We start from the raw sequence: 60,948 nt of genomic DNA on the forward strand, positions 1-60,948 counted from the left end.
GGATAACGAGCTGCTTTGGGTCTTGGATGGAGTTCCTCCTCCATCATGCAATAGAATGAAAAATCGAGTGTCTGCATTAGGACAAGGGAAACATTCAGAAAAAGAAAGGTTAAACAAAGAGGGGGTGGGAAATGCAACTGTTGGCTTTCCTTCTTCCTTTTGCTTTCCTCTCTCTCTCACTCCCAACAGAGAGATAATAAATTGAAAGACTTGGTGTCGTCAGTGAATCAGAGCCCTGCCTCCATCAGCATCTAGAATCCAATTTGAAATCATCATGCCATTTTCCAGGTAATAGATATAAAAGTTTCTGTAGGAGACAAAGCACCTGAAGTTGGATCACATCATCAGTTTTGTACTGATGAGACATTGGATGAGTTTTCTATTACGTATCCAAAGAGCGAACATCTGTCTTACCAGAAAGCTTATTCAGGCTCAGCCAAAAGCTTTCATATTCAGGGATACATGTCATAATTCGAGACTAGTGAACTGGAGATATCCTGGGAGAAGAAACATGTCGGCAGGGAATATTTTAACACAGCTGAGATTGGTATAACATGGAAAGAACGCCCAGTGAAAAAACTGTTTGGGGGTTTTCTATCCTGCTTTAATTCTGAGTTAATTATTTTTCCTATATTTCTGGTCTGCTAAAGACCCACTGGACACCAAACAGGAGATAAAGCCACCCTCAAAAAAAAAAAAATTATCCAACATTGAATAAAAAACTCCATAAATTTTAAAAAGCGTGATTTTTAGAATAAATTTAAAGCATGTGGTAATAGGAAAATCCTCCCAAAGTAACCCAGGCCAGGCTAAGACTTAGTAGAAATCCTCCAGAAAGCATCTATTTCTGGCTGTCAAGGAGATCAAGCTTCAGGAGAATCTTCCTATGAAGTATATGGGGAAATGCAAGCTTTGAACGTCCTTGCTCTGGCTTGCCTCCTGAGGGCAGTTGCCTGTACAGTGACCAGCCTCCAGCTTATACACCTTTCTGGGACACCTAAAACTGGATGGGGTAAACATCACCCAACATGACTATAAAATAGCACCATTTTGGACTCACAGTATGGTTTAAATCAACCAGCTGTAAGTCAACCGTCAGAAGACTTTCAGAAGACAATCTGCTTTGGACACTTAGGTATCTAGTACAAAACATTAGGGTTCATCTTGGAACCTTTTTCTCACACAGGCAGCACCATCAATTTTAATGTAACTATTTGCATGAACAAGTCTTTTTCAGACTCATTTTATTTCATAAGCCTCTTTTAAACAAACGACATCCCAAAGCCCTTGATAGAATTAAATAACACTGTCCACTCTCTTGTATCTATCTGACATAAATTACAGAAAACAGCATCATAAAGATACTGCATGGTAAGTAAATTAAACCATTCAGTCATAAGGCAAATGACCTAGGGAGAGAGAAATTAAGAGACATAGGCAAAGGAGAAAAGATATGTTTTAAGATGAGGTTTGAAAAGAGACAGAGTCAATGAGGCAGAGAGATACATTCATACAACGAAACTGTGTACCAAGAAAAACTTTCAGATGTTCTGATATCCAGACAAACCAACCATGGATAAGTTTGACTAGACACATGGTACATGGAGGCTGTCACACATCTTCCTACACAAACAGAAATTCTAACACCTCCCAAATTAATTAAAGGAAGAAGTCTAGTGCTTGACTGGTCTATAATTTGCTATATCTCTAGTTTTTCAGTTCACTGCCCTATAAAAGACATTTATGCTAGCACAAATCCAGCAAGACACGAGGGGAATAGCTTCAACCCATAAACCAAAGACATATATGGTGTTCCCTGAGAAGAGGAGGAACATTTGTGAAGTCCGCCAAATCCTTCTGCTGTTTCGTATGGGACTTAAGTCACTATATTTTGGACTCTGGAGATCCAAGGTGCTAAAAAGGTGGATAAAATTACTGCAGTCACAGCAGCAACTCCAGTCAGGTAGCACTGTGCTTGGTTTCAACTTCTGCTAAAACTCATGGGTCATATCCACATTTATATGTAGGTATCCCACAACACTAAGTTCAATGGAACATAAACACCTAAATATCTCCTTAAACAAAAGTCTTATTCATGGCCTTCAGCAAGACATTTAAACATCATGTGCCTCAAATCTTTCCCTATAAATCCAGGATGTTAGTACTCAGTAACAAGAAATGAAGCTAGTGAAGGGTTCCTGTAATAACACACGACACTAAAGCCATAATATCCGCCTAACACTTTCAGTGTCATGTCAATCAAGAGATAAATACTGAAATGCCACAGATAAAGCGAGCTGTCAGAGTTTTAGGACTTACTGCTGCCACAGGCAGAGTGAGACACTGTCAGACCCAGAAAGAGATTTTACAAGCTCCTTTAAAATTTTCAGGAACCTACTCGTACCTAAGTCCCACCAAAGCTGATGGAGCAAAGCTGGAGCCAGTAAAGCCATGGGAGGGCAAGCACATGAGTCCTTTCATTAGATGCAAAAATACCTGATCTACAGCTTTGCATGTAGACCTTCTCCCCACAGTTGGACAGGCACTTTTCTTTTTAAGCAGTGATGGATCATTTTGTGAAAAGACTGAGCTATTGCACCATATAAGTCTTCACTACAGGTCCTGCTGCCCCCATTCCAACATGACCCTCTCCCAGTCATGATGTTGATCACTGTCTTGGTCTTCCTGACCCTGTGACCTCCACCAAGGATTCTCACAACCCCACATGTTTCATCTAAACACATTTTTTTCCAGGAAATCTTATCAGCTGAAGTTTACCCTCAAGATAAACAGCTGAGGTGTGACCTAGGTGTAATGTGCACTTCATGTGTACTCATGTCATCCATTCAAATGTAAATCTCCTTAAAGGCATAAGATAAAGGTAATTCATGCACAAAAACTTGAGGGGAATGGCAGTAACAAATTTTATATTTTCCTTTGAAGGTACAAATACTCAAGGATTTATTTTAGAATCATCTATTATTATGTGCAGGTTTGTCACTGAAAAGGGTAGTTAAATAAAATATTTGCTACTTTTGGCTCCTGCACTTCATTAATACCTTGCAGCTATATGGTCAGTCAGATCCCTCATTTGACTTTCCAAGAGAATGTATTTTCCAAAAGTCTTACTCCCTCAGTCTGACTTTTCCAGTAAGCTGAGTTTTTTTTCCACAAGTATTAAACAGATGTTTACACATTCACACAGATACACTCTGAGTGTATCTGAAAAATGTTGATGAGAGAACTACAAGGCAATCAGCACCACAGACGTCTCACCTAGAGCAAGGGATATTCCCACATCCTCCCTTCCTGGCGGTAGAGAGCAAAGGAGAGTGCTGAGGGAGGAAATGGCATGCTCCAAATTTGCAACTAGGAACACTGTAGGGTCTGTAGGTACCTTCTTGGTCTGTAGGGAGACCCATCCACTTCTCTCCGACCCACACATTCTGGACAGCTTCCCGATCAGAGTGGGCCCATGCCCCAAGACCACTACTGTCAAAATGTCAGCTGATAAGCACCCCTGGCAGGAACTAATATTTCAGTTCTGCAATGCAATAATGAGTGCCTTAGCCTGCATAAAGGACTTTCAATTTTCACAATCTTCATGTAAGGTAACTATGGTGTATGGCATGACATAACAACAAAACCAAGCTTTGGACAATACGTAATTACTTTTTTCCTCAGATTTTCTTGTCTTTTAGTTGGCTGTTCTGCCATTGAAGTTAGATATTTTAAAAATTAAATCAATCCCTCTGATGCATCAATTATCCTTGAAGTTGTTTTACTTTGGTTTTTTCTTTGGAGAAATTGCCCCTTCATCTTCTCCCCTTCCATTTGAAGGTACTCCACTGCAAGCAAATGTTTAGCATATGCCTCATTTAAATGAGAAAACCCTCTAAAGAGTAACTTTGCTCACCTGTTTCTAAACTGTCATGTTAACTATCAATGATGTCCTGCAAAGACAGCTGCCGATAACCCATCAACACTTTTTGTTAGGGAAATTAGATGCTCTATGCTGCTAGGAAGAAATGAGAGAAAAATTACTTGCATTTTTTTTGTCTGAAGATAATAGGAAAATATAAACTTACAGAGCAATCTGTAGAATAGAAACTGGGCATTTAGGTTCTCAGCTTTGACAAGACTAGTCACACTGGACTGTATTTTCCATGATGATATCTTATTTTACATTCTCAGACACCATAGGCTTGGTCTCCAGATGCACTGAGGACTTCCAGATTCATGCTGTTTTGATTGGAGGCACAGCCAAGTCTTACTTCCCTGAGAACTGGTTCTGAGGAGACTGAAGGAGATCAAAGAACATAAGAGCCACATATGAAAATCCACCACTGCTTTTGAAAATTTGAATGTTAACAACCCTTCCTCTGAGTTTTCCCCTCTAAAGAAAAAATACTGTACCTGCTCAAAACACCAAGGCATTATGAAGCTGAAATCAAAGCTTAGAAATAATATAAGAACCTTGGAAGAAGCTGCCTTAGAGGAATGACTACTTTAAAAACTCCCCTTACAAAAGGGAAGGAACACATGTTATGTCTTATTGAGCCTAACTGTCAAAGTGAGACCCCCAAAGACTGTATGGTACACAGAAAGGTTAAACATTTGCAGTACAGACATATTCCTAGTATGCTCTTTAAGTCACATGGATACTCACTAATTCTTCATTAGCCTGCTGATTCCTATGCAGAAAAGGACAAAGACTACATTTTCCCATGTAGCCTGGGATCCATGAGGTCAGATTTACTGAATGAATTTATCAACAGAGTTAGAGTTTCAATTTCTCTAATATGCTTCACCTAATAAGGCAGTTCCTGTCATAATTGCTGTTGTAGGGATAGGAGGTTAATCTTTTAAGTGATGGCACTGAACTCACCTGCTGAGAGATGGTCTGGAGTACTCCAATAAAACATTCATGGCTTTATGCCTCCTCTGTTGCACTTAAATCTATGTTAACAGTTTCAAAAAACTAAAAAGCCAGGTCTATGCTCTGCAGTGATCAATAGCACCATGGTTAGATATCAGCATATTCAGCTCAGTGGGATAAATGTTCAGTCTTTGGTAGATTTAGTAGTGGGTGGAAATGACAGATGGAATTTTAAGTCTTTTCTTCGGAGGCTTTGTTCTCCTCCTCCTATAGTGTATAGAATTTCCCCATGATATTTTGTTTTCTTTCCAAGAGACCTAAAGCACCAATCATATTGCTTTGTTCCCCTTGAGGGGGAGAAAAAAGTCAAAACCAGAGAAGGAAAACACTTACTTCATAAAGACAGGTCATTAACAAAAAGCTTAGGTTAACAGAAACAAGATTCAGCATGTCCAGACAACATCCTTTCAAATTTGAAACTGTATAATTAAATCAAATACAATTTGTGATAAATTGCCATTTGAAAGTGTAGAATTTGATTGAATCGTACTTGTGATAGATTATGAGGGATAAGAAACCCCATGTTTTCACATTAAACTATGATCATCTTATACAAACTTCAAATAAAGTCACATTCATAACAGTTATCTCTTATCCCTGGATTCAGTGTGACTTACTTGCAAAAGAAAATTAGAACAAAAATCATTGCATCAAATCTAGCTTTTAAAGATTGTTAAGTATAAAGACTAAGAATGGAACTGAAAGAAGAGAATAAACAGAGCAGGGTCTCCCAGTTCCCATTAAACTTTACTTTCCCCAGTAATCTGGAATTTTCTACAATTAAACTGTTTTAAATAAAAGCATTGAGCACAACTCAGAATATAACATTCTGGAAGCGTTTCCTCTAACCAGTGTTTGAGCCTCCCCTGTGCTCGTACAGGGGCAATTACAGGCCTCAAAGAAGGCTCTGTCTTTGCAACTTAGAGTAGAATTTGATCTCCAAACTTTGAAAAGCACGCAGTTACCTGAAGGTTTCCTGGCTACTGCACTGCGCACTGTCTTAGTCCTTGAATTACGTAAGTGAGGCTACAACCATGTTTGTAACATTCCCCTTCTTCCGTTTGTACCTTTGATGCAGTATAGAAATACTGGTACAGATAATTTTGGGAGCCATGTTTTGTTGACAAATCCAAAGCTCTTGCATTCTTAAACAAAAGCAGAGTGAAAACCAGTGTTTCTAATCATTGTTCACTCAAATACTTTATTTATTTTGTTGTAGGAGAAAACCTGACCCAGGAGACCCCAGGAGAAATAATTTATTGTGGTAATTTTCTTAGAAAGAACTTACAAGCCAATCTCAATACATTTTATTTTCCGAGTGTATGATTTTTATAGGGTGAACCGTATTATTTTTATTGAGAGCTGATTTTACCAGTCACTATGCATGTACAGGGGATGCTTTGAAAAGCAGTAGGAGAGTGGTGAGTGATTTGGGGGCAGTCCTGTGTTTTGTAAAACATATAGCAGTCTGCTGACCAGCTTTCAGATAAGAAAAGTCCTTCAAGCTACTTAGGTACATGATGTATTGCTGTGCCTTCCAGCTGAACAGCTCAAATGTTTACTGTGTGAAGTCCATGAGCTTTGCTGAGGGGTAACCAAACGCTGCTTAAATTTACTGAGTAGAGTGTGCGGAGAGAAACAAAGTGCCATTTTTCCATCCTTTTTCTACAGATGTGACCCTGACAAGATTACATGGGATAACTGAAGGATTTAGAAAACAAAGAAGTAGCTGATAAGAATTGCAGAACTTAACAGGATGACTCCAGCATGTAATAAAATTTGCGGTGCAGTTGAGTACCTCTTATTGACTAGGTGCAACATACTATTTAACTGCAGGGGACAGAGGTTAGTTTAACCTATTGATGGTAGAGTTAAGAAAGATTATAAATAAAAGGTTGTCTGGTAAAAATTTTTTTTTTCTAGTGCGTATCATTGAGCCCCCAAAACTAATGTTCAATGTTACACTTTCAAATTGCTTTTCATAAAAGTAAGATAGTTATCAAAGACACAATGGATGTAATTTTAAATTTGTAGTCCAGTCAAGGATATAGATATGGTCCAGCTCTGTTATATTTGAATGGAAAAAAAAAATAAAATGAAAAAAATAATACAGCAATTCCAATATTTCTTAGTTAGATTTTCCAATCAAGACTGCTGCCAAGGACCTTCTTATCTGATTATATTGCTAGAGGAACCCCATCACCACCACCCATAAAATTGTGGGCAGTTCCCTCCTGAGGTATAACACATCAGTACAAACTTCTTCTGCACTAGGACTATTAAATCTTTCATTTACACATTTAGAGTTCACGTAGCCCTGGTCTCTCTGTGAGAGTAAGAAGCTCTGTCTCTATCACTTCCACAGCCTGGACTCTTGCTGTCAAAGTTAGATAGAAATTCAAAAGTATTTGTAGGCGTGGAAGCGAAACCATCACTGGTGAGTTCCCCTTGATTAAACATTCATTAACTTTTTTCGGACTTTTCAGGTTATTCCCTGAAGGGAGTTCATTTGCAATCTCTTTTACCACCTCTCCATGATGACAAAATTTCTTTACAACACAACTTCTTCTACTGTTTTTTGGTGCAGCATTAGTCTTTGACCTCTTGGTACTAGGAATCACAGCAAATACTAACCCATTGATGGGGAGTCAATAGACTGCCACCAATGGGATTTTGCTGAGGAAAATTCAGAGGAAGAAATACAGTAAATCCAAAAGCTGAAGATTAAGTCCAGCTACCAGTGGCAAGGATGAATAAAGTCCTGGGGAATAATTTCCACAGAAGCTGGAACACGTAAGTCTTAAAAGGCCTTTTTTTAAGCCACTTTCAGAACAGTTTGTTGTGCTTCTTTCTGACTATGGTCAGCCAGATATAGCAGAGGAAACAAGGTTTATTTAACAGAATAAAGATTTCAGCAGTGCCACCTGACATGACTGATCAAGGTAAAAGTATAAATGCTTCAGTCCTTAAAAGGAAATTCTTTTGTCTCTTCAGGAAATTTTACTGTAAACAAAATGGAACTTGAAAATCCTTAAAAAATCCTACGAAAAAGGCACACAAGGGTTAGAATAATTTGGAAGCTGTAGCATAAGTAGAGACATACTGAATATGAAGATGAGACACATTTAGTTTAAACGTCAGAAAGGGATTTTCTCAAAGGGGGATGAAACATAATGTTTGCTATATGCAAAACATAAAGATTGCCTCACCATCCATTTAGATACAGCATATGAACATATCTGCTAAAAGTCAAAAGTGAAAGACTCTAGGAAGCTGCCAGACCTAGGGAAAATGAATATTCTGCAAATATATTTATTTTACATGTAAAGCAAAGCAAAGAAAAATATTGTTAAATATTTACTCATCTCCCAGGAGCTTATTAATCTTCATCACAGCAAATACAGCCGACTATAGAGCGTGGGCAGAGATGGTCCTTACCATTAAATTACCATGACTGAGACTCACAGGTAAGCAAAAGCCCTGGCAGAAATAATGACTTACCTAGAATCATAGAATCATAGAATAACCAGGTTGGAAGAGACCCACAGGATTATCGAGTCCAACCATTCCTATCAAACACTAAACCATGCCCCTTAGCACCTCATCCACCTGTCCCTTAAACACCTCCAGGGAAGGTGATTCAACCACCTCCCTGGGCAGCCTGTTCCAGTGCCCAGTGACCCTTTCTGTGAAAAATTTTTTCCTAATGTCCAGCCTAAACCTCCCCTGGCGGAGCTTGAGGCCGTTCCCTCTTGTCCTGTCCCCTGTCACTTGGGAGAAGAGGCCAGTACCCTCCTCTCTACAACCTCCTTTCAGGTAGTTGTAGAGAGCAATGAGGTCTCCCCTCAGCCTCCTCTTCTCCAGGCTAAACAACCCCAGCTCTCTCAGCTGCTCCTCATAAGGCCTGTTCTCCAGCCCCCTCACCAGCTTTGTTGCTCTTCTCTGGACTCGCTCCAGAGCCTCAACATCCTTCTTGTGGTGAGGGGCCCAGAACTGAACACAGGATTCGAGGAGCGGTCTCACCAGTGCCGAGTACAGAGGGAGAATAACCTCCCTGGACCTGCTGGCCACGCCGTTTCTGATCCAAGCCAAGATGCCATTGTCCTTCTTGGCCACCTGGGCACACTGCTGGCTCATGTTCAGTCGGTTGTCATCCAACACCCCCAGGTCCCTCTCCTCCAGGCAGCTTTCTAGACAGACTTCTCCTAGTCTGTAGCACTGCATAGGGTTGTTGTGCCCCAAGTGCAGGACCTGCACGAAGAGAAGCTGCACAGGCAAACCCGGTGGCAAGGATCCATAGTTGTTGCATTCTCTTGCTTTATTTTTTTCCCTTGTGATTTCCTCCATCTGACCCATAGACTTTTTTTGCATTACCAGACATCCCATAATTATTACTCCAGCACCACTGTAGAGTCTGTGGAGCCATGGGATGTATTTTGACCGCCTATGACAGGCACTTTATTCCAAGGTTTGCAACACATGAAAAAGTAAATGTCTGGTCCCATCCAGATCGTTCAGGCTGCCTATATAAAAGTAAAGGCTCCTGAGCTAGTCCATGGCAATCTGATTCAGCTTATCAAAAGTCTTTTTCTCCCCTTGGTCCTCTAGGATCCTGAATGCTGAACATGTGGCTGCCTCTATCTGGCAGGAAACACTGGTTCCTAGCAAGGTTTGCACCAGAGTTTGGTGCAATTTCCCACCACTACCTGCACAGAGAGGACCCTACAGTTTAAATATTCTGCTGATGGAGGAAGCGGCAGCAGTTATAACCTGCTTTTGCATTACAACATGGTGGTAGGTTCCCAAACTGAGGAAGAAGAGACTCAAAATCTGAACTCTGTTTCAGACTAAGGGGAATTAACTCCACACTTCCCTGGGAGTACCCCACTGCATGGGTTACATGCCAGGAGGGGATGTTCCCTGTCTTTGTTGCAACTGTGTCTTCTTGTCCCAGTACATGCTTATGTGCAAGACTCATAGCACCAGAGAACAAATAGTGAACCTGTATGCACTATCCAGAAGAAAAGGAGGTGTCTGGTTGACAGTTTCTGTCAGTCAGAGATCCTCATCAATTCAGAAGAAAAATATCAAGCCTCCTGTAGCAGGAATCAGATCATCTTGAGAGAGTACCCTCCACATAGGTGGTATAGAGGAAGCTCTTTGATCAGCTCTTGATCAAAAAAGTCAAAGAAAAAAAATTAGCACAGCACACACTGAAAAAACCTCAAAATAGCTAACAGATAGCTTCATTCAAAAATGTGCTAAGACTCGCAGTGGACTCTGGCAATAAAAGGACTGTCTGTTTTCCTTGGGGATTCACTGGCCTTCAAGTGTGAGTTATTTAGTAAATGTCCAAAGGTCTATGTTATGCAAGAAGGCAGATTAGATGGTCATAGCAGTCCCTTCTGGTCTTAAGCAATTAATCTCTGACATGATGTCAGGAGGTTGGCTTATCACAGCCAAAGAAGGCAATTTCCTTGCTGATAAATGAAAAAGTAAATCAATTTTTACTCCAAGATGAGGATGGGATTCCACTGATCCCCAAGGGCTGTTTTCATGTTCCAGCACTGAGCAGCTGAACAAGGGACTGCTGCACCAAGCAGCATGTGCTCTCTACAAGACCCACATTTATTCTTCCTCTTCTTCACAAAGTAGCACAGTCATAGCCACAAAAGGTGAATTCTGGCCTCTGAAGAAAATGAGGAGTTTAGATGAGGTGTTGGCTTTCAAAGGAGTACAGTATCCTAAAAGCTATGTAGCTAAATTATGGAAACCAAGAGTGTAATAAATGGGCAGGATCACGAGATAGGAGAACTGCACCTCTGAGAAACAGCAGTGGTACAATCTTACTGATCTCAGCCACGTCACTTTGTTCTACATTTTCCCCACCAAATTAGTTCTTGAAGTAAAGACTGGACACTGACTGCCAGGTTTCAGGAAGTTTTACTACGAGAATTGTGCAGATATTGAGTAAGTCAATGCCTCAAATACCTGTGTGACACCAGGGGCAATGCCCATCTTATCTCCACCTCACCAGGGAGGGATGTAAAATGTGAAAGGACATGCCAAAGGGCCAAAAACCAAGTAAGCAAAAGACAAAGGCGTGAAAGTGGAATAACCCAGCTCCCAGTACCCTATTCCCACCAGCAAATTTCATGGTCCCTCACAGGTCACTCCTTCTATTTCCAAAACTAAACCAACTTAAATTTCAAAAAAATTAAATCTCTATGTAGATAGCATGGTTTCCTCTTCCCTGTACCAGGATTAAGAGGAGAGCAATAAAATAACTGTGGTCAGATCCTGCCTCTTTTTTGACAGAGGAATGGCTGAAGTTCAAGATGGCAGAAGAAAGCAAAACCACAAGATTAGTTACACTTCGTCACCCACAAGGAATGAAAATAAGTGGATTACATTGCCTACTTAATGATATTGCTGCCAAAAGAATTTCTTTACAGTAAATGCAGACATAAAGATTTCACTTATAAAGTTGCAGAAATAGTATAATTTATTATGTTTTTAATTTATCTTTGGTTAGGTTTAAGCATATAATACAGAAATTAATGTACATGTTTCTAAAGGACTCATATAGAGGAAACGTTCAGAAATAATTGAAGTGCAGCCATACTGTCTTTATTTCGTATTTGAGGCATCTTCCCAGTCAATGAACCTCTGTGAAAGATTAATGTAGTTTGAACTTTTATTGTGGAATATTATTCGTGCACTGTCACACTTCGCACAAATGGTGCTTCAGTCACAGTTCGGTAACACTCCAGCATATTATTTCCAAGGCATTTGAGAGTTTAGAGAATTATTGAAGGGCACACTGTACTCATTTGGTAATAAGGCAGAGCGCAGTTGCAGTCTCCATATGATTTCAACAAATGGAATCAATGTTAATTTCATTGAATGTAGCAAAATAGTTGTGATAACAACCCTAGTGAAATATTCCACTAGACAAAAGAGATAGCATATAGTGTTATAGTGTTTTATATGATCTACACCAAAGTTTCTAGAAGAAATACAGAAATGGGTGGAGGAAAAAGAATTCTAATAATTTTTTAAAAAACACGCTAATTTGCAATTCAAAATTGCTGTTTCTCCCAGTCTTTACACTTTGATTTTAAGAATGCACTGCAGAAGACAGAATTAAAGAAATCAGCTGAGATTCACATTCTATTTTCACCAGCGATGCCCAGCTTTATGGCAGTCTAGATGTTTCAACGTGGAATCACTGTTTGTACAAATACATATTATACTGATCCTGAAAGTAAACATTTCCCAGAGCCATGGTTTGTTAGCACTGTCTTCACATGTTATAGCCAATTAGTTGATAATTAGTCAAATAATTTAAAATATAATTATGTAACCATCTTGCCTTATTCAAATTAAGGATTCATTCACAAGTGGAGTCCTATTTCCAATTACGTGTTTCTTTGCTGTTGCAGTTTGAGTGAATAAACCTTGGTTGCTCTTTCTCTCCTTTTGAATTAAAATAGGATCCTGTTAATAAAAGGAAAAACGCTTATTAATATGCTGTCACCGGCAAAGACACAAATATGCAACTAAATCCTTGTGCAGCTCCCACCAGATGCAAGTATATTTGTAAGAACCATCACTGATATGTTGGAGACCTCTAGAGCTGTAACTCTTCTTATGAAGTTAGGCTTGCTGATATTACTAATTAGGTCTATAGTTTAGGCATACAACATCAAGCTTTAAACAACAGAAAAACCCAATATCTTGCAGAGTTATCAAACTATCTCCTATATAGAATCATAACTACATAACATCCCAGCAACCATCATGTTTTCAGTATCTTTAGACACTTATTGGAAACAGAGGGATATAAGCCTTTAGAAGGATCCTGATGCCACACAGGAGACATGGGGCCATACCTAATGAACGAGAAAGATGTCAATGCTGTGTACTGGTGCCCAGAAAAGTGACTTCTACATAACACAAAATATCCAATCCATAAAACAATGAAAGCCAGGCATTCAAACCTATTAGTGGGTTCCCATCTATCTATAACAATGTGATGGTATTTCTAGCTTTGTAAGATCAGCAGAAGTGGATTATGACAGCTTGCAGTGAAGCAAGGCACATACTTCACCATAGCTCTCTAAGCTAAATCAATGCTACAAACGTGGAAACAGCAATGTATTACATTAATGCTCTCTGATGGTTGTGTTCACCTTCCTATCTAGCTACTAGTCATGTTAATGAAACATTAATTTTCTGAGAATTTCTTTCATCCAAGAACAAAGTTATTGAAAGGAGTAGCAATTGGATGGTGCCATCCCATGCTTCATTTCAGCCTCATCTATCACGTGCTTGCCTTCAGGGTGAGTTGTCGGATGTCTGTGAAGAGACTTTATTTCCCTGCAATCTCATGAAGTTAGGTCTGGCCTCATAAACAAACCAAACTCAAGTCTATTCGTTATTGCACAAATACAGAAGGAGAAAGGGACCTTCGTACAAAACTCACCTTGCTGTTTTTCCTTAAGTTTGCTCAAAATGACCCCTATGGGCCAAGTCAGTCTCAGTGAAAAATATATTCTAAATACTGAAGAAACTAGCCTTTCAGACCACTTAGATGAGCAGGATTCTTGCCTGAACAGGAACTGAGTAAAGAGTTCAAGAATTTTAACAATGGTTATGAAGACAAGCATGCAATCCTATCCACACATAACTTGAAACTAAATGCATCCAATGCTCTATCAGAAAGATGAATTTCGTTACATGGATGTTTTTCCAAGAAAACTCAACCATAATTGGTACCAAGATGTGGGTTTGGCAGGTGTATAGAAAACTTCAATTTTTGTCTCTTAATACGTGGTACTAGAGATGGGAAACATTTTTGCCTTCATACAGGACCCAGATGGCAAACTGTGAAAGCTTAATTTCACGAGCATTCAGGCTGACAGCTCTACAAGCAGCAAGCTGAATTTAACTTATGCGATTATGACACATACACAGGACTCTTCAACCAAGTGGTCCAACACTCTACCTATTAGAGGCATGCCTACAAGATCTGCGTGTGCTGCCTGAAAGCTTTTAATGTGCAGATCAGGTTTGGATTACTACGCCAGAAACCACAGGTACACGTGCACACAACAAGCTTCCATGGGCTACCTTGTCAGCCAAGATATTAATTTTAGTACTGCTTTCACAAGGCGTACAGAAGAGTCTCTACAGTCTCGTAAGCAGGTTCACTCTTACTCTCTACTTCACTTAAAGGACTTCACTCATGTGTGTTATGCCTTACTCAATTTCATGCTGGCACACCACCTACTGACAGCCCAGCTTCACTTTCGGTATTAAGTGTTTCTTAAAATCCTCTCCCTACGTGAGCCTATGAGCTCTGATCCTGGCAGTGCACAGCCAACACACCAGCACTTTTCAGGACTCTGAAAAGAGACAGAATTGAGAAAAGGGGTCTTCAGGGACCTGTCAGTGATAAAAAACAGTAACTTCATCTCTACACTGTTTCAAGCTAGGTAGTGAAAAACTAATTGTCTCTGAGATGAATGAGGAGCAAGCAGTCAGCTTGTCAGTAAATGGTTAAAGTCACAACATTAGCAAAAGGAATAATAACTGTATGGTACTATCCCATCCTCAGTTTCAGTCACATCCTTGTCTTCCTGGCGCAAAGGTTTGTTCAGGTTTCTTCTGATTCCTCATTATTTTAAAGTGTTTTTGTGTTTTAGTGCTTGCAGATTTGCAAGCAGATTGTGATACACAGAATAGAAATACATTAAAGTAACATCTTTTTTTCCTTTCTGGCTTCTAATTGTGTACTGTTGCTGCACAACTCAATGAGGCTGAAGTTCTGTCCCTATTTTCGGCAATGTTTGATGTTCTTTCCCATGTATTTTCTTTGATGCTCCATAAGTAGCACCCTTGAACCTCACATTCTTGCTAAGAGAGTTGATGGCAAAAGAGTTGATCCTGCTAGTGAAATTAAGAGTGTCTAGAGAGAACAGCCTACAACTAACGACTCTAATTTCTCCAAATTACTGTTGCCTGTATGTTAAGTTAATCAGACCTTCCTGGACTTAATAATGCTGGTATTTGACAGATAATGCCACCTCATCGTGTCGTCTTTCACATTATTCAGTGCACCCTGCTCCACTGACTTTGCCACCTTCAGCGAGTCAGTCGCAGCTACTTGTCCCCCTTTTTCCCTGCCCTCCCATGGCACCTTTATTTGGTCTGACCTCCAGATCTCAGTCCATCTGTTTTACCTCAAATCACAAAACTTCCTTAAAAGCCCTATTTTTAGAACTTCTGGTACTAGGAAGATACTAGTGATAAAAAAGGGGGAGAAGCTCTTACACATCTAACTGACTTGAGGAGCTAAGTGACCACCCGCCTTTCCCTCTGCTCATTGCATGAAGAGCACACAGTTATACCAGTGGAATTCATGTTCCTCAGTAAAAAGATCACCAATTTTTTGTCTCTTCCAGACACTAAATAGCTATCTAGGGTAATAAATGAACAGATATTTGCTATAGAAAAAGTTTCTAGTGTTGTAGTCTCTTGAAGAGACTAGTGTCTAGAAGTCTCTAATGTCTCTAATCACCTCCCAAGTCAATTGGAAAGAAGGCTGGTCTTCTCCACTTAGAGGAGATTTGAGAAGGAAACAAAAAAAGCTATGGATTGACCTTTAACAAGTTCTAAGACCCAAGTGTGAGAAATTTATAAAGATTCTGCAGACCTGCACAAGTATATGTGTATTTTATTATGTGTGGGTCTTAGTGGGCCCACTGCTGCAAGAGGTTTTATCCTCATACTAACATTTCCCTGTTTGGTGTATGTACATTTGTTCACATGGCACAGCACCCACTGAGCCCTACAACTACCCCTACAGCTGTGTTCAGTCTTGAACAGGGTCATTAACCTCCACATCCAAGAGGAAAGCACAATGATGCCTTCCTTTCCCCACGTGGGAGCTGAAGTATGAAAGGTTCGATGATTCCCCCAAACGACTCAGTAGGCCAGGAAACAAAGCCCTGGGATCACTAATCAAAAATTACTGCCCACAACAACCAACCTTTCTAACTGGAGAGAGAAGTAGAATTAAGAGTTAATCCTAAAGTAGTTACACAAAGACCATCAGCAAACAAGCTCAAGTTTCTATTGCACAAAGGTGTTGATATTTATAGAAGAAAAGCACTCTCTATACTTCTGTTTTAATTGCTGCTGATAAAATTTCATTAAATTGGACTATAACACTTGAAGATCCAGCAGATGTTGGATCTGTGATGTTTTATAGCTTATTGTTATTTAGGGAAAGAATCCAGTTTTGATAAAATATTAATGAAAAAAGCTTATTTTTCTTCTGGATTCACTGAATGCTCGTGTTCAATAGTTTATTCCTGTTTTCAGTTCCCACCATTGCTTCTTCATCATGCCAGTGAGACAGCAACAGGCATAAACAAAGAACTAGTAGTCTTTGTGCACTGAACTGTTAGAGGCATACTGTGAGGAGGACAAGAAAGAGGGTTATGTGGACGTATTTTTTTCCTCTACCAGTGTAGCATGCAAGCCTGTCTAGCTGAAGCAAAATTGAATTCAGTTCCCTTAAATTTCCTTTTGATTATGTCCATTTAAGATGGACAGAAGTCAGAAAAGACTCTCCAAGTCTGGAGCTCCAGACCACAGATCTCATTTTGAACAAAATACCCAAGAGTGTATTTCTTTGGGTAAGGCATTGGAGATTTTAATATAATGATTATGCTTGACTTACTGTGAAAAAAAATATTAAGAAACTTAAACCAAACAAGTGTTGCACTACGAAACTCAATTTAAGTCACTATCTTGCAACCATCTAGACTTGCCATGAGTCCTTTCCACTTAGGACATTTCTAAAGACAGACTGAACTCTCTTTTCTGCCTGACTGCTGGGAGAAGACCTCTTTTCCCTCCTCACATGAGGAACCTCAACTTCTTTCATCTCCATAACGTGCCTGTTTTTTTCTGAATCACTCTCCTGTACATGCCTCCGTTGTTATACATCTGTTGTGGCACAAGCTCATATACCCACTGTCATTCTCTGAGTCAGTATTTGTGCTTCTGTCTCATATTGTGATGAAAACATCTCTAGCGGCACTACACTTTAATTGGTATCAAAATATTTGGTAGCATAGTCAGTAACACCCACAACTTTCATGTATTACTTCTCTCTACAGAATATTGGTACCATCATCCACTTTTACATGGCATTATTCTATTCCTATTTTTTATTTTAGTCTTGGGGCTTCTTGTTTTGAACAGTCCATTCTAGTAATACATCTGAGACCCTTTCCAGGGAAGTGTCAATAGACCTGAGAAGAGTATTTAATCCCTCTGAAAGCATCAGAAGATTTCACATCAACACCTCCAGCTGCACTTACACAACCGGGGTCAATGAGTTTAACGAGAGGCCAGACAGGACCATAAAACAAAGGTTTTCCTAAAGTTACTGTACGTCGGTCTTCTTGGTCAGCTTCTCTGCCCACACACTAAGCTGACTTCTATTGGCAGAGTCCCATGAGAGGAATAGCACTTACCATGAGCATGTGTCCTCTGTACTACATGTTACTAGAATATTAAAGTATTTATTGCTGTAGCAGTTTGATGAATTTTAACCTTTATATATAGTCCACAGGGTATGGCCATTGAATATGCATTAGTGTTAGGGGCCTGGGCAGCAGGAAGTCTATAAGCATATTGCTGTCTGTTTGGGAAAGTCCAGGTAACAAGAAGGGTTCTTTGAACTAACACTCGTAGCACTCACTACTACACACATATTCGACCACATCCACCCATTCAAGTGTTCTTTCAGCAAAATATTTTGGCCTACAAAAAGGGCGGAAAAATTGTTTCCATTTGCTGTCTTTTAGAATAAAATGCATATACGGCACCATGAAAAATATCAGTGCATCTCTTCTAGGTTCTAAATTAAACTCTCTTTTTGGACTTCTTCTATATTGATTCAGGGACTCAGGGACATGGTTTAGGGGCAGACAGGCATGGTTGGGCTCAATGATCCAAGAGGTCTTTTCCAACCTGGTGATTCTATGATTGTCTCAGCCCAATGGTGTGGAAGGGCAGCACTTTCTGAAAAAGCATCTTGGATCTCAAGTTTTGACTGTGTTATCCTGGGACCTAACTTTATTTATACCAGCACAGCTGAAGGGTGAAGACCCACTCGCCCTCCCACTCACCCACGGACCAGCCCCATAGCCACAGCAGCAGGGAGGCACTTGTAGTGCCCGTGCCACCATGGGGGGAGAATCATCTGTCTCTGGGAAGGGAAAAGAACCAATCTGCCCTCCCTGCTGCCAGTGCTGGGTGAGGCACAACAGTCCAAAACAAAGCAAACACACACAGACTAAACCTTCATCACTTTTCAGGAAATACTTTGTTGTGCCTTTTGCTAATTCTTCACTTCTGTGGATGCTTTTTCAATATGAACTGCCATGAGAAACAACAGAATTAGTGGAGAAGAGGGGCCTTACTCGCATTTGTATATTTTAAAGTGGCAGGGGGCTCCAGGGGCACTGGGTGCAGACCTGTTGCTGAAGACTCAGTGGTGTGTTCTGCAGGTCTGAGAGCAGAGCAGCAGCCTCATAGGTATAAGCCTTTAGTTGATTTTACCAACTAAACCTGCAATCTCCTGGGCAATACCTGGGGACCGTGCACAAACACCTCTCCGGGGGCTGGAACAAAAGGAACATCCCACAGCCTGACCTAGAAGGGGGCATTAATTTTCAAACAGCCTGGGCTAAATTCTGGTTTTAGTTACATCAGGATCTTCTGCATTCAGGATGAGGTTAGGTTAACCTGCCTTTGCATTGCTGTCAGGTAGATCAGATCAGGACTTCCGTCACTCAAGCAGGTGGCACATAGAGAATAAATATGCAGATATTTACATGCGAACATACAATCCTCGCTATCAGTTTCATTTCATGGGTCATTAAGATTGTTTGTAGCGCCGTATAGCAGCTATGAATAAATTAATTGCAAAAAATAAACGGCAGTCTTTAGTTAGAGACAAAGATTCGCTTCCACAGGAAGTTTTCCAATGGGATGAGGTATAACAAGGCCAAATGCCAGGTCCTGCACTTGGGGCACAACAACCCTATGCAGTGCTACAGACTAGGAGAAGTCTGTCTAGAAAGCTGTCTGGAGGAGAAGGACCTGGAGGTGTTGGTTGACAACCGACTGAACATGAGCCAGCAGTGTGCCCAGGTGGCCAAGAAGGACAATGGCATCTTGGCTTGGATCAGAAACGGTGTGGCCAGCAGGTCCAGGGAGGTTATCCTCCCTATGTACTGGGCACTGGTGAGACCGCTCCTCGAATCCTGTGTTCAGTTCTGGGCCCCTCACCACAAGAAGGATGTTGAGGCTCTGGAGCGAGTCCAGAGAAGAGCAACAAAGCTGGTGAAGGGGGCTGGAGAGCAGGTCTTAAGAGGAGCGGCTGAGAGAGCTGGGGTTGTTTAGCCTGGAGAAGAGGAGGCTGAGGGGAGACCTCATTGCTCTCTACAACTACCTGAAAGGAGGTTGTAGAGAGGAGGGTACTGGCCTCTTCTCCCAAGTGACAGGGGACAGGACAAGAGGGAATGGCCTCAAGCTCCGCCAGGGGAGGTTTAGGCTGGACATTAGGAAAAAGTTCTTCACAGAAAGGGTCATTGGGCACTGGAACAGGCTGCCCAGGGAGGTGGTTGAGTCACCTTCCCTGGAGGTGTTTAAGGCAAGGGTGGATGAGGTGCTAAGGGGCATGGTTTAGTGTTTGATAGGAACGGTTGGACTCGATGATCCTGTGGGTCTCTTCCAACCTGGTTATTCTATGATCCTATGATTCTATGATTTTCCTTTAAAAGAAAAAAACAAGGCAAAGAAACCCAGCAGTGAGATCCATGTGAGAACAAAGAAAGTACAATACTCCATCGCCCAGAACCACACAAAATTCATCAGAGGAGCGAAAGAAAGCGTTAAAAAAGATGAAAAGGAATGAAATAAAGCTGGGGCTGGGTGTCCCGGCTCGCCCCCAGCCTCTCCCGTGTCCGTGCTGCCACCTAGCGCGCCGCGCAGCCCTCTGCCCGCCGAGGGGACACGGGCGCAGGCGGGGGCAGCGAATTAGGATGCCTTCACGCTGCATTTGCAGAGGGGGTTTCGACAGGATGGTGAGATACCTTCTTTAAGCGGGCAGAACTGTCAGAGGAGGTATAGAATGGTTTGGGTTGGAAGGGACCTTGAAGGCTGCCCAGTTCCCAGCCAGCTGTCATGGGCATCTCCCCTCTTTCAGCTTAAAACCATCACCCCTCATCCTATCACTGCATTGTCTGATAAAAAGACCCTCCCCAGCTTTCCTGTGGGCCCCCTTTAAGTACTGGAAGGCTGCTATATGGTCTCCCTAGAGCGTTCTTTTCTCTAGGCTGAACAACCCTAACTCCTCCAGCCCATCCTCATGAAGGAAGGGCTCCAGCCTTCTGACCATCTTCGTGGCCGTGCTCTGGACTCACCCTAACATATCCATGTCCTTTCTGTGCTGAGGACTTCAGAGCTAATGTAGTATTCTTATAAGGAACGGCTGAGAGAGCTGGGGTTGTTTAGCCTGGAGAAGAGGAGGCTGAGGGGAGACCTCATTGCTCTCTATAACTACCTGAAAGGAGGTTGTGGAGAGGAGGGTGATGGCCTCTTCTCCCAAGTGACAGGGGACAGGACAAGAGGGAATGGCCTCAAGCTCCGCCAGGGGAGATTTAGGCTGGACATTAGGAAAAAAATTTTCACAGAAAGGGTCATTGGGCACTGGAACAGGCTGCCCAGGGAGGTGGTTGAGTCACCTTCCCTGGAGGTGTTTAAGGCACGGGTGGATGAGGCGCTGAGGGGCATGGTTTAGTGTTTGATAGGAATGGTTGGACTTGATGATCCTGTGGGTCTCTTCCAACCTGGTTATTCCATGATTCTATGATTCTATGATTCTATGATTCTATGATTCTATGATTCTATGATTCTATGATTCTATTCCAGGTGAGGCGTTGGGATGCTGCAGCGTAGGGCTGACAGAGAGACGGAACTAGGACGTTGGAGCATTAGCCTTGCATGGAACAGGAAAACATCTATTGACTCACCTGTTGCTGAAAAAAATTGCCTGAAAGTAACTTATCATCATTATAATGTTAAAATTGACACCTCTAAATATGATAATGAGTTTAGAGGTGCACCCTCAACCCACAGGAGCATGCATAGTGCGTTAGACCAAACTGCAAAACTTCCAACCAATTCTGTATTAACAAGTATTTGTCTTCCATGTTACAGAAAAAGTGACGTTTACCAACCTGGGTGTGCTAGCTTTGCAGGGTTACCAGCTAGCACCCATCTCTACACAGATGGGAAATAAATATCTCAACCCTGTGTGTGGATCAGCTCTTTGCACACTGAGTAAAAGAACCCCCTTTGGATAACAGTATCAGCTGCTGCCTGGGAGGGAATAACCATATTTAATAGCAGTGCCAAGGGCTGGGCAATCCTATGTTTGATACAGGACTGCAAAGACCTAAGGTACAGCAAAAGTCTAGTTTCTTCCCATGCAGCAGGAGATCTGCATAGCCAGGCAGGCCATTAAAAGTCCTTTAAAAATAAGGGCAAAAAGACGTTAGGACTTCAAAGGCTGAATTAGGAACTCATAGTGAAAGTACATCAGCGGAAGGTGTTGCAGCGAGCCCCTGGTTATGTGGGAAATTGGCTGAGCACAGCCCCCCTTTGCTATTCATGCAGATGGTGGAAACACAGCAGGTGAAATGGAGACCAAGCCTCATGCCCCAGCAGTGCTGCAGACTCAGAGACTCTGCAGAGGAGGAAACCACCCTTTCTGCTCCACATAGCTAGGGTGAGACTTTACTCTTTTCATCAAAACTGCCACATTAGCCCATAAAAAAGTGCCTCTTCAGAAATTTTATAATATTTAAACAGTCAAAAACCACTAAGTAGCAGCTTGGGGAAGAAGGCCGGATCAGCATCTACCAAAAATACCAGGACTGGTAGCTGTACAAGGCAGAAGTCCTTACTGTTGCCATTGGTGGGTTGCACTAGCAGAAACCAAGGTCCCTAGCAGGAGGGATACCAATACTTAGAAACACAGAATAATAGAGTTTCTTGGCATCCCACATTTTAGTTTATACAAGAAACATCAAGGAGGGGAGGTGTTACAGCCTCTCTTTGTAATGTTCGGAAACAACTTTCTGCAATTTCATAAAGATGAGTGGGATAAGATTTGCTGCCAGACCCTCTGCAGGCCTTTACGTCTGTGCTGCTCAGTCGAGTACCTCTGACTTAATGCAAGGACTTCACGTGACTGAATCCCAAAAGATCAGAGAGAAACTCTTTGCCTGTTGCGCTAGTTTACCTGGTTGAAAAATGAGATGCAGAGTTATGGTAAGCAATGCAGGGGGAAAAAAATATAGACGACCCTAAACACTTCACGAAAATCACTGAGTTAAGGATACAGGAATAGGTAGCAAATGAACAGCAGAAAGAGAGCCAGAATAAAACAGGCCAATAAGGACGTGGGTGAATTAGCAGAGTAAGAAGGGTGGAAATCTGGTTTAATCTTGTTACAGGGTTTGGCTGTTTTGCTTTGTTTTGTTTGTCTGATGCTTGCTTTTGCAAAGCCCTGATTTGTAAAGGAAGCAATTCCACAAAGTCTCAATTTTCATTAAAAAAACCAAACATCCCTAATCCTCACAGCTGCAAAGAGAGTGAGAAAAAAAAAAGCTTGGAACTGCACTCTATCATATCCAAATGGCTGGAGAAAGTGAGCAGGAAACAAGATTATTGGTTTTAAATCCTCAGGGAGTCTATGTCCAGTTCACGGTGGGACTTCGTCAACTACAATTTCATATTTAGCATTGCCAAGACTGAATGGATGGGAAAGTACAATGACAGCAACACAACAAGTACTGTAATAAAAGTAAAAGAAAGGAGCGAAGCGTGCAGAAGGGGAAGCAGGTTTGCCCAGAAGAAAATGCATCCTTAGTTGCTTAAGGATCTCACACTTTGTGCTGATCTCTGCTGGAGCAAGGTGAGAAGTTCAGACATAACAGTACTGGATTTATTTAGATCTATGAAGAAGACTGTTAATTTTAAGTGTCTGAAGTTAAGGTCCTAAACAGTGAGTAGCTTAGGTCCAGAAACCAAAACCAGTTTTCCTGCCTTAGTGCTGATCAAGTCAGTGTTTTACAGGATGGCCCAGCAAGAAACACTGTCCAGTCTTGGTGAGTGTCCAGTGTGCTGAAGAGCTCTCCCCTTGGCAGAAGAGAGATTTAGTTCTGTTTTTTACCTTGATGTCTCACACAGCAACTTAGCACTTTCTTTGCATAAACAGCCACCTTAATCAACTTTATACTCTTTTGTAACACTCAAGTTTAGAGAGCAGAGGCCCCCAGTTACGCTGGGATTCAGTTATGTTGCAGGACAGTCCTAGCTGATTTACACTCTGCTACAGGAAAAAGAAGAGGGAAAACTCCTGTACAGAGGCCAGTAGCAGTCACTTCTGAATAAAAGCTGCTGCAAGGAGCAATCACTAATAACCAGTTTCTTCAGAATTGTATCTCTTTCCCTTGCCAGATTTAAAGGCCAGCCCCAGAAAGGCATGAGGGAACTATGTTCTTGCCAAGATAACACCCTAATATTAGAAAAGACTACCCGTGAAACAGTGATGTCTTTGGGATATCACTGTAGCACTGCAAACCGCTACTAAAAATTAATATAAGGCTTATACAAATTGAGGAGAGAGACCTCATTACTCATGGACAGAATAAAATCATTTTTACAAGATTTATTTATGTTGAAGAAAGTTTCCCACTAATAGCAGTGGAAGATGCTGATCAGCTCGCAGAAGTCTTCTTTAAAATCAGCTTAAGGACAACATTGCAATCACAACAGCATTATGTGGGGGCATTTTTGTCAGCATTGACAATTTTTATCCTGTACAAATGGTGGTGTTTAACAAAGACATATGTTTACACAGATGGAGGAGGGAGGTTGTAGTAATGGTGTGATTGAAAGTAAATTGGATTGGTTGAGTAGCTGATGCCAGCTGCCGTTTCAGTCTAGGAGTAGGTGGGTACTCGAGATGGGCCGTAGTCATTGGGACTACATGTTCAAAGTTTGCTGGGTACCTGTTATTGTCCACTTAGTTGATCCCAAAATCATCACTCAGCAGCTGCCATGAGCCCCAGAAGTGCTTTCACTGCAGCTTTTGCTGCTGCTTCATTTGGCTAAGGTGGTTGATTCCTGAGGAAGTCTTTCTTAAGACTCCCTGTGGAGAGAGATGCCTTGGGCCTCAGGATTCAGCTGGGCATTTGGCTTTGGGTGTTCCCATCCTCAAGGAAACAAACAAAATATTCACTGGCGGCATTTAAGCACAAAGCTTTTTAGAGGCGGGCACACAGCACACAGGTGAAGGTCAGACTTGAGTATCCCCACAGCCCTCCAACAAAGTCAACTGTAGCACTGTTTAGCCAGAATAGTAGGACATTGATCTTGCGCAAGAAACACCGTTCTTGGAGCTCTGTTGCTTTGGTTGGCCAAAGAAGGGCTTCTAAATACAAAAGCCCACTATCAGGATTTGGTTCTTCATGAGCTATCATTGCTGGAGTATTCAAGTACTAATCACTGTAGAGATGATGGGAAGGACACTGGTGGGCTCTGCCTTTTTTAACTTAATGCTAGTCTCACACGAGCAAAGGGTTTACTCCTCCCCACGTCTCTCCCCTTGGTTTACAGGCCCTGTTGCAGTCTGGTGGTGGTGGTATTGGACAAGGAGCAGGAAAGGACCAGGGAGGACTGGGCTACATTCAAGTTTTCACTTCATTTTGTGGCATTAGTTTTGGGGTTGGTTTTTTTCACTTCTTACTCCAATTAATTTAAGCAGACAACTTTTATACATTAAGGGTCTTCACAAGTAATGATCAGGTCTAGCTTTTCTTGTAGTTTACCAGATATCAATCAACTCTACAGAGAGGTCAATATCATGCTTCCTTATGTATTATCTGTATTATTGCAGTGCTACAGACTGGGAGAAGTTGCAGTGCTACAGACTGGGAGAAGTTGCAGTGCTACAGACTGGGAGAAGTCTGTCTAGAAAGCTGCCTGGAGGAGAGGGACCTGGGGGTGTTGGTTGACAGCCGACTGAATATGAGCCAGCAGTGTGCCCAGGTGGCCAAGAAGGCCAATGGCATCTTGGCTTGTATCAGAAACGGCGTGACCAGCAGGTCCAGGGAGGTTATCCTCCCTCTGTACTCGGCACTGGTGAGACCGCTCCTCGAATACTGTGTCCAGTTCTGGGCCCCTCACCACAAGAAGGATGTTGAGGCTCTGGAGAGAGTCCAGAGAAGAGCAACAAAGCTGGTGAAAGGGCTGGAGAACAGGCCTTATGAGGAGCGGCTGAGAGAGCTGGGGTTGTTTAGCCTGGAGAAGAGGAGGCTGAGGGGTGACCTCATTGCTCTCTACAACTACCTGAAAGGACGTTGTAGAGAGGAGGGTGCTGGCCTCTTCTCCCAAGTGACAGGGGACAGGACAAGAAGGAATGGCCTCAAGCTCCGCCAGGGGAGGTTTAGGCTAGACGTTAGGAAAAAATTCTTTACAGAAAGGGTCATTGGGCACTGGAACAGGCTGCCCAGGGAGGTGGTTGAGTCACCTTCCCTGGAGGTGTTTAAGGCACGGGTGGACGAGGTGCTGAGGGATATGGTTTAGTGTTTGGTAGGAACGGTTGGACTCGGTGATCCGGTGGGTCTCTTCCAACCTGGTTATTCTGTGATTCTGTGATTCTGTGATCTTGTTTATTATGAACAGTGACTCAATAAAGTTGGGCTTTTTTTTAATTTAGACATGTTACAATTTTTAAAAGTTCTAAAGCTGGTTTTGGTGGTTTCCCCTACTAACTGACATTTCCTTTTCATAGTTTATAGACCCTTGATTGAATTGTATCTATTTAGCCATAGCATTAGTGATATCTGCATTAGGGTTCATTATACTGAGGGTGGTATATATATATATTTACCTGGAAGGCTGAAGCAAAAAGAAAACAGAGCACACTATGACATTCTGAGTTCATCTACCCCAGACACACAAACATAAACTGCAAACATAATACTAAAGAAGTGAAGATGTTTGAGACATCCCAGGTGAAGGAGTAGCCATCACTAGCTTTCATTTACAGGATTCTAGCTTTGAAATGGGTGACACACATGTCTTTGGTAATAAGCATTGCAAAGTCAGATTTCAGGAAGCTGTTTGCACAGTGACATTTTGTATTTAAAAAAAAAACCAAAACACTCCTCTTTTTTTTCTTAGAATAAAATTTTGCAGGATGGTACAGAGCATTTTCATTGTTAAAACCACTACAGTGAAAAAGATTTCAAACCCATTCATTATTTACATTATCTTTGCTTATTCTGTTGTATAGGGTGTGGATGTAACTTCATTTAAATAGCAACAGAAGCCTTTGAGCACATGTAATTTACTGTTACAAACAGCAATGCATTTTATACACCAGAACATCTACACATATGGAGAAACAAAACCAGCTACATTCACTATAATAATAAGCTTGCTTCAGCAGCCTAAATGACAGACTTAATGCTCAACTATGTTAAATGACTGCTATTTCCCTATTATAGTCAGTGATATATCTTCATTGTTTCAGTAATGCAGCCAACAATTGAGAGCTAAGTAGTAGCCACTCTTCACCTTCAGTAAGCTTTACAGGTATTTTATATGCAAAGAAATAGACTCCTTAAAATATGCCATTTACTACATCCCACCAAATTACAGTGTATAAAACAATAACAGTTATTTGCCAAAACATTATGGCATGTATTTGTTGTAGCAAAAGAGAAAACCAAAGACAACATATAAGCTTTCAGTTTTGTATCAAGATCATGAACGTGAGTGGCATTGTCAATATTAACAGCTATTTCCATATTAACGATATAGGAGTTTATAACAAAAAAATCTATTATGGTAGTTTAAGTTTCTATTCAGCAAAAATTTAATCTTGCAATATGAATTAAACCATCACCTTTAGACAGTCTCATGTAATGTTAAGCTAGTACTGGTCCTCTGGCCAGGAAGAGCAGCCCTTTGCAAGTTGGATGCCTGTTTCTCTGGGAACCAGCTTCCAGCTTCCCTTCCCTCCCTCCTATTCTTTCACCAAAAGTGAGTCCCCATGCTGGCTCTTTTACCTAACCTTCCAAGTTTAATGCTCTGGATTCTCCCCCAGTGGAAGAAGCATGGCCAAAAGGTCACACGATGAATGGGACATCTTGTGCTATCGTTTTCAACCTGTGATCAGGGGCAGGAGGGAAGTTTAACTAAAACAGACTTTTGAAAAGTAACTAAGAAGAAATACCACATTTGAATCAGCTACATGATGGTGTATATATGGGGAGTCTACACAGGAAATCACACCTTAGAGAAGCGTTCAGGGATCAAAAACCACTAATGACATTAATTGCTGGAAAAGGCATAAGCACTGTTGGGGGGATGCTTTAACACATGAAAACAGTAAATGTATAATATATACAAAGACAGCTAAATACTTCTGGGGAAAACAACTAGAAAGGGTATTTGTTACCAATAGTTCTTTCTTGCCTAGAATTGTAACAAATCAGTAAGGAGTATTTTGAGAAGAAAACTGGCTTTCAGACATACGGGGCTTTTGATGCAGTCTGATGTATAATTCAGTAAGGAGAGTTGCTTATGACAGGTTTGACTTTCTACTCCAGGCTACAGGAGTTCAGACAGGTTTGACTTTCTACTCCAGGCTACAGGAGTTCAGACAGTGCAAAGGCCTCTCTTAAAACGGAGGGCATTTCAGCTTATTTTTGTAATGAAGCATCAACTAAGAATCAGAGACAGTTCATGTGGTATTTCATCCTTCCCTTCCACCAGCAAGCACCCAGAAGGGCAGATCCCTGTGCTGGTGGGTTAGCACACCCACATCTCTGAAGGAACCTCAATAAGAACAAGTATGAAACTGCAAGGCATTCCTTCAAACCAGCAGAACTCCCTTATTCTCAGTATTTACACTCAGTGGTCCCTGATAGGAAATGAAAGCAAGAGTCCTATCACGTGGTGGTTTTGTGGTATTCAGTTCCTGTATCTGCTACTTAGATGCCCCTTTTCATGCCAGACAGACAACATTGTCATCCACTGTTGGCATGGAAGTGCTTTTTACATAAGAAGTTTGGTTGCAGTTGTGATTTTATGCAGCTTCTTAGAAATGCTGGTCAAATTAGCACAAGCACTGCCGACTAACTGACCTGAACTGCATGCACTGGGCAAGTGTTAAACACTGCTGGAAAGTATTTAGCTACAAAGTTCTGTGCAGTCTTCATGCAACGAAGAGAACAAGCTGCTGGAACTTGATCCAGGCGGTAAACAACTTCTACCACAACAGCTGGCACAAAAATATGGTAAGTGTGTGCATCTCCTCAGAGATGTTTTTGTATCTCCAGACAAGTTTAGCTGCTTTAAGAGATCTTAATTTATTCCACAGGGGAAGCTTTAACTCTCCCAGTCACTAACAAGCCTGGTGTAAGATGCGCAAAAATTAACAATAACATGAAGAAACATTAAAATAATGTAAAATCTGATGTGACGCATGCATCAGCTTACAGACATAGTCCTTGCCCACCATGTTTTTATCAATATACATGCAATGCACTACAAATTTACATCAGCTATTTATTTGAACCCTATTCAAAACCTGCATGTGAATCAGGTAAAACAAGTAGAGCATTGCCTGCTTCATGAAAAATACAAGAAATGGGACTTTAAAGCAGGAATCTTAGCAGCCAGTCTCACCCCTGAGGCTTATTAGCAGACTCCAGTGAGACATCACCGGAGAAGTCTCCAGTGACCCCATCACTTTTCACCAAATAATGTGCTCTCAACTATTCCTGAAGAATTACAATCAGAATCTAAGACGGGTTGAGAGGTTCTTCTCATCTCTATCTTCGCATTCAATCCTTAATTTTAACAAATAGATTTGCTCGCGTTTTAGGAACTCAGAATAATTAAATACAGATGACGAAACAGGAAAGACTACGCAGTCCAGCCTTCTGCAAAATGAATACAGCAAGGAATGCAGCTGCTCGTTTTTATTAGGAACATTTTTAAACTCTGCTAGTTGACAGCTGTAGCGTTGTTCACAGGCTAAAAGGAGAACCCACATTTTATTTTACATTGCAGGCAGTTACAGGAGTACTTCACACCTGCCAGTTTGCATCTGCCTAGGTACTCAATATTTTCTTCTGAATTAGCCCCACACAGTACTCTCCCCATCAGCTTACACAGCCTATGGCAAAACTCAACAACATCAGCTATTTTTGTACAGAATAAGCCATAGGTGATTGTGGAGTGGGAAAGCTAGAGTATATTGTATTTCACAATAGTGGAGAATGCTTACAGTGCTTTGACAGCTGTTCACAGAGGCACAGTCAGGAGCCTCAATTTTGCCTCTACCTATCCCATCAGCATTTACTCTTATTATGAAGAAACATGGTAGCAATTACTCTATTATGCTGTACAAGGCTATAACCCTAGGACAATTTGAGAGCCTAAACCATGATATATGTGATGGCTTCCTTGCCATTTGAGTACATTGCAACTAGTACTCTGTCGCCCAGTTCAGCCTCTTTTTGGAAGCCTTCAGTTTTGCAGTAACTTTTTTGATCACATCCTTAGGTCAGAGCAAAAGGGTTTTATTATCCTTAATCTGAAAAAGTACAAGCATAAAATCAATCTGCTGTGTCATTTTTTTTCCTTCACATTTTTCAAAATAAGAGGCTTCTCCAGGAGTATTAATTCTTCTTAATTTCACTAACGAAATATGACCTACACAGCATCAGTTAAACACACCTTAAGAATGAATTGGAAATTATACCCTTAAGTACCTTCTACTTACTTGCTCCTTTAAGACAAAACCCAAAACTTTGTTGGAACTGCAAGAAGGTTCTAAAGATACAAAGCCCCGTTGTGAAATGCAGCAAAGGTCTCACTATGACTGGACATTCACAAAAGATGTACTTCTAATACCATAAATGGCTTAAAATAATGTCAGAACATTTAAAAAGGCACCAGTCTTTTTTTGTTTAGTTATATTATCCTTTATTATTTTACAATATATTTCAAAAACTTTTACAGATGCCTTAAACTGTTCTACAAGAGCTGCAATACTGTCATAAAAAGCACACCTACAGACCGAACGCACAAACAAACTGTAATACCTACTGGTATTGAACCATTAATATCCAAAGGGTGTTGTCTTTTAGTAAATAGATGTGCAGTAATGCAAATGCAAACAGATGTTAATGCAGAAAAATAAAAGTCTGCATTGATGGCTATAGAACAGAAGACTTTTCAAACACATTTGGTACTGTAACATTCTAGACAGCAATATGAGTAGTATTACATACTTAAAGCAATACATGCCCTGAAAAGCCTGTATTTTCAATCTGTGCGTGTAAACCTGACTCAAAAATAAACTAGATATATTAAAAAACATGAGACATCTAGTCTTCCAACAAGCTTTTGTTTCTTTTTATCGCAGAATGACAATTAACTTCGGTGGGTGAACTCTGACCTGCATTATTATTTTACATTATCATTTCCTCAGCATTTCTGCAGTATTATGACAGCCTGTGATTTTTTTTGTTATTCCTTGTGCACAGACCTCTATGCATTAATTTTTTTTTTTCTGAGTCTCCAAGTGGTAAATATAATTAATATTATAGCAAATACATTACCACAAAAAAGCATTGTATAATGAGGCTTATAACATTAAAGTCCTCAGCTGTATTTCTCTGGTGCAACAAAGCAGTGGCACTGTAGTTTTCAAGCAGTGTATTGAATCCTCTCAGGCACACTGTTTATTAACAGCTCAGATATATATTATTCTCTACCTACAGAAGAGTTGCTTTTACTATCACTCTTGTCACAGAAATTACCAGGACATCTTTAAATCTACACTGCCTATAAGTAACAAGGTAAAGCCAATTGCCTGCATATGTTTTTAAGCCTATCCAAGCTGATGTGCTTCCATGGGAATTTCATGAAAGACCAGTAATTACATTTCAGAACTGTTAGGTAAAAAAATAACAAGGGTTTAAGGTAAAACTTCGAATGTGGCACTGTGGCAAAAGAGGCATTCAGTTCTGCTTTTTTCTTCAAGTTTAAAGTTTCACTTACCATTAAATATTTGCTAACAGAGAATACCATTTCTTAACCAAACACAGTCTACATCCTTCTATTCTCTGCAGAAAGAGCCGCAATGGGCCACCACTATATTAGACCACAGCTTTTTTGCTATAGTCTTCCCAGCTAGCCTAAACAGCAGTCAGTGGTATTTACTAGTTATATATATCAGTCACACCCATCATTACAAATATGTTCTATTTTACTGTACAATGTATACATATTTGTGTTTATTCAATCCCTCATTTCTTAATCTCAAGCACTCCAAAGGTTAAGGGCAGGCTGGAAAAAAATCAATATACATAAGAGGGTTATAAATTTCAAGTCTGTAGTGATTCTAGTTTACCAGTAAAAGGGCAATGTCGTGCTCATGCTGTGAGCATGGCTGGCAAAAATAAGGGCAAAAAAAGGCAGGCTATAATTTGCTCTAGAGTCAAGATCTAGAAAATTAAACGAAATAACACTAGTCCAAAGGGATGAAGAAATAAAAAGGGCATTTTATTTAATGCACAGCAAGAGCTATTAAGAATTTTCTTTCACAGAGGCCCTGAGACTCAAGTTAAATGGATTCTCCCTATCATGTGTTCCACGTGAAGTCAAACTTAAAGCTCTATATGCATATACATTTGGTATATAACAAATGGTATAAGTGGACCCATATTTTAAAAGTGAAGCAATAAAATCTACACGAAAAACAAATGAAAAAAACAATTTGATTGGAGACCTCCATTCTTTGACTCCTGCCTTATCACGCTAAACGTCCAATAAAATGTAAAATGCAGCATACATTTGCTTAATCTAAAATTTTTGTGATTATTTATTGCAAATTGCACTTGGCAGTTCACCACACCAATGGAAAACTGGCCCCCTGTTGGTTCATTCACAGTCTTTTAACACCAAATACAAGTCACCAGTAGAAAGATCTTGATAGAAAGTTTGCTGCTGTGCTAAGCCAACTTGCTGCACCTTCTGGGTGTGACCCAACACGAGACACTGCTTTGTCCTGCTCCCTAGTAGGGCTTTCATCTTCTGGTAAATATTCAGGTAGGTCTGTATTCTGCTCTACTTCCACCGGAGTATCTTGGAACGGAACCAGCATCTGATAAAATACAACAGATTAAAACTATGTTGTAACTTAATGAATTGAAGTCATATATATACACATCTGGGATGCTAAGCACACATGTTTTGAGACTCCTCTCCATCCTCCAGTACAGTAAGAATATAAATGGAACCTACTATATATCTGGAATCTACTATGCTTAGGAGAGACACAAAAAAAAAGCTTTGGCTTAACATGGAAGAAAAAATACCAAGCACGAAGTCACGGTCCTTTTACTGTAGTTGTGTAACAAAAACACTTCAGCAACTGCAGTCAAAAAAAAATAGTTCATGGCGATCCTTTTCATTTTATTAAGGAGAGAAACAATTTCAGTATTTTTGTCCTTGTTCTGAACAATAAGTTCTGTAAAGCTGTTCTATGGATGCATGTCCTGACACTTTATTCTTTATGTACTGTGTGTGTAGCACTCCCACTTACAAAATTTTGCCAAACATTAGACGTTACAGGCACAGCAGTGCTGCTATCAAAGATACAGTTGAGCTACAACAACTGATATCTAGAAAGATACATTACCTACCTCCTCACCACTTTCGCTCTTCACGACTTGCTGTGCCTTCATAACTTTTGTTGATGCTATTGCCGTTGCCAATGCCTACAAATACACAGAAGAAACCAAGAGCTTAGTATGACAGAAAGCAATAATGTGACAATCTGGAGGGTTACTGAGCACGTACCTCTGCTTTTAAATCTGAGCGAATTCGGACCACACACCTTTGAACAGCCATTTGAAAGGTAAAACTAATAACACCTTTAATTTTCAACAAGGCTTCTTCACAAAGATTCCTTCGAGACTGAAAAACAAACAAACCCCACAACTGAAGTACTTCCATAATACAGCATGTGAAAATGCTTACAATTAATTGTTAAGGAATTCCTGCATGTCTGAGGGCATGTTGTTGTTACTCAAATGCATTTTTACAAATGTAGAAGAAAAACTGAGACATTTTAGTGCATAAGTATTAGACTCCCTTGCCACAAGAAAAAAAAAAAAATTGCTTACACTTTAGAAGTCAAAGAAGGATGGAATCAACTGTAAATAATTAGAGAAAAGTGCTGAAAAGCAAAGAATGTTTTTCTCCGTATGATCAGCTAAACAGTCCCCTCTGGTTAAGTTCTGATTGACTGAAGTGCTCATTGATGAGTAGTTAGTGTTTAAGTTGCTATTTATCAGACACCTTGCCTCCATACTGACTGAATGCATCAAAGCAGCTGTTGTATCTTTCAGCTGCTTCATCTGTGGCAGCTCACAGACACTGCTGCACAGCATAAGCTTAATTCTTATTTTAAAGGGAAAATACGTGGTTCATAACCTACAGAACATAATGTTTAAAGCAAATGACATCACCTACTGTGCTGTAACGCTACATTGACCTGTACTAGTTGCATCTGTTCTACATTATCTTAGAATGTTCTATTATTTTTTTCCTTTTAATATTTGCACAAGATGGTTGTAAAAAAAGGATTAAAACACACCCAGAGAGACTGCTAGTACAGAAGGAGAAAAACAAAAAGATGCACCATACCAGAAATGAACTAACAGTCTTACACAGGTTCAAAATAATGATGTATTTCACTGCAAGTTTCTGCAAGGTTTTAAATAGGAAGTTATTTCAAGCACATTTGTTAGTGATCAAATAATAACTGGTCAATATTTGGGATAGTTTCATGCACAAGTAAATTACGTTATTTTAATCTCTGGAAGAACTAACTGAAGCAGTTTGGGGCTTTTTTGGCAGATTAGCACATATATTGAAACTTATCAAAATTAATTTTTTATGTATTGAAATAATAAACATTTTTAAGATTGACAAAAATAACTCTGCTGGATAGGCTACCTTTCTTATACAGTGGGAATACTTGATGCAAAGATGATAGTCTGCCTCGTGTGAAAATCGAAACTACTTTTGGACACAAGAAGCAACACATTCATAGCTTGTTAGCCTAAATAAATAAACTTATGCTGTGTGTATAGCAATTCTGTGACAGAATTAGTCTTTTCACTCTGAGATCCCAGGTTAAATCCTAGGCAGCTCAGTTAAATTTGAAATGAGGCTTTCAGTGATCAGGTAACTGGTGAATCACTTCTTAAAGACAAAATCTGCCAAGGTCCATACAGACTCCTTAAAAAGTGGGAAGCCTGGCAGCCACTAGCCTTGCTGCACAAGTGTCTTTAGTAAAGCATGTCTAACTATAGCAATTTGGCATAAATCTCTCCAATACACACCTTCTCATACACATCTTCCTACGTGGTACTCCTGAAGCATGGGCACAGGGTAGGACACATGAAAGAGGTTATTTCCTGACACACCAAACCCTGATTGCCACACCCTAACAAATACTACTAAAATGTACGAACTAGAAAACTTACTGAGGGGGATGCCACAGACTCCAGCAGTGCTGCTTCATTTTTGCTATTTTTTTAAGCTTATAAAATTTGATAACTAGATCTCAAAATGAAAATATCCAACCCCACAATAAACATAAGCAACCTTTCCCCTCTCTTCCTGAAATAATCAATATCTACTATTTGAAGTTTCAAAATCCACAAGCGTTTGTAGGATTTGCAACCATTCGTAACAGTAGCTTCTTCTAAATGACAAAACACAGGAAAACTAAGAACACAGTGTTAGCTTACTATGCCTTTTGATACTCAAATGTGCCACCTAACATTCTTTGCTAGTTAAGTCAGGAATAAATGTTTTCAACAAAACTAAGCTGATTTTACTGTTCACATCCTTCATTATCCTCCCAGTCCCAACTTATTGTAACATTTAAAACAGCATTACAGGGATGTTTAACTGCTCGGTAAGCACCTGGAGTATCACTAACAATTCTTTAATACTCTGATGAAACACAGAGCTATGTACATTAGCCATTTACAGTCAGATTTTAATTTTCTTCAACAATGAGCTAAGAAAAAATGCTGATGTACTCAAGGCAACTACAGAAGCCTGCAGTTTTGCTCTCTGGTATCTAAATATTCTACATTGTTTCAGAATGTCTTTGCCTCAGCACTTAAGACAAACTCCACAGATCTCACCAAGTTCAATTTGTCGAAGAACACCAAGAAACACTTTTAAGATAAATCAAACTATAGCCAGAATATCTAATCTCACAAAGTAGAAGCAGATGAAATTTCTTGCTTGCAGGTACCTGCAAACAAACAAATCAACTACAAGCTTAGAAACAAAACAAAACAAAGCAGAACAAACTTAACCAAAGACAACTGATAGCAGTGAATTAAAAAAACCCCAAATCTTCAGATTACAAAAGCCAATGGTGTTGACAAAGCACTGCCTTTCCAGACAGAGCAAGTGCTGGAAGGACAACATTGTAAAAAATATTTACTTTGTATAAAGTGAGCTAGAGCAGGATGTTTTCTCTAAATGAATTAACTATGGTCTTATGAAAGTGACACAATGGGTATTCTGTTGATAAACTGGGCCTGTGGACACGCTTACTTGGCAAAATGTAACGCAACAAAGCAAAGGATCAGGTTTGATCATTTAAAATGGGTACAAAACTGAAGATACAGAGTCCGGAGGGCACTTGTGGATAACATGCTTAAACAGTCTACATGCTGTTTGGCAGCCGTAAAAAGGCAAACATGGCCCTGGGGTGTTATCTACAGGGGTATGGTAGATAAATCCGTAGAAGTTATTCTGACATTACATAAAGACTCAGTGAGACCTCATTAACTCAAATGCCATTCTGGTCACTACAGTAGAAAAGATCTCACAGACAATGAAAAGATGTAGCAAAATTAGCTCAAAGAAAATACAGCTTTCCTAAATTAAGAGTAATAAAAAAAAAAAGTGTCTGAAATATCTTGTAACTAAAAGGAAACTTTAGTTCAACACACCTACATAACCACAAGATATAGTGCTGAATGGAATGTTTATTCCATTCTTTCTTGAAAAAAAAGAAAATTAGGAGAGGTGGAAACAGAATAGTTTTTTAGAGTAATTGGAAAGCCATTGAGGAAACTGCCTTAAAACATCATATTCAGATATTCTGAGTGAGCTCAAAGTATGCAAGATTTTATACATATCTTGTGATTCAAAATATGATTCACAGAAATTGCTGACAATTGATGATGCCACACAAGCAGCCTGAATACATTATTTTTGTGGGCAAAATACATCTCAGTACAGCATGCCTTATTTACATAAATGCTGATGGTTTCCTTACCGAATCATCAAGGCCATCTATATGCAAAACCACTGTCTTGGCACGCTTATTTGTGCTGCCAAGGAAAAACTGTGCTTTCCGACGACGATAATTCATCTCATTCACATTGTCCATGTCTGACATGTTGGAAGACTGAAGGAGATCATAGACTTCAGAGGCTAAAAGTTTAGTCTCTCCTGGCGTAGTGGTCCTTAAGGAAAGAAAAGGATTAAGGTTAGTAAACATTTTGTTTTGCATTAGTGCTCCAAATGGCTATTGACTGTGTCCTCACAACTGTTACACTCCACGTGCTGCAGAAACAATTATACAGTCAATACAGTAGAAATTTTAAAAAGGGAGGCAAGAAATTAGGTGAAATTACTTCCTTTCCCATACTCCAATTTTTATAGTATTAGAATTAACAGATTGACATAAATAAGTCTCTGTTCTCAAACAACACAAATGCAGTTTACCTCAGTTTGACAAACAAAACAATGTAGTAGATGTTCAGTACACTGCTGTTACTCAGTTTGTGTTGAGCTTTTTTCTTTTAAACAAGATCTTCAACTGCCTTGTGATGTTTCATTTCCCACTTTCCTTGTTACATGATAAAAATAATTTCCCAATAGAAATGTAATCTTTCCTGATGTTTTCTTCTTCAAAGTTACTGAGCATCAAAACTAAAGCAGAATCCCAGATTTTCTTAAAGGATCCAAAGGGTATTTATGATTAAGCCAAAATTTATGGCATGAATTATATAACAGCATTTTTTAGATTTTAAAAAATTGTACATAATGGATAGAACATATTAATTTCTTATGATTAATTAACACTAATTTTAATAAGGTACTAATATAAATCTGTTGTCCAAATTCAGCCCTGTTTTAATTATGCCAGTGATTTAAAGCTATGTGTGGAAACAAAATTATTACCATATCAACTTGCAATTAATCTTAAAATGATGAATGACAGCTTTGCTGCTTTCTTTAGCAAACACTAAGTAACAAATACCTTTAGATTTTTTTTTTTATTTGACTTCTTTAATTACCACACATTAAACACATTTTCCATCCTACTACATGGACAAGAAAGAACACTGAAGCAAGCATGTTAGGAGTTCTCAACTTGTAAGGGATCCAGACAGCCCTTCCTCCTCAACCCCGCACCTTGCTTTGGACAGCCCCCATTTGGAGACAAATACGTGAGTTCCTGTGACCATTCAAGTGAGTTGACAGAATAAATAAAATTGTAAAAAAAATGGGGGGGGGGGCTAGCTAATAAACAAACAATCAAGACCTAAAAGAGCAAAGTATTTTGCCATATGTTCAATTTTAATTACATGTCTATGCTCTGCTTTCCTACAGTGAAAAAAACACTTATGTTAATTAATAGAAACAAGTGTGGGCAACTCAAAAACTTTAACTTTAACCTTCCATAATTCATTAGATATAGTAATAAAATGGATGATAAAGATGTGCAAGCTGATGTCTTGAGGTAGTAATAAATTAGCTTGTGCAACAGTGATATCAAGCTACCAAGAAATTTACCTACCTGTTAGTTTTGGCAAATTGTTTCAACAACAAAAATCATACCAATATCAAGTGATTTGCAATAGAGGATTGGGTTTTTTTGGAAGTTTAAATACAGTTAACTAAGCACTCTATTTAAAATGTCAGTATCCCACCTACAGCACACAGTATACTATTATTAAGGGGTTTTCTTGAGTAGTTTTGTACTATTGCATCCCAGAGTTAAAATTTCAGAAAGAAAAATGAGAAGTAAAATATACTTAATATTAGCCATACTATAGATATGCATATATACAAAAGACACTTTAAAGTTATCAATACATCTGCAAATATAAAATATGCAAATGTATTAAAGTAAAAAATTACCAGTGATTTTCATATATGTTTTGTGCTCACAACATTATAGTTGGCATAGTTCTTGGACAACTAATGACCCAAGATCAACTGTACTCTGTACTCTTGAAAACACCTGCTGATTTGAAAACATAAATTTAAATCAGAACTTATTCAATAAAAACATTCTAAATTATACCTTAAACAAGTCAAGACAGTAAGCTCCATGCATATGCACACATGCAAACTATTCTGATAACTTCCTGTATTTTTCCAAGTAGAGGATTACCACTCTGCCACAAAGTCACAGATAACACCACTTATGATACTCCTCTTACATTTCAAAAAAAATCCCAAAGACAAGATTTTAATCTTATATAATCTGTTGCACAAAAATAAGCAACTGTATAATAAGCTGTGTAATAAGTAGCATGAAACTCGGACTCTACACTACAAGGGCAAGAACAGATGTCACGCAAGAATCGGATTGCAAAACAAAGCCCAACAAAGGTATAAGCCAGTTTTATTCTGCAATACTAAACTTCCAGCAACTCAGTTAAAAATGAGTTGGGAAGGTTCAAATTAGACATCAGGGAAAATTTCTTCACCAGAAGCGTTATCAGGCACTGGCAGAGGCTGCCCAGGGAGGTAGTTGAATCACCATCCCTGGAGGTATTTAAAAGACAGGCAGATTAAGTGCTCATGGATGTGGTTCAGTAGTGGACAAGTACAGTTGGACTTGATGATCTCAAAGGTCTCTTCCAACCAAGCGATTCTATGAGAACAAAGACAAAACTCCACACAGTCTTCTACAATTTTTAGTGCACTGGTAAAATGATTGATGCAAAACTTGTGTTTACTTTGTTATTCTTTCATTGAAGTAATTTATGCAATAGCTATACAAAGAATAGAATCCTTAATATTAGACTAGATATAATCAAGACACTGTTTACCATAAGGGTAGTGAAACATTGGAAAAGGTTGCCCAGAGAGGTTATAGATGCCTCGCCCCTGGAAACATTCAAGGTCACGTTGGATCAGGTTCTGAGCAACCCAATCCAGCTGAAGATGTCCCTGCTCAGTGCAGCAGGGGTTGGAATTAGATGACCTTTAAAGATTCCTTCCAACCCAAATAATTTTATGATTCTGCGATTATCCTATGATCTTGACCAGAGGGTCACACTGCCACCCGGAAGGACCTTGACAGACTGGAGAAAAGGGCTGACAGGAACCTCATGAAGTGCAACAAGGGGAAATGCAAAGCCCTTTCCCTGGGGAGGAACATGCCCAGGCACCAGCACAGACTGAGGCCCAAGCAGCTGGAAAGCAGCTTGGCAGAAAAGGCCCTGGGGGTCCTGGTGGACACCAAGATGACCACAAGTCATCAATGCGCCCTTGTGGCAAATAGGGCTGATGGTGTCCTGGGCTGCACTGAGAGAAGCAGTGCCAGCAGGTGCAAGGAGGCAATTCTGCCCCTCTGCTCAGCACTATTGAGGCAACACCTCGAGTACTGTGTCAGGCTCTATGCTCCCCAGTACTCAAGAGGCACAGGCATACTTGAGCCCAACAAAGGATCAGAAAGATGATCAAGGGGCTGGCGAGGAAAGGCCAAGAGCTGGGACTGTTCAGAGGTAGACTCTTTACCATAAACAGCCTACCCTCTGAAACTCTGCAAAGATCCAAGCAAGAAAATACAAGAACTGTATATTTGCAGTACACCACCTATAAGCATGTAATAAACACTTGCAGATACAAAGTATCTATACAATAAATATTTCCAGTATACATGGCCCCACAAGGGAGGGGGCATGCTGTACACACTCATGGGAAAAGGCTGCGTGACAGCCAGTGAGAAAAGGCAGACATGCATTGTATGGCTCATCCTCATGCTCTTGCTCACAAGTACCTGGAAAACCAACACACAGGAATATTAAAGACAAGTCTGTAAAAGCAAAGATATCAGAAGTGAAGGAAAGATTAACTCAATCCACAAAACTAAGGAAATGGATCGCAACCTTTTAAAGTCTAAAGTCAGCTTGAGGTAAAGTTTTCCATACCAACATCTCAATGATTTCACAGACTAATGGAGAAGTAGTATCTTAAAGCACAAATCTTAAAAACAAAACCAACAACAACAAAAAAACCCACCATACAACTCAAGTCTAACAAATATGAAGAAGTTGAAAAACAAAAATGTCTTCGTTATCCAAGTTAAGGCTCAGATATTTGGCAAGAACTCAGCTGAATCCCATATTGAATAACCTACTCATAAATCAAAAGTAAACACACCTCTCATTTAACTTAGTCTTATCACAGAAAAATCCCAAGTGTACCAGCAATTTTAACAAAGGATTAAATGCACCATTTTTTCTTCAAAATACTGGTTTGAGAGACTCCATTTCTAAAACACTCCACGCACCTTTCCAAAAGTTTGAGAAAACTTACAGTCCCACAGAAGCAGATATTTTCACTTGATATGAATCTTTTTCATACATTCAAGCACTGCCCCTATAAGGCAGAACCAATATTTTTCCCTAGAATCCCAAGTTGCGATATTTGCAACCATCATTTTATTTCTGTAATAAATCTCACTCACTGCAACAGGATCCTATATGATACAAAAAGCACAAGTAACATATCAGTGGTTTGGCATGAATTCTATCCAAATACACTGTTGGGTAAATGCAGCTATTTTAGAAACCTTAAAGCGTATATTTCTTAGAGATTTATAATTTAATTATGGTTATAAATGGCTACAAAAATTATATTCATATCAACTATGTCTTAAGACCATTGATTTATTTGTTTCCAGGTGACCAATTTCTTTCAGAGCCTTTCATTCTTCCTATATTTAAGGACAAAAATTGTCCCTAACAATAACTAAAGTGAGCAGTAAGCTGCAAAGAATTGCTACATTCTGTAAGGGGGGTTGGGAAGTCACTAATCCTCAATTCTAGAAGTGAGACACAATGATTGACGTGGTTTTGATGAAAACTTTGAGCATGAATGACAAGCCTAAAGAAAGAGCATGGTATTAGAGTAAAAGCAATCTGTTTCAAGACAGTTATCTGATCTGGCTGTTTTTCTGGCTGTTCTGCTCCAGTGCCAGGGCAAGATTCTTTCTTATCTCCAAGAATGCTGCTCTTTCTTGTGAGCTTTTAGTGTATCCCATGATATGGTGGGCTCACAAGCATATGGCTGCTCTCCTGACTCATTCCAGGCCAACAGGCAAGTCATTTGAAAACAACTTGAAAAAGAGCATTACGTGAGCACACACTTTCTCACAGTACACCTCAGTTCTTTCCAGCCCCAAAACACTCAGTAAAGATCAGGTAACGTTACACAGCAGCTGACAAAAAGGATTACCACATGCTTCCTTAAAAGAAAGGAGTCAAAATCATCACAAATAGAGACAGCAGGACCCTTTTGTTGGCCAACAAATTGCAGTGGGTTAACAATAGGAAAAAATAATTCATAAAAATAGAAAAGGAAAAACAGAATCTGTAGGACTGAGCAAATCTGAAGTGACACACACAGACCTGCAGCACTATGAATCTCCAAATCCAAACCCCAAGCATCTGGTCTGCTTGAAGAACCTATGCACAGCCTGAGTGCAGCTGTGTTAGGACTGCACTCCAGTTGTATGAACCACATGCTACCTATGAGTCTCCTCTATTCACTCCAAGGCCGTGGTGAGGTCAGACTGATTTTCTACAATGCCTTCTAGACCTGCAAGATGCCTGCCTCTTGGCAAGTCTTCCAGGCTCTACTTACAGTACTGAACTGCAACAATTTGACCAGACAACATTTCACTAAGTTTGGAACGGAACAGGGAAACCTGTCTTAAAGTTGATTTTGAGCTGAACAAGAGATGCTTTGCTGAAATTGGGAGCGCTGATTGGATTTCACAGTGCCACTTTCAGTTCAATTTAAGCCACATGCCTACAGACCTCAGAAATTTAGACAAACTCCATGTAAATGTTGGGATTGCATGTTCTGAAGAATGCTGAGAAACAAAAGCATCTAAATGTTAAATATAAGATGTAAAACTGAGTAAAGTCACAGTACAGTACCATTAGCTACTGAAAAAACAGTGACTGTGATATAATCTTACGTATTTAGCAAACCGAGTAATTACCCACGCTTAGAACAGTTCCCCGATTCATTCTATTGTCCTTTGATCACAAGAACGAACTTTCAAGAATTGGATAACAGATTTGAACATATGCCATATGTTTAACCCAGCTATTCATCCAATTTTGTTTAACTCTTGCTATTTATATGCTAAATGGAAGATCAACTTTTGATCTTCCACAGCTTGGTATCTACCATATGGACATATTCTCCATCTCAAAAAAAAAAAAAAAAACCAACAAAAAACCTACAACCCAAAAATCAGGGCCTGTTACTCAACTAAACTCAAAAGGCTTCAGAGTAGCATTTGCTAGACGAGTCTGCATAACAGACAAACTCCATGTTGAATTTCACAGTAACTAGTTCCAACTTTTTGCCTGCTAATGAACAGTAATAATTTAATGTACTTATATGGCAGAAATCACATTTGTTATATGGATTCAACAAACTGTATTGAGGTCAAAACAAAAAAAAAAATATTAAGGGTAAAAAACTCTCTCCAGTCCTTTCTAATGGAAGATATCAAATGCTGCCATTAAAAAGCCAATCCTTCCCAGTAATAACGCTGTAGTGACCAGGCAGAAGTACTGGTAGCGCCAAATTAAACTTCGTACTAAAACATTTCAGGAACATCTTGAAGGAAGCCAAATGTCACCACTATCTGTATGCTAGTAGCATTAAGTACATCATATAATAGTATATGATGTTCTCTGTCTTCAAAAAAATCAGTTTATTTTAATTTTGAGAAGTGAGCTTTATCTGAAATCTACTGGAGAAAGTAAAAAAAAAAAACCAAAACCCAAAACCAAGTAAACTACAGCATCAACCTGTGTCAGGGCGGGGGGTGGGGTGGGGGGGAGGCAGTGTTAGTCTTTGTAGGCTTATCTGTGTGTAAGCTTTGTATTTGATTGACTTGCTACTACAGTTAATACTAATTCGAGCAGAGGCTCGAAGTAGGTAAATTTGAAAGCAACGACTATTAAACATCTTGTTTTCATGCTCCTGAACTACTTATTTTTTGGCAATGGATTTATTTTTTTTAAAGCAAGCCAGTATTAGCAGCTTCACTGCTAGCCAAACAGACAACAGTCATACAAAATTTGCTGAAGCATGTATCAAGGTTTAAAAAAAAATTGTGTGCATTTGATGATGTACTGCACAACTACAGAATGCGCTAACAATCTTAATTTGTCCCACGTTATTACATAGGACTTTCTACTTGCAAAATTCAATGGAATTTATGGGGTTTTTTCTTTCTTATCATACAGTCAGTAATGAGTGAAATGCCAATTCACAACCATGATGTTTCTCAGGGTCCCAATTTTGTTTTAATATAAAATCTGAAAAAAAAAAAGCAAAACCACCTTAAGATTATACTGCTTTCTAAAATAATTAACTCCCTGCTCCAGCTAGTTTCTAAATAATGAAGAAACTGCCTAAGATATTGAGCACAAAAGGTTTTCCAATATATGCATTTTTATCAAAGTTATTTTATACTTCACATATTTTTTTTCAGTGTTTCAAAGTTGAGGTTTTTTAATTCTGCAGTAGTCATTGCAACATTCCTTGACTATAAGGAAAAGCTACTAGTTCATTTTCTGACTTCTCAACTGATTTCTCCTCATTTAAATACAAAGCACTCAAAATGGCCCCCTCTCTGTCAAAAAAAAGCAAGACCAGAACAACACCTATTCACTCAGTAACAGGTACTGAATATTCTTCTCCACATTTAGGAACCTGTAATTTGGTAACATGTGGCTTTTCAAATCTTGTACATAAATCATCACTGTAAAACTTCAGTACTTCAATGGTTAGGTAACAGGGCATGAAACTCAAGAATATGATAACACATAATGTTAATCAGTCACTGTAAACCAGCTGAAGGCCAACACTTTGAAGGACTTATAGGTAGTCCCTAATAGTCTCTAAATCTTACATTACGTAAATGACCAATTAAAGTCACCATTACTTTCTTTGTTACTTCACTATCTGGCAATTAGTTAAATCAGAATTCACTAAACAGCAAGAAAATGAAAAGGGACAAGAGAAACTCTTGAAATGCCAGAATGTAGTGTCAGAGACGTACCAAGGAAGCTGTGCATTAACTGCAAGGAAACCAGTAAAAGTAGCTGTTCCGCTGCTTCACTGAGTGTGCAAATGTATGAATGTGCAAATGTATTGAACTAGTATAGTAAAAACTAGTCTATTGAATTCGTATACTAACAAGTTTATGGATGCATAGAACCTCAATTAAATTGAGACAGACACGAGTTGATGAGAAGTCACACAACCAACAGTCCTGATCCAGATGCCAGATACCAATTGTAAGATAAAAGTAGTAGTTTGGAGAGCAACCAGTGAAAACAAACCATATTCCTGACCATAGTTAAAAACATTATAATGGTAATTACACACATGACAGAAGGAAGAAAGTAAAAATACAAAACACACAAAAAGCAAATCTAGGGGCTGACAACCATCTAAACTGTTGAGTACAAAAACTGTATTGATCATGTAGAACTCACTAAGCAAGTAAATTGCATGCAAGAAGAAATGAGGACTTTGTAATACCTCTGTGACTACACAGAGGTCTCAAAATAAAAAACCAAACAAAACAAAAAAAACCCAAAACAACAAACCCACAACAGAACATCAAAAGTACATCAAAAGAACATCAAGTACATCTTGTAGAGTACCGAGCAGACCCTTCCATTTGATCACGCCTTCATATTTTTCTGTGACAAACTCTACACACACAAACAGAAACAATAACTCATCCTAAATCGTACTTCACAATAAAATTTTAGAACAGTTATTTATGGTAAGACTGCTAATTTCCATTAACCTCTACAAAACAGAAACCCATCATAATATTCCAGCATCTAAATCTCTAGTTACATTTGAACTGTTGGCAGTCAAGTCTTGGACTACTCTTACAAATGACATACCAAAGGTCCAAACCTTTAACCCTTATTCTCTTACCTCACAAATCCCATAAGATTCTCCAAGAAAGCCATCACATTATGACTGATGTCCAGGTTCACACCAGTACTATAAAACTAGGACTTCCCACTATTTCATTAACTAATGGGTTTTGTGGTTTAATTGTTATCAAATGTTTCTGTGCTCACGTCTCTGTGTGAAGATCATGACTTCCTACGTCCTTCATAATTCATACTACAGGAATATATACCAAAAAAAAAAGTCTTGAAACATTTATTTAAAAATTGATGAACTGTGAGAAAGTCTGAACTCTTGTTAGTTTGCCATGACACACAAGCAAAAACAGCAAGAAATTTTACTGAACTACTGCCTTAGTGATCTAGGTAGCCCACAGCATCAAACTCCTCTACCCTGCCCCTCTACTCCATCCTATAAAAAATATCCTCCAAATTCCAGGAAGCTGTTTGATGGACAAAAGGAGTGTTCAGCCACTTTAAAATAAAATATATTTAAAGCGTACATATTGATGTTTCCTACATTTCCTAATATTTCATCAGGGTCTTTTTGGCAGAGGATGATTCTTAAAAAATAACTTCCAAACCCAATCTATTTCTGAAACTTGCAAGATTAACAAAATATACAATAGAAACATTCCTTAAAGGAACTGGGGATTGGGGAGGGACATATAAAGCCACTTTACTTAACAATGCTGAATAAAATAGCCTGCAGACCTCTTCCTGCTGTGACCATCTATTATTAACAAGCACATTGCTAGAGCACTGAATAGACAGGCGCCCCACAGCCCAAACAGATGCAGCAGCAACCAACAGTGTCATTTTCTAGAAGCACCTACCTTTGTAGTGGACAAAATGTTACAAAACGGGTAAAACAAGGAGGCTTGGGAAAATAACAGGAAAGGCCAGGAAAGTTAACATGGAACACAGAGAGAGAGAGGTGTGTTTTACTCTTTTTCCAGGTGATAAATTGCAGTTTGAAAATTATTTCTAAAATCGAATTTTTTGGAACCTCCTGCTCACAGGAATATTCAAGACACAGGATAACCATGTTTTTCTCTAAAAACACTTCTCAGTACAGAATCCAGAAATAATCACACAGCTTCCCATTACCCAATCTCAACTACTTCTGAATTTTGATGCGTAAAAAACCTCCACGTTGAGGATTACAAAACTAACATGACTAAGTGATTCAAGTATAGAAAAATAAAATCTCTATAGTCTGTAAAAGGCTATTTCCTTCTCCTTTGCAAATCAGAATTTAAGCGTTCCAATCGACAGTATAAATGTATAAATGCAGTAAATGCAAAAAGTTTACAGAATTTTTAGCTATAATTTCTCACGAAGTATTATCTTGAAACCAGTTATGATATGGCAACATCCCTTTCATCATCAGATATCCCTTTGAATGTGTAGATTGCCTTCTTACTAATTAATATATTGCCTTTGCCCTGTCTTCTCCCAACCATTCCACCCTTCTCACAAAGGAGAAAGCAGTGTCACACAACAAAAACGATGAAACTATTGTGATGCTACATCCCTATTATTTTAATTTCACCAAATATTACCCAAAATACTTGGGTTGCCTTTTTTTGTCAGGCATCATAAATTCAAACTTTGCTGGTTTCAACGAATAATTAAATTTTCAAGAAGTATAGGTAATTAAGACTACCAAAAATTGAAATTGAGTAAGAAGTCAGCAATTATAGACTGCATGTATTTTACCAGATCTGCAAGGGACTCTAATTAAACACATATTAATTGCCCTAATCTTCTTAGGCAAGTAATAAATTGGAAGAGCTGATTAATGCACTGGATTTAGTTCAGCTTGTTAATTCTGACACCCTGGCAAAGGAAGACTATCTTGAAAAGCTCTTTTAGCTAAGTAATTGGATTTTTACTCTCAGTAATTTGCCGTTCCATAATAAGAGCTATTTAGTATATTGACTCATCAGGGTTTTTTTTTAAAAAAATACATGTTAGTTATATTTAAACAGTACCATTATGCTGCTCATAAAGATTATGAAAAATTATGAACTTTGACCTTTACTGTCCATCAAGTCACTTTCACTCTGAACACAAATTAGTATATTTCCTTGTAGGCTACAAATCCTAATTAATTTTAATTCTAGAAGCTGCTAATAACATTTTATAAAGTCCATACGGACACATTAAGTCCTCCATACAATTCATAAAGCCAGCAACTAAACCAGTTTTCAATATTAACTAAGTGCTGATGACTGCTGGAATGCGATGAAATCCCATTCTCCAATTAAGCCTCAATTTCTCCTCTCCTTTTTATCCGTTTACACAAACACTACTACACATATACTTAGTGGTACTCAGTCACCTGGCAAGAGAGCCAAACATTTTTGTGACAGCAATAAAACTGTAAGAGCCACAAAAGAAGAAAAAGAGAAAAGGTTTGGAAACCTGCAAGTAGGGATTTTAGAAGTCTGAGTTCTTTCCAACACAGTTACTACTCCTACCTTACAACGTGGAAATATATATCAAGCTTCACTTAAAATTAAGCAGATGCGGATAAACAAAAAGAGAAATTTCTGCTGCAATGGAAGAAAAACAGCAAGTATGGAGCCGAAATTTTTAGATTTGAAATATGTTTTTAAGTATTCCATGAAACTTGAACAGCTTCTCATACATCCTAGAAAACATGGAAGTGTATGAAGTCTTTCAGATGAGGTATCTCAGAAAGTCATACATGTTCCAAATAAAGTTAAGCCTGAAAAAAGTCCTAAATACATAAATATCTCACTGCCTTCAAATTTTCATTCCGTACTCCTCAGAGCTGACATTTCATATTTCTGCTCTAGAGCCTGGAAGTTCCAGTTTCTACATCTAAAATATGTTACTCTATTACCAAAAACTAGTGTTCATATAACAATAAAATCACTATCACAGTGAACCAGGAACCCAGCCTTTGCTCCACAGGTGAAATATAGTAAGGAGTCAGCCAAACATTCACCATAAGGAGCAAAACGATTTTCACAAGTGAGCTATAATGCTTACTATAAGCAGATACCAAAATGATGATATGAGGGGACTGGTAAGTCATGAAATGAGACATGAAGGTACCTCAAAGGTCCACAGTTAAACTTGGATGTCTCTCAAATATTTCCGACCCATTTGCCATTACACAGTACAGAGTATAATTTCATACTTATCATTGAACAAACAGGTGGCACTCAATTTCAACTCTCATCCTCAGCAGTCTTATGAAGGAAATAGTACTTTGCCTTCATGATAACGAGTTTAAGCAAGTGCTATATTCTTCTATTGGTTGTGCATTACTTGTAACAAAAGGGTTTTGGCCTCTGCCCAAAGCTCCCATTTACTATTATAAGCAATCATAAGTAGCAAACCAACTCCAACTATTTTCCAGTTGATGGTATTGACCATTTAAAGACCTGTTAGACTGGTCAGCTGCAGGCAGGTTACGACAAGAAATTTCGCACCTGAATATGAGGTCTGTAATATAGAGACTTTTAAGGCTTATAAAAAAACTCGCATGATGAGAAAAAAACCTCAAATTTCAGCATTTACATAACAAAGCAAGAGGGAACTGGAATGCTAAACAAACTCTTGACTTCCTAAGCACTGTCAGTTCAGTGGGCTGAACATCAACTTAAGACTGAAATATGACATTTAGCTTGCAACTTGCCTCTGTGCACAAAAGCTCCAATTTCATTGCTTGAAAAGCAGTCTGTCACAATTCAGTATTGAGCAGGGAAAGCCACTGGATATTATTTAGTTGGGATGAGAAGTCAATAAAAATGAACAGGGAGAGTTACAAAATCCTCAGTGAAAGGGGAAGATTCAGACCACATGATGGGCTTAATTTGTCAAAAGCAAAATGGCCAGTAACTACAAATTCTGATCCAGAAGTTGCTGTGTTCTGTCTTGCTTGAAAGAACTGTGCAATAATGGGAAAAGCAGAATACTGACAGAAGTCCCTATCTCTTTCTATAGTTTGCTCACATTTTTATAACACTTCACCAAAAAAAAAATCTAAATCCCAATTTAAACTGTGGAAATAATCAAAATATGTTAGATTATATAGAGCAATGAGTCAGATGCACAGAGCCTAGAAAGTCCACTGGAACACACAGCATGAAGTCATTAAAACCAAAGCATTTATTACTGCATTTAGTAATGTTTAGTTTCAGTTCTAAGGACTACAATAGTTCCTGGTAAACTGAAATCACATTAAAATCTAGAATCTGCATTTTGTAAAGCAAATCTGAAGGTAAAGACCTTGTTTTCTCCCCCACAGATTTTCTAACAGAAAAACCACAACAGCAAGCCACTGATTTCTTTGTGACAAAAATAATTCTACATCTATCTTCTCAGCACTTTTCTGCCATCTTTCTCCATATTTCTGCAGGCAATACAAAACTTAGCTTCAGCATTTCCTGTCAACATTAAAGCCTAAAATCCTGACAAGCACATGACAAAGTTTTGTGTTTGAAGATGCTATGTATTTCAATTTTCATGATATCACACTTTCCAAATGTTACAAGCATACAAATCAAATGTATGTTCTTACTCTTGCCAAAGAGCTTTCTAGAAAAAAAGAACACCTACAAGATTTTCAGTTTTCACTGACTTATCTCTCCTTTTCTGCATGTTCCTGAACTTCACACTCTTTTGGTCCTTGAAATCGAAACATATAAAAAAATGTTGTTGAAGACATTTCCATAAAATTCTTTAAGCAAAAGTGTTATTTGTGACTGTTTCCTAAGTAATATTTGTATGCTGCAGAGACTGATAATGAACTACCATTTGCCTTTCAACAACTTAGGGACGTCTTTGTGCTCTAAATAGACGCGTAATCAATGCTAAATGTAAGTTCTTCTAAAATACATGCTTCTGTTATTACCTAAATATTTCAGTTCTTATTGTTATTATAAAAGTAGTAAGCAAAGACTTCTGCGCATTTTAACTTAATTATGTGCATACTTTAAAATAAGAATATTTTAAGACATGCTATCAAAAACATGTATAACTTTAAAAAGTTCTAACTATTTCATTCTTCTAAAAATGGAGGACTATTCTCTTCTGAATTCTAGTCATTTAGTTCATCATCCTATTTAAGACATTTATTTTGCATCCTTGTGTGGGTAACTGGTGAATAATAAGGTGATATTTACGCATAACACTGAATTTCATGCCAGTATATCTTTTAAGTCTATATAGAATTAATGAAGTACTTAGAGGTAAACTGTTTTGATCTTCCTTAGATCACATATCACAAAGGACTTGTGAGCAGGCCAGAATTTCCACTCCAGCTCTTCAGGTTCACACCTCTAGATAAACAGTGTCAGAGACAGATAGATACAACAACAAAAGTCACACCACCAAAAAACTGGAGGGGCTATGGGATGAAGGAGCTGGCATCTCTAGCCTTGGTTTTTTTTTTCTAAAAGAAACTTGTAACTCATACCATAATTGATACCTTAGAGATTCAACCAACATATTAAAGATTCAAAAGCTTTCCGCTTGAATCTTTAATATACAGTTATACTTGTGTTTCACCCTTTTCTAAATAGTTGTTTTCAAGAAGCCTCTGAGGGCAGCCACATGACTTCTCTACTCCCTCATGGAACAGTCTCTCACATCTCAAAAGCCCAGTTAACTAGAGCACTATCAAACTACCTATAAAACAATCACCTTTTTTATAACTTGATGGCAAATTAATTTTTGCTGTGACAGACTAATCTTCGAAGGAGGCTGGAGGACTTCTTATCTATAGTGTTATCTTAGCTCATCATAATAATTCCTTCTGATAAGTAAACATGTGCACCTTGTCCAGTGTGCATACACCCATACAACTTCCAGTCCTCAAGACTCAACAGTTAGCAATCTTAAAATCCAGCAACTGCAAATTAACATAAAAGACAATCCTGCTGACAGTCTACAAAGAAAGTAGAGACCAGTACTAACCTCACTAACTTCTACTCCACCTGCAAGATGTTTCCTCAACAGAGCTACAGATACATACTTTCAAAAATATATCAAAACAAATACAGTGCATATACAATTTCCCTTCCCAGAGGTGAGATTCAAAGAATAAATGTGGGAGATGCCAACCAATTTCATTAAATGCACTAACACAAGACACTTTATGATGAGAAGAATTGTAAAATAGCCAAAAGGAAAGAGACAAAATTAGTTATTTGTAACAAGGGCAAGAAACCTGTTGTTTAGCAACTTACTTTCAAATGAGTATTTCTTGTAGACGACGGTCTATTTACTTTGCTATACTGTAAAATGAAAGCCATCAATTGCTTGTAGCTACATAATTTCAACAAGGAAGAATGCAATACTACAAATTTGCTATATGGATTAAAAGTAAGAGTTCTACTTCGCATCAGAATGTTATGCTTACATTGTCTTTGGATCCAACAACCCATCCTAAACTTACTTTTGTATTACATTCTGTAAGCTGAGCATCATGCCCAATTCACTCTTCATTTTTTCTCTGTTGGCACGGCACTCTGCCAAATAGCGGAGAGCCTAGAAAAAAGAGGACAACAGCAAATCAGCAGCAAGTTCAGCACATTATCATTCGTCTTTGAAAGTGTAGATCTGCAAAACATTCACAATTTAAGTTCTAGTAAGAAGATAAAGAGTATTATTACCAACTGTGAACATTAAAACACTGTTTTATTCTTATAAGTACACAAAAAGCACAGAATATCTAATCTATCAGAAAAAGCTGCCAGTCTGGATTTGTTTACACCATCTAAGAGAGTCCAAGCAACAATCTAACAGCTGTCTACAACTACTCAAAAAGCCTTTAGGAAGATGATTAGACCAAACTTCCCTCTACAGCAGCAGATAATGCGACAAGGTGGAGCAGCCACAAATTGCACCTTGGGAAGTTCAAATCAGATACTGCGAGTAGTTTTCTCACTACAAAGGTAGTTCAGTGCTGGAACTGCTGACCTACTGGGGCTGCAGAATCAACAAGACAAGCTACAACTGACCTGATTGAGTGCTGGTGACAGTCCAATTCAAGCAGGAAGCTGAAGTGAATGTCTTCCAGAAGTCCCTTCCGACAAAGGTTCGCATATTCTCAGATCTAAACTATTTTTTATACACTGTGCTTTCAGTATAATTTATATCAATTCTACAGGCTCCCCCAGTACTAGGAAACTCAACACCACCAAGTTCCTACTCTCCATAGAAAGAAGACTAACATGTTTATAAGCTTCTGAAGACTAATTGCAGTACTCATCACTCCATGCAGGAATCTGAATACAAGCAGCAGCATGCTGCTTATGTTACTGTCACCTAAATTGAGAAGCTACACTTATTCGCTGCCCAGGGCTTTGGTTTTTTGACTCTTTGCACAAATTTACATTGGTGACCCCTGTCAGCAACTGTATACTTGCATGACCCTCCTAATATAACACTTCACCAGTTAAAATCTGTCGTTCTTTCCATGAGACACCTCTCTATTGTTAGTGGTGACAAACAGTTTTCTTAGGAAGAACTTCAAAAAATGTACTGTGCATTAATCTTCAACCAGTATTTTACTGACGTAAGTATAAGAACTGCACTTGCAAAATCCTGCAATACACAAATACAATGGCTTATAAAATGGGTTTTGTGATAGCAAGGTTTAGAAGTGCACCAGTTTTTTTAAAGATAGTCATATAATAGCTACACTGTTTACAGCTCCTTTAAAAATAACAGGCTCCTTAATCCCTTCAGAGACAGAGAGCTAATTATCTGTTTTGGGGTTTTTTTTCCCCCTTAAGTCATCTTCAGCACACCTTAGATAAGGTTCAAGACCATTTTATTGCCTTTTGAGAGAGTCTGGCCACTGCCTGGCATGACAAAAACTCTAAATGTGATTTTTGCCATTTCCTGATGTGGATCAGTATCAATAATTGCAGTTTATAAATAAATGTTGTATGTGTGTTTATTTTCTAATTTTTCAGCTATGGGAAAATACCTGAATGATTGCTCTGAACTACTAACTTTCATGTTAAGAAGTGTATTCATACTGGCAGAAAAAAAGTTTCTCATTTTTAACAAGCCCTGTGCAGACAATTTAGTAAGGATGTAAAGTTGTTGGACAAAGAAAAACCCATTCTCTTAACAGCTAATTAATTGAGTCAAAACATAGGCATTTTACCATCTGTTACATATTCTTTACACATGAATGTAACTTTCACCAATATAAGAAGAAAGGCTAAGATATCAGAACAACCTAAGTGACCTGACTTTTCCACACTAGGAAGTCCTATTCCGACACCCCCACGGCAGATACAAAGGTCTGCATCTTCAAAGAAAGTAGATAATTTATGTTCATTATGCTCATTAAATCAGTCTACTGAAGGCATAAGGAAGGTTACTATTACGGTCTTTGGCTCAGATTGTGTTCAGCACAACACTTACCTACATTAGCATTAAGCTCCCAAGTACTTTCACCATATTTAATAGGACTATCTCCATACTCAAATATAAAAATACACCGCTGACAACCTTAATAACAAAAAGACATCTTTGTTGTCTTAATGAACTACTTTAACATTGTATTCGTAATTTCACAATTGTATTTTTGAAAATGTTAGTCCACATTTAAGAAAAAAAAGTAATATCACCTGGGTTACTTCTGAACTTATTTAAAACATTCAAGACTTTTAGCATTTGAAGCATATCGCAAAGAATTCCTGGAATCAAAACTAAACAACACTATAGAAAAATACACCACTTCTTGATCAGATAGAAGAAAGGACTGAACTGAAGCTAAACATGGGGATGAAAATGCACTCCTTGGAAGATTTAACAACATACCAAAAAAGTTAAATAAGGAACTATTATAGTTCATACAGATTATTTATGATTTCAGCTATGGTAATTGAAGAATAATACAATACGAAATTTAAAGTCAATGCTGCACACCCTTTTATTAGGTACAAACTTAATGAAAATCATTAAATGTAATGATTCTCATCTTTTTGACCAATAGGATGGCTAGAAAAATAAAACCAAACCAAAACAACCTTTCCAAACTGAAAAACAAAATGAGGACTAAAAAGGCAGCAGGGGAGATACTAAAAGCTACAGAACTTAAGAGGTTCAAGAACTCATGAACACAAGGAGCCCAAGTAATAAAAACAAAAAAAACCCCATGTTTTCACTGTAAGCCAATCCATTTCTGACTGCAAGATCTCAGATATAGCATGGTCTCATCTAAATCCTGATTCTCAACCCAGTCTGAGTCACTATCAAAAAGAACACAGCTGTCCACATTCCAACCCAAGATGATGTTCTTACATTGCAACTTGAATAATATCTGGAGCTATGGAATCACACTGCAAACTGGATTAGCTCTCATGAATCTAACTAAGTCAGTCCTTTTTATGTAGGGTTAACTCCCGTAACATTATCACAGACTGATTACCAAACTTCCTGCAGGCAGTGAGACTAAACAGCTCAAAGGAACAAAGGAATTAAAAAGAGAGCAATAGCTCCAAACAAGATCCTCCTTTAAGACCACAGTCTAAGGAAACTGCACTGGAAAGAAAATCAATGAAATGTACTCCCAAGAACTGTAAACTCACCTCAAAGTTCTTCCCTGGAAGAATGCTATAGTCCCGCAAACACTATGGCAAGGCTAACCTAAAAGCCAATTAGCAGGACACAGGCCTCCTAGATTAATAGACCTCATTCCCTGCACCCAGAAGAGTATCAGAGACACCGAAGTAATTCCAAGAAATACACTGATACCCACTATGCAGGTCAAACAAATGAAAAACACAGAACTATGATACAAATAGGTCTTAAGGGTACAAAGAATAATGTATACTTGTACATAAAAGACAAAGCTCTTTATTTAATTCTCCGTTATTTAGAATTCAGTAACAACAAAAACAGAAAAAGAACACCCCATAAATTTTAGTAACTTAAAAATCTTACTAGAATAACTGAATTAGACTTTTAACAAAGTCTTGACTTGTTTGTCCTGTTTCTAAGCAAGAAACAGACAAAGTTAGTATTCAGATGCAGAATGAGAGATCAGGACTTTAGCACTTAAGATTTAGAAGAAGAAGAAACAGGCAAAAGCTGGAACAAGTTATATTAAACAGATTTGGGGGGGTTGGGGGGGGGGTGTTAGTTTTTTTGTCATTTGGTTGGTTGGTTTTAATCCTATGAGGGTGGTCAAATGACAGAACAGGGTGCCAGAGAGGTTACCCAATCTTCATCCTTCAAAGTGTTCAAGAACCAAGCAGACAAGACCCTGGACAATGACTACACTTAATTCCAGCATGGGATTGGCCATTTCCAACCTAAATTTTCCAATTTTTTTTTTCTTTCCTCAGTACAAATGTCTAATTGCTGGGTATATTTAACAAGCTCCACAAATGCATCTTAAGAAAGAGATTTAAGGATGCTTACCTCCCTCCACACATAAAATGCAATAGCTGTATTAGGGGAAAAAATGCAAAGTAAATTAATCTCTTCCAAAAAAGAAACTCCCCTGGAATATGGTGTCATCGCTAAACATTTTTTGAAATAGATATTTTTAAAAATAACATGCCTAATGAATACCAACAAAACATGAAAGTAGGTTTTATTCTTTACAATTTCACTTCTTTAAAGACATATTAACATAGTTACCGAATGTCCTACTGACATACAAATTTATCTCCAGAGACTTACTAGTAAAGCTGAATGAACAACTGGAGGGTTAGGATGGTCCAAAAACAGAATAAGACCTGGCAGGCATCCTTGATCCTGAACAATGGCCCGTCTGTTCAACGGATCAGCTGCTAGATCTCGGAGTTGGTTGACTACAGAGAGTGCATCAGGCTCCTCGCTCATAGCAGAATTCATTTTTTCTGCACCATGCATACAAAAAACCTGCTGGGAAAAAAAAATAATCTTATTATTAATACCACAACATTTGCCATCAATTAAAACACAAGTAAGACAAAAGCATACGAGCACTGATTTGTTATAAGCACTGAAGCACAAAACCATTAAGGACTAAAATTCATGGAATGTGGATGGAATTGATAAGGATCTGGATCCTGAAAATTGTAAACTAGAAATCTAAACTTCCTATGCAGCAAACACGTAGGTTTGGGTCATAATATTTTCATTTGTTTACTATATATAATATCAGACCAGTCAGCCTTTATAGGAGCGTGCTAGTGTTGGATTTTTTATAATACTGACAAATATTTCTGAGAAACCCATAATTTTCTCAAAACAAGGCACCCCTAGGGGTCTACAAACATCATTCTGTGTTGAACGTATGTAAAATCAAGATACGTATTTTCCGAGTACCTCTAGCAATCATCAAATTTTACACAAAAATGAACCAGAAAAGGCAGCAAAAGATTAACACTGCATGAAGAATGGTGAACGTAAAGTGTTAATATGGATCTACATATCAAATAAGTAGTTCATTATCATACTCATTCAAGGGCAAAAAGGGTGTTAGAGGGTGGGTTGGGACTTTTATTTTCACTAGTACCCTCTCACTAAAATGAAAGCAAGCAGGTTAAGCCTTAATCTAGCAGAAATTCAAGCCACCATATCAGTTTCAAAGGAGACACGTGTTAGCTTGAGAGTATCAGATTCCAGAGTTATTGAACGAGGAATAACTACTTAAGAGGCAACAAAAGCATAAATTCACTCAGAGAAAAGGCCACATCTTGGTGCAAAAAAACTAGTTTCCTTCAAAAGACCTACAACATGCCTCTGAAACTACTAACTGCTATTTGTGGTCCTAGTGCTGCCAGTACCAACCCATGCAAGTAAATTTTCTTAAGCCATAAAAGCACGAGTAAATAAATATTCTTAATTTGTTTTCTCTCATTTTTTTCCCCTGCGTACAAATTAAACCAATTGGTTAAGAAGTCACATTCCTTTATCATCGTTTCCCAAAGAAAATGCTGTTGAACAAACATTATACTGTTTTCTTACTGAAGGCAGGCCCTTCAGCAACACGACTTAATCATACTCATCAAAAGCAACAAACCACAAATACGCATTTTGGTTATGATAATTTCTGACATTTTCACATAGAAAACATGTTTAAGTCACTAGTCTTTCCTTTGGGAAAGAGACTGCTAATGTTAAAAACATATGCCAGCAATTAGTCTCCAGGCTATTTTTGCTGATTATCACTAGTCCAAAAGAAATGAACTGGGAGATACAGCAGCTCAAACAATAAATAATAATTTATATTTCCAAAGCAGACAATTCTAAATTTAAAAAACCAAAAAAACTCTTGAACAATATTAATTACTTCTCATACTTGACAAAGGAACTTATTCAAAACTCAAAAATCAAGTCATTTGTGAAACTGATGCTATCCAAAGTTTCTGACTTCCAGCTCTGTGTCCCAAGCACCAGGTCATTCCTACAACACTCTCCATCCTGACCACTTTTTGCCTTTTTTTCTCTCCTTCTAATCAAAGTTTCTGACTCCCAGTTACTCGTCTCAAGACCATTCCTACAGCACTCTCTATCCTGACCACTTTTTACCTTTTTTTCTGTCCTTCTAACCAGACTTTCTGACTTCCAGTTCTACACCTCAAGACCATTCCTGTAACTCACTCCAACCTGATCACTTCTTACCCTTTTTATTACCCTTCTAACCAAGGTTTCTGACTTCCAGAACACCAGATCATTCCTCCTGTCCCATTAGACCACATTCATGTGCTCCCCAGACCAACTCTGCTCTCTACTCAGTGTCCACTGTGGAGACAACTGAATCCTGACCTTCTCCATCTCCTACATCATCCAATTTTAGAAAAAGTGGGACTCCTGGCATTGTTTTATGAAACAAAAACCTCCCAAAAAGTCATAGAATCATAGAACCACTAGGTTGGAAAGGACCCACCAGATCATCGAGTCAAACCATTCCTAACAATCACTAAACCATGCCCCTCAGCACCTCATCCACCCATCTTTTAAACTTCTCCAGGGACGGTGACTCAACCACCTCCCTGAGCAGCCTGTTCCAATGCCCAATGGAGCCTTTCCATGGAATATTTTTTCCTGATGTCTAGCCTGAACGTCCCCTGGTGGAGCTTGAGGCCACTCCCTCTTGTCCTGTCCCCTGTCACTTGGGAGAAGAGGCCAGCTCCCTCTTCTCTACAACCTCCTTTCAGGTAGTTCTAGAGAGCAATGAGGTCTCCCCTCAGCTCCTCTTCTGAAGGCTAAACACCCCCAGCTCTCCCAGCCGCTCCTTGTAAGCCTTGGAGCGGTTCTACAAGTTAAGCAGTTTTACAAGTTTTCAGAAGTTACCTAGAACCCGGGGGCCTGGCAGAGAAGTTTGTCAGGTCCCGGCTCGTTTCTCTCCTGACACCTTTGGGTCCAGAGCGGGAGGAGGCGCGGCAGCTCGCCCGCCGCTCCCGGTGCCCTCCCCGGGGCGGCACCACCGCAGCTTCACCGCCTGAGCGCAGGGCCCAGCTCCCGGCCTCCGGCGGAGACGCGACCCTCGGGCACCCTGGGCCTCGCCGCCCCCGTCTCACGGCCGCCTCCCTCACCCCCGTACCGTCGCACAAGACGAAGAGGGCCGGGCGGCTCAGCCCCGCGCCGCCATGGCCCGTGGGGGAGGCAGGGAAGGAGGAGGCCGGCAGCGGGGCCCGCTCTGACCCCGGCACCCCCCGACCATCCCGCGCCGCCATTGGCGCGAGCCCGACCCACCTCTCAGCCAATCGCCGCGCGCTTTGTTCGCACCGTGCTGCGATTGGCTGCTGCCGGAAGCCCCGCCCCCACTGCGGCGCCGCTGTGCACGCCGGGAGTTGTAGTTCGGAGCGGCCGCGGGGCTCAGCCCGGTGGAGGGAACAGCCGATTTCTTTCTTCTTCTTAATCATTTTTTTTTCCCCATAAATAGTCACCCCCAGAACGTGAGCAAAGTTCAAGCAAAGTGTAACATGCGCTGTGGTGTAAAACGCACCCAATCCTGCGTGAAGGCATAATACCGACCCCCATTTCATAGAATCATAGAATTGATTGCTTGGAAACGACCTTTGAGATCATCAAGTCCAACCACACCTGTCCACCACTAAACCATATCCCTGAGCACCTTGTCCACCTGCCTTTTAAACACCTCCAGGGATGGTGACTCAACCACCTCCCTGGGCAGCCTCTGCCAGTGCCCAATAACCCTTTCAGTGAAGAATTTTTTCCTTATGTCTAATGTCAACCTCTTCTGGCACAGCTTGAGGCCATTTCCTCTTGTCCTATCACCTGTCATTTGGGAGAAGAGACCAACTCCCACTTCTCTACAACCTCCTTTCAGGCAGTTGTACACAGGTCACCCTCAGCCTCCTCTTCACTAGGCTGAACAACCTCAGTTCCCTCAGCCACTCCTCTTAACACTTGTTCTCCAGCTCCCTCACCAATCTTATTGCCCTCCTCTGGACATGCCCCAGGATCTCAATGTCTTTCTTGTAGTGAGGGGCCCAAAAATGAACACAGTCTTTGAGATGCAGCCTCACCAGCACCAATGACAAGGAGATGATCACTTCCCTGGTCCTACCAGCCACGCTGTTTCTGATACAAGCCAGGATGGCATTGGCCTTCTCAGCCACCTGGGTACTCTGCTGTCTCATGTTCAGTCAGCTGTCAGACAACACCCTCAGGTCTTTCTTGTGTCCCAGATGCAGGACTTGACACTTGGCCTTGTTGAACCCCATTCAGCTGGTTGCAGCCCATCGATCCAGCCTGTCCAGATCACAGAATCATAGAATGGTTTGAGGTGGAAGGGACCTTAAATATCATCCAGTGCCAACCCCCCTGCCATGGGCAGGAACACCTTCTGCTAGACCAGGCTGCCCAAGGCCCCATCCAACCTGGCCATGAACACCTCCAGGAATGGGGCAGCCACAGCTTCCCTGGGCAACTTGTGCCAGTGTCATACCACTCTCACTGTGAAAAATTTCTCCAAAGGCTCAATATCCAGATGGAGATCTGTGGCAAGTGGAGTCCCTCAGAGGTCCATACTGGGACCAGTGCTGTTTAATATCTTCATTGATGATATACAGTGAGACTGAGTGCACCCTCAGCAAGTTTGCAGACGACAGCAAGCTGAGTGGTGCAGTTGCCACACCAGAAGGATGGGATGTCATCCAGAGGGACTAGGACAGGCTGGAGAAGTGGGCCTGTGAGAGCCTCATGAGGTTCAACAGGGCCAAGTGCAAGGTCCTACATCTGGGTCAGGGCAATCCCCAATTTCAGTACAGGACAGGGGAATAACACGATTGAGGCAGCCCTGCAGAGAAGGACTTGGGGGTGCTGGTTGATGAGAAGCTCAATATGAGCTGGCACTGTGTGCTCACAGTCCAGAAGGCCAACAGTATCCTGGGCTGCATCAAAAGAAGCGTGGCCAGCAGGTCGAGGGAGGTGATTCTGCCCCTCTGTTCTGGTCTTGTGAGACCTCATCTGGAGTTCTGTGTCCAGTTCTGGAATTCTCAACATAAGAAAGATACGGAGCTATTGGAACGGGTCCAGAGGAGG

General features: G+C 39.5%; 1 protein-coding gene across 2 annotated transcripts; it reads right to left on the reverse strand.

Annotated features, from left to right (window-relative positions):
- Positions 1-30,077: 30,077 nt before the first annotated feature.
- Positions 30,078-59,100, reverse strand: ARMC1 (armadillo repeat containing 1). 2 transcript variants are annotated; one of them, XM_069854162.1, is made up of 7 exons: positions 58,982-59,100; positions 56,131-56,331; positions 51,878-51,969; positions 36,504-36,693; positions 32,987-33,103; positions 32,830-32,904; positions 30,078-32,288 (listed from the first exon to the last, which is right to left on the reverse strand). In XM_069854162.1, exons 2-7 carry the CDS (start codon positions 56,320-56,322, stop codon positions 32,097-32,099), a joined length of 858 nt encoding a protein of 285 aa, XP_069710263.1. In that variant the 5' UTR covers positions 56,323-56,331; positions 58,982-59,100; the 3' UTR covers positions 30,078-32,096. The 2 variants fall into 2 exon arrangements, with proteins under 2 accessions (XP_069710263.1, XP_069710262.1); XM_069854161.1 differs by having other exon boundaries at positions 56,131-56,334.
- Between the last annotated feature and the right edge of the window lie 1,848 nt (positions 59,101-60,948).

This window comes from Phaenicophaeus curvirostris, chromosome 3 (assembly GCF_032191515.1).
Source record: "Phaenicophaeus curvirostris isolate KB17595 chromosome 3, BPBGC_Pcur_1.0, whole genome shotgun sequence".
NCBI classification, from domain to species: domain Eukaryota; kingdom Metazoa; phylum Chordata; class Aves; order Cuculiformes; family Cuculidae; genus Phaenicophaeus; species Phaenicophaeus curvirostris.

Coding starts and splice junctions, on each gene's coding strand:
- ARMC1 (XM_069854162.1), bottom strand. CDS start 56,322: ATGCATGGTGCAGAAAAAATGAATTCTGCTATGAGCGAGGAGCCTGAT. Junction 51,970..56,130: donor TTGTTCATTCAGCTTTACTA/GTAAGTCTCTGG, acceptor TCTTTTTTCTAG/GCTCTCCGCTATTTGGCAGA. Junction 36,694..51,877: donor TTACAGAATGTAATACAAAA/GTAAGTTTAGGA, acceptor TCTTTCCTTAAG/GACCACTACGCCAGGAGAGA.